General features: G+C 34.6%; 5 protein-coding genes across 11 annotated transcripts; 2 read left to right on the top strand and 3 right to left on the bottom strand.

Moving 5' to 3' along the window:
- Positions 1-27,213: 27,213 nt before the first annotated feature.
- Positions 27,214-27,807, top strand: LOC133032023 (uncharacterized). Its single transcript, XM_061105834.1, has one exon. The coding sequence runs from the start codon at positions 27,214-27,216 to the stop codon at positions 27,805-27,807; it is 594 nt and encodes a 197-aa protein (XP_060961817.1).
- Positions 27,808-38,210: 10,403 nt separating this feature from the next.
- Positions 38,211-43,862, bottom strand: LOC115708064 (uncharacterized). The gene is made up of 22 exons (XM_030636241.2): positions 43,320-43,862; positions 42,831-42,910; positions 42,639-42,725; positions 42,492-42,542; positions 42,279-42,396; positions 42,105-42,161; positions 41,773-41,837; positions 41,503-41,586; positions 41,126-41,176; positions 40,938-41,000; positions 40,794-40,840; positions 40,411-40,480; positions 40,258-40,320; positions 40,007-40,096; positions 39,879-39,917; positions 39,594-39,743; positions 39,404-39,484; positions 39,221-39,306; positions 39,053-39,101; positions 38,879-38,959; positions 38,684-38,777; positions 38,211-38,523 (listed from the first exon to the last, which is right to left on the bottom strand). The coding sequence occupies exons 1-22, from the start codon at positions 43,435-43,437 to the stop codon at positions 38,459-38,461; spliced, it is 1,689 nt and encodes a 562-aa protein (XP_030492101.1). The 5' UTR covers positions 43,438-43,862; the 3' UTR covers positions 38,211-38,458.
- Positions 43,863-47,940: 4,078 nt separating this feature from the next.
- On the top strand, positions 47,941-49,300 carry LOC115708082 (uncharacterized). Its single transcript, XM_030636265.2, has 2 exons — positions 47,941-48,328; positions 48,421-49,300. Exons 1-2 carry the CDS (start codon positions 48,102-48,104, stop codon positions 49,055-49,057), a joined length of 864 nt encoding a protein of 287 aa, XP_030492125.1. The 5' UTR covers positions 47,941-48,101; the 3' UTR covers positions 49,058-49,300.
- On the bottom strand, positions 49,261-51,852 carry LOC115708073 (phosphoribosylformylglycinamidine cyclo-ligase, chloroplastic). The gene is made up of 8 exons (XM_030636253.2): positions 51,361-51,852; positions 51,046-51,140; positions 50,861-50,962; positions 50,718-50,777; positions 50,299-50,471; positions 50,090-50,192; positions 49,827-49,985; positions 49,261-49,665 (listed from the first exon to the last, which is right to left on the bottom strand). Exons 1-8 carry the CDS (start codon positions 51,713-51,715, stop codon positions 49,492-49,494), a joined length of 1,221 nt encoding a protein of 406 aa, XP_030492113.1. The 5' UTR covers positions 51,716-51,852; the 3' UTR covers positions 49,261-49,491.
- A 632-nt stretch (positions 51,853-52,484) lies between these two features.
- Positions 52,485-56,789, bottom strand: LOC115708088 (L10-interacting MYB domain-containing protein). 7 transcript variants are annotated; one of them, XM_061106808.1, is made up of 6 exons: positions 56,216-56,789; positions 55,344-55,472; positions 54,425-54,870; positions 54,225-54,318; positions 53,434-53,945; positions 52,485-53,296 (listed from the first exon to the last, which is right to left on the bottom strand). In XM_061106808.1, the coding sequence occupies exons 3-6, from the start codon at positions 54,758-54,760 to the stop codon at positions 52,799-52,801; spliced, it is 1,440 nt and encodes a 479-aa protein (XP_060962791.1). In that variant the 5' UTR covers positions 54,761-54,870; positions 55,344-55,472; positions 56,216-56,789; the 3' UTR covers positions 52,485-52,798. The 7 variants fall into 7 exon arrangements, with proteins under 7 accessions (XP_060962791.1, XP_030492177.1, XP_060962792.1 ...); XM_030636317.2 differs by having other exon boundaries at positions 54,425-54,769; XM_061106809.1 differs by having other exon boundaries at positions 55,400-55,472.
- Between the last annotated feature and the right edge of the window lie 15,300 nt (positions 56,790-72,089).

The following is a 72,089-nucleotide window of genomic DNA, read 5'->3' as shown; positions in this document are numbered from 1 at the left end:
GGCGAAGAGGAAGAAGAGGATCTACAAGTATAAGGTTTACACGGTTGAAGGTAAGGTCAAAGCTTCTCTGAGGAAAAGCATCCGTTGGATCAAAAATAAGTGCTCAGAGATTGTTCGCGGCTATTAACTTCATCGACGGTGCTGATTCTGCCACGTGTTGGTGTGGTCCTTTTCCCCAGTCCACAGCTCCATTGTCACGAAATCTCTGCACTATTTGCTTATTTTGCTTAGCGCTTATATTATACTCAGAATTTCTTGATTTTATTTTGTTTATATTTAGTGGATTTTTATTTGACCAATTTGAATATCGTAAGTGTGCTGATTAAACTGTTTGTGTGGTTAACTGTATACTAAATCAAGCGTTTGAAATTAATATAGGAGTCCTCATTTCATCAATATATTTATATATATAGTAGTTGAGATTGTAAAACTAAACAATATCACCTAGAAAAAGCTAGGCAGCACTAATAGCAATGCTCTAAAACTAAACAATATCACGCCGTGAAGCCAGTTAGGTGAGGAGGGATATAAAGAAGGGGAGAGGGTTCCAACGCAAGACCACTACGCTAAACTAAAAAACACAATATCATGCCGTCAATCCTTTGTTTGAACTATAATTTGAATATTTTTTTTGAAAAATTCTACTATAAACTTTTGACAAATTTTACCTCTCCATTCTTAATTTGTTTATGTATTTAAAAAAAATAGCTTAATTATTTTTATAGTCGTTTTAAAATATTTTTATAAATTTTTAAAAAATTCAAAAATATTTAATACTTCAAAAATATAATTTAAATAATTTATTCCACAAATAAAAGAATCTCGTACAGCAACAAATAATTACAAATTATTTTAGCCAAAATAGATAAACCCTTTTTACATGTGCATTGTAAAAGTATCCAATTTTTTTTAGCTGCACATGTCACCACAAAAAGGTTTTCTGAATTATATCGAATATAATTAAAAAATGTGAAATGGTAAAAATATTGATGCGGTATAGTGCGTGGCGGTGGTACTTATATTATTATTATTTATTTTTTATTTTTTTATGGCACAATAATACAAGTACACAACTCCAAACAACATGCTTAATATCAAATTAGCTCCAATAATATATATAGAGTTGAAGATGGAAAAAAATACAGAATGTTTTCAACTGTGATGTGACATACTAAAACTTTATTAAAAGGGAATGATTTTTATATGAAATTTTGATCAAATTATTGTTTTCTTTTCTAAAAAATCTCATGAAATTTCAATCAAAAGCAAGATAAAATACTGATGAGCACATGGGATTTACTTCTCCACTTAGCCAAAACATATCTGCAGTATTTAAATTTGTAAACACAGTGAACAGAACAACAAAAGCAAAGAGTAATTAGAAATTATTGTTTGTTGATACATGATTTTACATACAAAGTAAAAAGAAACTTCTTACATTTTCTACAGTAATCAATAAACTAAAATTAGAAAGAAGAAAAATGAGGGAGAGAGGCAAAAAGATTTTTTCTTAATCGTTGAAGAGGATATATATAGTCAATAAAAGATGAACGGAGATGCTAGCCGAAAATGCAATATTTTGTGGTATAAATCTAAAAGTTAGAGCCCACAAACCCATAAATACCTCTTACATGTGGCCCAACTACCAGACGATCCTTGATTTTCTTTTGGATTTACTACAATTTTTTTGTGGGAGCGGGTAACTTCTCTATTTTAATTCGGAGTTTTTTTTTTTTTTGGATTATTTCATAAACATTCAAAAACAATAAAAATATTAAATTTTAAATATTTTTACAATTTTTATAATTATATTTATAGAAAATCTAATCTTTTGATGTATTTTAATATTGTATTCTTATTAAATTTTTATTGTTATTTGTATATTATAAAAAATACTCTAAAAATATTAAAAAAAATCTTTGAACATAAAATTATAAAAAACTTACAAAAGATAATATTTTATTGAATTATTCTTTTTCTTATTAGGAGTTGAAATTGTTAATTATGTCTAACCAATAATCTTATTCGAAAATTCCATGTGTTATGACCCTTCTCTACTAAAATATGGGAGTAGAGAAAGATTAGGAGTAAATTAATGAACAAGGAAAACAAATTGTAATGGCGGAAGACCAAATACACAATATGGATGAAAGATAGAAGTGGCCTTTGGTGACACTTTTGTTTTTAAATTTTTTAATCACAAAAATAAAATATAAAAATTTTTGTTTTAAAATTTTGTTTTTGAAAAACAAAAATGTTCTATAACCACTTTTGTTTTTTAATTTTAAAAATAAAAAACAGAAGCACTACAAGAATTGTCACTTTTACGAGCACAGTCGCTACTGCGTTGGTAAAAGAAAGTAACTTTTACCAGCACATTTTACAAACTGCGCTGGTAAAAAGATCAAAATTTTACCAGCGTACATTTGGAGTGCTTAAAATCTAACTTTTACCAGTGCATTTACGCGCTGGGAAAAGTAATTTTTGCCAGCACTTTTCATTTTGTGCTGGCAAAAGTTCTAATACCAACGTTGATTTGCCAACACATCAGAAGTAAATTTTATTTTACCAGCGCAATACCAAACTTTTGTCAGCATAAAAATGTGCTGGCAAAAGTGACATTTCTTGTAGTGAAGTGTGTTCAGTAAATTTTATTTTTTGATTTTATTTAATTCGACTTTGAGGTCAGGATTGGAGGCAAGTCCAAGTCTGGGGCCAGGTCTAGGTTCGGTTTCCAAGGTCTAAATTGGGGTCAGAGTCTAAAATATTGATTAAAAAAATTGTTTAAAAAAATTTTGAAAGTAATTTTTTTTTTTTTTCCAAATTTAGATTCTTAATTAAAAAATTGAAAAGTACAAATAGTTTTATAAAATATGATTTTTGAAAATATTTTCACCTTTTTAATTATTTTAAAAAAAAATAATTAAAAATATATTTTCAAACACACCCAAAATATGTCCAAATTCTTCAAAACAAAAAAAAATATATGTCCAAATTTATTAATTAGCATTTGTCTAATTTAAGTAATAAGAGAGAGATAAATAATAATTGTAACTGAGTGTATATTGGAATTAATGGTCATCTTTTCATTTAAATTATTATTATGATGAATAAATAATAAAAAAAATCTTACTAAACTATAATCCGTAACAATTTTTCTTAGGGGTGTGCAGAAAGTCATCCAATCCAATTCCAACCGACCGATCCAATCCCAATCGATCCAATAGAATCGGATATCCAATCATAATTGGATTGGATCGGATGCAAATTTTAAAAATCCAATTGGATCGGATCGGATATTAGATGAGACATCCGATCCAATGGATAACCGATCCAATCCAATCCAATATCATCCAATGTCCATCCAATCATATTTAATATTTATAATTTTATATATTTAATTATTTTATTTAATATTTTATATATTATTTTATTATTTATTAGGTTTTAAATTATGTTTTTTCATATATATCTATATATATATTTTGATGAAATTAGCCTAAATAGTGGTTAAAATGGATTGGACTCATCCATGGATCCAATCCAATCTAATAAAAAACTAGTTAAATCATCCAATGGATGGAACCGATCTAATCCAATACATGCGTTGGATCGGATCGGATCGGATGACTCAATTCAATTGGATTGGATCGAATGGAAAACTCCAATATCCAATAAATAATTGGATTGGATCGGATGAGTCCAAATCCATTGGATGTGATCCAATGAACACCCTCACACCTTTTTTTTTTTTTTTTTTTTTTAAGTTCTCTCAAGAACTATAGAAATCAGCAAATATAATATCTCCTTCTCTTCTAATTATTGCATACGAAAGTTTACTTAAAATTCTATATAATTAGCTTCAAAAATGTATATACACATATTTTCACAATTTATTATGAGATTGTTATTTATTTATTTATTTATTTTGTTAAACTTTTAAACTGAATTTAGATTAAGGTCAAGTTAATGTTACATTAACAAATTATTATAGAATTTCATAAAGGTTCTTTCTTGGCTAGTTAGTAATAACCGTGGAGCATTCACTCCCTTGCGCACAATGTTTTGATCCTTCAATATTTAATCAAAGGGTACCACAGAAAACAACTCTCCCCTCGATGTCTAATGAAAATAGACTTGAGCAAGGCCTATGATACAATTGACTGGCAGTTTCTGGAAAGCCTTTTAAAAGCCTACAGGTTCCCAAGAATATTTGTAGAGTGGATAAAGGTTTGTGTTCGGAGCTCATGCTATTTACTTGTAATGAATGGAAGAATACAAGGATAGTTTGAGGGTGCAAAAGACTTATGACAAGGGGATCCTATGTCACCCCTTCTCTTTGTGCTAGTCATGGACTACCTTACTCGAACACTAAAATAGAAAGCCAGGGACAAAGCCTTCTCTTATCACCCAATGTGCAAAAAGCTAAAGCTCTCTAGTCCATGTTTTGCTGATGATCTAATCCTATTTTGTAAGGGAATAGGGACTCGGTCAAATGTATTTTTGAGGCTCTTTCGGGTCTCAAAGCTAATTCAGAGAAGTCTAACATCTACTTTGCAGGTATACTAGATGATACGGTAACTTTCATTCAACAGGAGGTTTCCTTCAAGGCAGTATATTTTCTTTGAAATATCTGGGGGTATCTTTGAGGCCAACTAAGTGGAAGTATGAGAATTGTGATATCATATTAAAGAAACTAAAGCTAAAATTACATTCTTGGGCAAGTCATCACCTATCCTCTGCAGGTAGAGCTCTTATAATAAACATTGTCTTAATTGGAATCAGAAGTTATTGGATGAGCATATTTCAATTACCTCAAAAAATAGCTAAAGAGATTGATTGAATGTGTAGAAACTTTTTTTGGGGGAAAAAGGATAATCAGAGTAGGCTTCATATGGCCCCTGTTAGAGATATTATTACAATGGAAGAAAATCAAAATATTACAACTCTATTGTAATACAATACAAGGACCAACAAAGAGATTAAATAAATGTTAGAACAACATAATATACAATATATATATACACTATATATATTATATATAAGAAATGTAGAAGAAGATAAGAACGCATGCAATATAAAATATGTATATATATATAAACACTCACTCACAACCTTGAGTGTAGATTAGTGGGGATCACCATGACTTGAACAAGGTATTACACCTTTGTCCAAAAGTTTTTTTCCCCTATCTCTAAGCACTAAGGGAACTCTCTAGGAAATAGTTTTAGGAATTATCAAGCCTTAGAGTTTTCTAGCAATGTGCTTTTTTGATAGAAAACTTCATCTCAATGAGCACATTAGACTCCTTTATATAGTGTTTAGATAATCACTCTTAGGATTCAAAATACCACCTCATTTCTCTCCCATAAATGAGTATTACATTTTGTAACAACTATATCATCATAATTTTGAAATCCTTAAACCAAATTGTGTAACAATCCTTTTATTACACTAATAATGTGTGATCAACACAAGAGTTACAAATGACAACAAATTGTAACTCCTCTCCAAGTTACTATGTATGTTACAAAAGTGTAGGTTAAATTATAGGTTACACATTTATTTACCATACACTTAATATATATTATTCACATAATATTATATATTACCACATTTTAATCTACATATTATTATATTAAAAATAATATAACAGCCCCTTGGAACTTGGTGTGTCTACCGAGAGAACTTGGAGGTTTAGGATTTCGAGAAGGTCCTAAATAGAACAAAGCGGTTTTGGCAAAGTATTTATGGGCTATTAATTACTACAAAGAAAGATGTACTTTGGGTAAAATGGGTGAACAACTTGTACATAAAAGATTAAGAGGTGTGGTCTCTTGGGCTAAGTGGATGTTAGTTGGTATTGGATGAAAATTTTGAGATTAAGAGATTCATTCACTTGTGAAGCTATCATGAAAGCTGAAAACTAATGGCAGCTTTACGATTAGGCAAGCTTATGACTATCTCATTTCAAAAGAAACAAGTTTTGATAGTAAGAAAGCAGTTTGGTGCAAGCTCTCGACCTCAAAATATCGTTTTATAATGTGGCAAATGGTACACTCTAACCTTCACACTAGGGATAATTTATAAGAATATTTTTATTTAAGGAAATATATTTCTATTTAAAGAAATAAATTTCTATTTAAGGAAATAAATAAATAATTGATTTTGTGATAAATGAATATTTTATATTCATTGGATCTGGACAAAATCAATTACATAATATTCTATATATGGTCAGATTTCTATATTCATTACCTGATTTGTTTTCCTGAATTAATTGTCAAAATATTCTGACAATTAATGTGGCACAGATACTGATGGAGTATCTCACCTATAAATATAGGGTCTCGATCCCCGAGCTCCTCACTCATTCTGTTCATAACAGTAAAATCCATCTAAAGAGAGTTGAGAGAGCGAGGAAGCCCGATTACCCACATCAACCAGTTTTCCTTGCAGATCAAAGCTTATGTGGGTTTGAAGCTCAAGAATCAATGGCTGGAGGTATTTCGATCCTTATTCATAGTGTATATATGTTTGATTTAATTCCGCATTTTATACATGAACATATATATTCCAGTTTATACATAATAAATTTCTAACAGTTGGTATCAGAGCGGATTATATATCTCTGTCTTGATTTTTTTTTTTTGAGTTTATATATATATATATACCTTTACGGGGTTCTTCATTTATAATATAAATTATATATATTTTATATATACTTTTATATTATATAATCCCGATTATATATATATTCATACTCAATTTATTTTTTATATATACATATATATATTCATCTTCATATTTACGTTCATATATATATATTATATACATTCATTTATACCGTATAATATATATATTTCTAAGTATACTTTCATATTATTATTCATTTATTCATTGATTTCTTTCCATATAATTAATTACCATATTCTATTATATATTTGTATAATATTTATATGGTTTAATATGTATATGCAAGTATATATGTATATATATATATGTATACAGTATTGGTTTTTGTTTATATATATATTTTATATATATATATATATACATTTTCTTTTCATTTACGTGTATATATATTCATATTTATATATATATACACTTTTATATTCATATTTCATAATCTATATGTTCATATGTATACACACATTCATATTTATATTCATATATGTATATACATATAATTTTTCATGTATATATGTTTATATATAATACTCAATGCTTTCATATTTTTTATTGCATAAAATTGTATGTAATATTATCTTCCATGCATTAATGATGATTTTATGCAGTATATACATTGTATATGAGTATATATATACATGAAGGTTTTATTTTTCGGTCTGTAATTTTTTTCGTTTTTATTTTTTGGTATTTATTTCGAATCCTCTACTTATTACTATATTCATATAATATTTTAGATTGATTTTATGAATGAAAAGGATTTGAAAACCATCTGAAAACTGAAAAATTCTCTTAAGAACACGATCGGACCCGAAAGAATATTTATCAAATTAAAGTCTACATTTTACGTATTTTTTGATGCTTGAAATCAATATGGATCTCTTAATTTATTCATTTAGATCATTTTTGAATTGATTTCATGAATTTTAGTCGTCGGTGTTGTTTTTCAGGGCAGTTTTTTCAAAAAAAAAAGGAAAATTAAGAAAAATTTAAGAAAATTCCAAATTTTTTTATTATTTTGATTTATTTTTGGAATTTTAATTTATTTCCTTATTTTTGTTTATTTAGTCAATTAAATTACATTTATTTAAACTTTCCATACTTATTTAACATATATCTTCATATATTATATGTTATTTAGTAATAAATTATTATGGAAAGTTTTTAATTTGGTAAATTAATTACATGCTTTATTTTGTTTTACATGTAATTACAATAATTGTGATATTTTAAGAATGTGAATATTTAATTATTCTACAATTAAGTGCGCAATTATTATATTTATTTACCAATTAAGTAATTTATTGATTAAATTAATTGATAATCTGTCATCAAGTATATTCTTTAATTTTGCATTTAATTTATTTCATATAATTAATTGTACTAATTTGTATATTTACCTTATTTATACAAACTAATTATTAGTACAAATATTTAAGATATTATATGGTTATAAATGCATAATTAGTTACATATCATGGAATTAAGCATTTAATTTATTATCATACAATAATTGTTTTAATTTGTATTTATTTGGAAAATTTATTTTTAATACAATTAATTTTGATTTGTATGATTTAAATGCTATACATAAATTCCTTTTATAGTGCTAGATATATTATTTAGAAATATTCAAACATTAAGATAGGTTGAATATTTTATATAGCACATTAAGTTTCATAAAACTTCATAAAATTATTCATAAAATATTCATAAAACTTCCTAAAATGAATAAAATATGAATAAAATGTAAGTAATTTTGTGGTTTGACATAAGAAAACATGAATTTGGGACAAATGCTCATATCTAGAACGGTTTTTAATGATCTTCGAACGACCACACTAAGAGCATTAATCTCAGTGATTGTCTACTATGTTAATAACGAAATTACTTTTAGGTAGAGCCCAATACCTAATGTCAAAGTGAAAATATAATTTTATATAATTAGGGAGTAGCCACAGCATCCTTATTTGTATAAAATTATATATTAATTAAAATTCACCTTAATGGACATAACTTGTAATTAATTATATAGGTATAATAATTTTACCCCACAGGGATTTTATTATATTTGTATAATTAATTAGGATAATATGTTAAATTAAGTTCTCTTAATTTACCCCACGGGGAGTTATGGGGATTTAATTTAATAGTGTTATCACAAATTTAATTAAAGATAGATAATAAACCTTCATTTTCCTAAACTAATTGTTTAATTAAATCTATCATAAAGTTCATCTAATTTTATTAAATTTAAAATTTAGCCCACAGGCAATTTTCGATTTAGTAAAATTTTAATCTTCAGTTTATACTTTGGTGTCTAGTGAACCACATAATTTTAAATAATTAGGGAGTAGCCACAGCATCCTTAATTATATAAAATTATATATATTAAGTGGATCAAGATCACATAATGCACATAAATTATGTGAACATAATAATCTTACCTTACAGGGATTTTATTATATTTACATAATTAATATATTAAATTAAATTCTCTTAATTTATCCCACAGGGAATTATGTAGATTTAATTTAATAATTTTATCATAAAGTATAAAATTTTGAAACATTTATAAGTGTTTCATACCTTTCATTGAGATAGAATTATTAAACTTTAAGTTTTTTCATAAATTGTGTAAATCTATCATAATCTACATCTAAATTTAATCTTATTAAATTAAAAATTTAGCCCACAGGCAATTTTTGTTTAATAAGATTTCATATTTAAGCATGTTTATTCATTGGTAAAAACATGATTCATTTAAACCTCAAAACTATATATGTAATTTTATTACATCACTATTCATAAATTTCTTCCATACCAGTAGAAATTTTTAAAATTTATTCTGATAACTTCATTTAGAATATACAGTTTTTACTGTATAATTAAGAAAAATAAATCACACTTTATTATCACCAATAAATTTTAATTTATTGTGTATGAATTCATTCTAATATAGTTAATGTGATTATTAACACATAGTGGATTATTTTAGATTGTTATTCCACATTCATAATTTCTTGCAAGGTTTACAAATAAACCTAAGAAAGTCAGTAACTGTGAGCAAATCTTATCCACAGACAAGATAAGTTCTCACATTTAGAAGTTTAAGGAACAAGCAATATAGTAGTGGCTTTGTTTTAAAATTGGCAAAGATCTTTATGTTCCAAGATTCTATTGAAACTTGATTTAGACACATTTAGAGGTCTTTACTACAAATGATGTCACTCATAAAGATATGCAAGTTCAATCTGACAATAAGAAATGTGTTATTAATAAGAATTCTTCTACATTATAGCACCAAAGATTATGGAACATATCTCCACAAATAGAATAAATGTTAGTAAATGGTGGAGATATTCATTACACTTGATTTTACTAACTTTATTTAGAACTTGTGTGAATTTCATTAAGAATATGTATTCCAACAAGTCAAAATCGGTGCATACTAGAATTCTATCGTATTAGAAATCATACAAGTCAATTAATTTTGAAGACATGGACTCAAATTTTGCATCTCCTTTTTAACGATTACTCACATAAATAATTTTTCTACAAAAGTATAGATTTATATGTTTCAAAGACATTTAAATCTTAAGTAGAGAAATGGTGCATTTTGCATATTAAGATAGTGAGATCAAATATAAAATGGAGAATACTACATTAAAATTCGTGAGTATGGATAAACTCCCAGTCTATTTGTAAAGTTTCTTTAAAAGCATGGGTTCATTGCCCGATACATATGCTTGGTACACCCAAATTATAGTGTGTAACAGATTTAAGAAACTAAGCATTTTTTGGACATGGGGTGGAGCCTACATAGCAAACTCCAATCTTTCCTAAATCTTTGTCTATTGATACTCAACAATGGAGTGTACATATCGAATCGTATTCTAACCAAAGTTGTTTCTCAAACATATTTTGAGTTGTGATAAGGTTGAAAACCGACTTGATGACATGTACACATTTTATAAATACCCATATATAGTTAGAGTACAATTGTCAAAGAAAAGATCTGGGCCCTAAACAATAAATGAGCATATTTCATTTGAAAAGCTATAAGGTTTAAGGGTTACATATTTTATTATCCATCTCACAACACTAGAATTGTGGAATTAAGAATTGACTTGATCAGTGGGAGTGATCAATCTAGGAACCTAGTTTCCGAGAAAGATCATTCATATTTTCTCAAACTTCCACCTCAAGTGTTAGATTAATTATGATTCACAACAACCCTTAAGATTAATGGTTATTGAGAATTCATAACTAATCATTAATAATATACAAGTCATTGGTAAAATTCTAATAAGTTATGTTATTTAGTAATTGCTTACAATTTTTAAAATAACATGTTATTGAACCATTTGCTCTTTTAAGAGTTTGTTGGTCCATCATTAAGATGACTTATTAGAACAGTAAGATCAATGTTTTCTAGTGATTACATTTTGTACAATAAGAGTTAAACTACAATATTAATTTGAGACATAAATTAAATTATAGAATGATAAAGAATTGAAGTTATAGTACAACATGCCATGAATGAAGAAATAAATATCTTAAAGAGCGATTAATAAAGTTTATCTTTAGTAAAGTTGCCTAATGGGGTGGAGAACATTAATTAAGCATAAGTTTTTTCACCAATAATATTCATTAGGCAACATTGAGAAACATAAAGATATAAAAGAATATTCATTGCTAAGTAGTTCATTTTGAACTAAGAATCATTAACAAATGAGATTTACATTCTCACTTGTTTTTATAAATGATTCTATTATAAACCTTGGCATTTGTTGCTCGTTTCAATTCATTAATCAGTTCCAAATAGTGAACTAGAGGAGAATGTATACAGACTGCCATAAATTTTTTCTCTAATAGTGGTGAACATATGCAAGCTTAAGGTGTCTACCTGTAGATTAAAACAAACATCTCACAAATTGGTATTATATCATCTTTTCCTTTAGGTTTGAAAAGAGAATTATTGAAATAATTATATACCAGAAGGTTAGTGGGAGTAATATTTGTTTTATACGTAGACAATATGTTACTTGCAAATGATGATAAAAGTTTTCTATATAAGTTAAAATAATTCATATCTCAAATTATTATTTTGAGATAAGGAATATAAATAATATATATAATTTTAATTAATTAGAGAGTAGCCACAACATCTCTGATTAAATAAAATTATGTATTATTCATCTGATATAACTTTTATCTTTAAGTGTGATAAATTCAACTCGAACCAGCATCTGAAAAATGATCTGGAGTGAGAATAAATTAAGAACATTCATTCGCTTCTATTTTAGAAGCCTAATGTATGCCTAAGAGTCTGAATAAGACTTTGCATTACATTTGTTTCAGGATCGTTAAGCAGTATCAGAATAACTAAAGTTAAGACCACTTTATTCTTCATACAAAGTGATGAGGTGTCTTTAAGATACTAAAAAAAATTATATTCATACATATTTTGTTAAGATGAATTGACCATCTGGAAATATAGTTAACCAATTAGATTCTAATATACTTCACTGGTTGTATTGATTCACGTAAATCAATATTTTATTACGTCCTTAAGATTACCAGTAAGTTATATTGTAGAGAATCTTGATTGTTATTTCCACTATAGAAGTCACATTCATTTATTGTTTTGAGGATACATCTCGTATGATGTATTATAGAGTTTCATAGTAGGCCTAGAGTTCAGAATTACAGTTTCATTAGGCCATTAAGAAAATTTTGTGATAAATTCAGCTACAATATTTATGGCTAATACCTATAAGAGTACTGGTCGAAGCTAGCATATCGACATTAAGTATTTAGCCATAAAAAGGCGTGATAAGTGGTCATTAATCACGCAAACTGAATTGGGTGATCGCATATCCTTGACTAAAGGCATGCCGCAACACAAACTCAAGGATCATAAAGTAAATATGGGATTCAGTTAATCCATATGCAGTTTTTTATTTGTACAACCAAAAATTGTTCAATAAAACTCTAATTTCGATATTTTCTCATATTTATGTGCACCTTAATTTTGTTTGAGAAAATTATCATAAGAGGACCTGAATAAACATAAGGTTTAGGGTTTATTCGCTTAAGTACATTGCCACATAAAGTACATTGTTATATAATAAATATATCGTAATACATGGAAGATAATACTCGACTTATAATGAGGACATGTCGTTATGATTCGTATGTTTATTATATAATGAGGAACATTTGGGTTTGAATGTTTTAGTCTAAATGCTGACCAAGTGGGAGAATATAAGAATATTTTTATTTAAGGAAATATATTTCTATTTAAAGAAATAAATTTCTATTTAAGGAAATAAATAAATAATTGATTTTGTGATAAATGAATATTTTATATTCATTGGATCTGGACAAAATCAATTACATAATATTCTATATATGGTCAGATTTCTATATTCATTACCTGATTTGATTTCCTGAATTAATTGTCAAAATATTCTGACAATTAATGTGGCACAGATACTGATGGAGTATCTCACCTATAAATATAGGGTCTCGGTCCCCGAGCTCCTCACTCATTCTGTTCATAACAGCAAAATCCATCTAAAGAGAGTTGAGAGAGCGAGGAAGCCCGATTACCCACATCAACCAGTTTTCCTTGCAGATCAAAACTTATGTGGGTTTGAAGCTCAAGAATCAATGGCTGGAGGTATTTCGATCCTTATTCATAGTGTATATATGTTTGATTTAATTCCGCATTTTATACATAAACATATATATTCCAGTTTATACATAATAAATTTCTAACATAATTTTGTTAAGAAACATGTTCCCATTGTTAGTGCCTATTGTCCGGTTTGTGAATGGGATCTAGAGTCTCATGAACACTTATTCATCAGTGTCATTTTTCTTGGAGAGTGATGCAAAATATCAAGAAGTGGCTGGGGGAGTGGCTTTGGCCAACTTCTTTTGAGTTGCTTCTTGAATATTGGCTCCAAGGAAAAAGGTCGAGAAGTTTATTAATAGAAATTTACTATGCAACACTAGCTAGTGCCAACTATGGTATTATATGGCTTAATCGGAACTTGTGTGTTTTCGAAGGAAAATGTATAGCTCCAATATATATAGATAGAAGCATTAAAGAGAATCTCAAAACTAGATTGTCTCTTGTTTAAGATATAGGAAGCTTTCTAGTTTTGAGATGATTGTTTTTATAAATGCTAAAAGTTTGTAAGTTTTTATGTAAAGTTGTGGGTTCATTCCCTATTTGGTTGTAAATGGCTTGTTTGATTAATAAAAAGATTATTCTTGATTAAAAAAAAAAAAACAAATTATTATAGAAATAAGTAGAATGAAAACTGCAGGCGGATTTTACAGTTAGGAAATTTTTTGCAACAAAAAATGGTTTAAGAGACAAAACTTCATAAGATTAATAGTTTGAGAAGACAAATCCTATTATTCTATTATTAATTATTGTACTTTTTAAGATATAGCCATTACCCAAATAATGAAAAAACCTATACTTACAATTATATGCTATATATGCAATGCATGAAGGCCTAGGTACTTCCAACTCTTTTAAAATTTAACCTTTAGGAAAAAAAAAAGAATCTTTATATTTCAACCAATTAAACAAATGAAAGTAGACATTTTTATATTTTATTTCCCCCATTAAAATGACTTAAATTGCAAATAAATTAATAAAAGTTAGTGAGGCTAGAAACAGTGAATTTATTAATTTAACAGTACAAAAAATGTTCAACTATTGATTGCAAAGCCCAACTGATACTAAAATTGACTATAGAAAAATAAATATTACAAATGATTATAGATGAAAAAATAATTAAAGACAATTTTTCCTCTCAAAAACAACAAACACCAGCCCATGATCAGTCCATGACCCCAGACAAGAATTCGGTTTTTCTCCACGCAATCGACAAGAATCTCTTGACCCACAATGAACAATTAATAAATTACCATATATATCTTTGAAACAAACAAAAGGAAATGACCAAAAATATGATATAAATAATAAAATAAAGTAATAAACTCGACGTGCACGCATGTTTTTGCATGCATGCATAGGAAAGAAAAAAACAAACCGACGTAACGTTCAAAATGATGTCCCTCTTGATTAATTAGGATCACCATTAATTAATCTCAACCAATTGACCTCTGAATCATCTCATTGTAACGGCGATCCATGGAGTTCAAGCGCTGAAGCCTTATCTGTTGGTAAAACTGAGCAATAAACTCCTCAGCCTTGGCATCAATCATCTCATCTCCACCATTTTCATCATGACCGTGATCATCTTCACATTCACTATCATCAAGCGCCCGAAGATTCTCCGCTGAGGCATAGCGGCTCTCGGTATCGAGGGCTTGAAGATTGGCCGCAGAGGCGTAGCGGCTCGTGTCATCGTCGGTGGAGTAGGAGCTGGAGGCACCAGGGGACATCGGTGACGTTATAACGGCGTTGTTTTTATGATCATGGGTTGCAGCGTGATGATGACGTGGAGTGCCGTGGCTCTGGAGATGCAAAGGGCGCATGGAGCCAACTAGGCAATTCCAAAGGCTTCCTCCTGATGATGCCACGTCAACCGTCGACTTGGATTTTCCAGAACGACGTCGGATCATGTACAGCGCCACCTTGATCAGTTGCACCGCTCCCCTCCGTTTCTTGACGGCCGTAGAATTAGACGGAGAGTCCTTCACCTTATCATTATTATTCGATAATAATAGACCGTCATTATTTTGATTGTTTTCGTTGTTGTTTTCTGATAGCAGTGACGGTATTTGTTGATCATCCATGGCAAAGAGAGTAAATATGTTATTGTATATAAAATATATATGTATATATTTAGGGTTCCCTCCCCCTGCTGTCGAGCAGGGTGAGATTTTTAGAGGAAAAACTATGGTTGAGACCTTCGAATTGAGGACTACTTATATAAAGTTGGTTAATTAAGTTGGCAAATATAGGCATTGTGTACCGCAAATTAATGTCATTCTATCATTTTTCTATACATGTAGTGTAGTGGCTGGCTGTTCATTTTGTTTTCCTTTTTTAATCTTAATTAATTCATATATAATATGAACCTACATTTGGAAATTATATATAATTAATGTGTAATATTGTGTTCGTTGATTTGACTATTTGTTAGTTATTACAGTTTGTTAATGTGCACTCGTGTCTAATTTATACCGCTGGTTATCACCTGGTAAAATTTACTCATCAACATTAATTGTATATGGACTAGAATTTACAGTGTACAATTGTCCAACACCACAAAAATGGTGTATTTTTGAATATGGATCAATTTTCTGTATCATAAAATTGCAGGTATACTTGTGTCCTTTTGAAAAACGAAAAAAAGGTGTACTTGTGCCCATTTGCATTTAGCATTTCTGATGAGGCAGAAAGTTGTATACTATTATGTAATGCCAAGGGTAAGGTTATTGTTATCTATAAATTTTATTATTTAGTTTTTAATTTTAATTTAATAAATAATATCTCTAGCTAATCATTGATTATTAATTATCATCAGTACTTCAGCTTTTTACAAATTAATATATAAATATTTATGCCCCATCAAATTAATATGTTTTATTTATGTTTTTATACATTTCAATTTTTGTACCCATAAAATCTTTTAGTTTTATCTTTATTTTTAATTTTTATTCTTATAAAATTTATATTTTTCACAAATACTCTTTCACCTGAAAAAATAAAATTGCCCCTACTAGAAGAATAAGTAGCTGACTCCGTCGGTATCATATACAACATTCTCTTATGTAAATTTTTTTAGGATAATATATAATAGCTCTTATAATAATGTTCATTTTTTTTTATGTAAAACTTGTGACTAAAAGTAAAAAAGTTGTGACTAATTATAAATTAGTTGTCTTATGTTGTGACTAAAAAGTCCCTAGCTAAAGGTATTAGTCATAAAAATTACAATTTGTTGTGACTAAATGTAATTTTAGTCATCACAATACTTGTTGTGACTAAAACTAAATTTGTGACAACTTGTAACTAAATACTATGTTTTAGTCACAAGTAACATTTTGTTAGAACTAAAAGTCACATTTAGTCACAAAAAAAATTATGTGACATTCTAAGTAATATTTTTTTTGTAATGATTATTGAAAAAAAATTTGTAGCTGAACCCTCTCAATTATTATTTTATTTACACTTAACATTCTAAGTTTAAATTTTAACCGTAAAACTTTCTAAACTATTTAAAAAAATATAAAAATAAATTCAAATTTTATAAATTTTTTTTATTTTTTAAATTTTTAAATTTTTTATTTTAAATTTTTATTTAATTTTAAAATAATTTTTGAAAATAATTTTTAAATTATAATATTCAGTGTACCAATATAAATATATCACATATACAAAAATACTATACGTATAAGCAATCTATGATGACATTTAACTTAACGATACTTTAAATTTGCTACTAGTTGAGAAATTTTAGCTGCCAAAAACTCATTGTTAAATTATTTTTCATAAAAAAATTTGAGAAATCTTATGCTAATTAAAATTTTCAAATTATTCAAGTATTTATAATCGAATATACACATGGAACCGACGTAAATTGCGCTTATGCTAATACAATTTTTAAATAATTTAAGTATTTTTAATTGAATCTATTACATATGGAACTGACGTAAATTGTAATTTTTTTTGAAAGATGAGAGACGATGCTCATTTTATTTGGTAATGGGCTATATATGTAAATTATTTTGTTGTTGTTGACGGCAAAGTGGTAATTAAAAGTGAGGAAGCGATATGTTAGGCATACAGATCGGTTGACACATCAAATGACAGTTGTTCTCTCGTTTGGAGAACGAAATCAGTGAATATCACAGCTTTTGTTTATTTGATTAAATGACAAAATTTTCAATGACTTCAGCCCATACTGGTGACTTTTATTAGCAACTTTCGTATTTTATTACCAAATAGCGTAATTTAAATTAAAAGAAATAAGAAAGAGATTTGTCCCAAAAACATGGGTCCTGTGCAACCCAGCTTTCACGAATGACTTCAGCCGATGAATTATGCCACACTTTTGGTGCGTGAGGTCGACTGTTTTGGACGGGCTCCACCACCAATAATGTTACACTTCTCTACCCCAATTAAGAGGTCCACCGCCACCACTCCATATAATTATAATACGAGCACTGCTATTAGGTATAAAGTGCTCAACATCTTACCCATGTGTGTTGTGGATGGTTATTATATTATTTATTAAATCAAAATATACGAGCAGTATGTATGTCTGTTGATTTTATGGTACTAATTAATTAAATTACGGTTTCATATCATCTAATCATTACTGTACCATATTTTCATAAATCTCTAAATATGTATATTAAATCCAAATAATAAAGTAGCAAGTTTAAAATATACCTCTAATAAGTGTATAAAATTGTTCTTATTAAAAGATTATCTCAAAAACTTTAAAATTTTGACTTTTGTCCTAACAAATTTTATTTTAATAATATTTGTCTTTTTCCTATTTAAATAATTATTATTTTACCAATTCAAAGTAGATTTTTCTGACATCTTTATACAACTCTTAATGTTTTAAGGCAGCAGCGATTCAGGGGCTATGAACCTATGATTTTAAGCTCTAATAAATTAAATTATTTATTGAGTCTCATCAACCAAATAATACTTGTTTATTAATTCCATGATTACTCCACTGTAAATATAGAATTTGAACTCTTAATAATTATAGAATTATATTTAGTCATGATTTTAACTATAGTGTCCATTGATATAATTAATTCCAGTGATTAGCATTAGTTTGTAATTAGTTTTAGTCAAATTACCGTTTTACCATTCCATCAATTAACTTGTAGAAGTATAATTTAGATCTCATCTAAATTTGTGCACAACATTCTAGTTCAAGAATTAACACTTAAAGGGAACTAGCATTCGTTCCGTTAGGAAAGTCAAGATTCTATAATTGTTAATCATGTTCCCAGCCATATGGCGGACCCAAGATATAGTGTGAGGGTGGGCTAACTAAAATTCGTACTGAAATTTAAAATAACATTTTATTTTTTTAAAAAAAATATGTATTACATTTTTTACTTGTTGTTATACTCAAAATTCGGCTCTACTTCAGAGAGTGACACGTGTCGATCAAATGGAATATGAACCACCAAATATAATAACGATTATGTCATTAAATATAAAATGGAATAATTCATTAAATATTGAATTAATAAGGTATATTCATAACTCGCTAACTATATAGTCTTAGGCGAGACATGGATACACAAACTATTAATTCGTGTATTGACAAGAAACTATCCTGCCTTAGAAGGCATAATCTCGAGGGAACTGCGGACAATGCATAGTGAGACATATACCTCGCAACATGTAGGGAAGTATTGACGAGGCGAATCGGTTGTTGAGATAATTAGCGTATTATCCATATTATATAATTAAGTGTAATAGCTTGGGAGCATAGAGGACATGATTGTCCAGTCTGCAAGACCTTATGGTCAAAGAGCAGTTCTTAAGTTTGCTCAGTACACCAGTGCTCATGCCAGTGCTGGAAGGCATATGAATAAACCAAGTCATTCATCTATGTACAAAGCGAGATGCCTCTAGCAAGACGCTCCTCCCCCACGTCAGTGTCCATTACCTTAAAGATAAGAATAACAAACGGTTATGCGAATTTTTAGCTCTACACATGTTAAAATGGAACGTGGTCAAAGCTCACGTTTCATGAAAATAGTTATGTGAGACTAATTCTTTATGGATCTTATTATCCAAAAGTATCCTAATTTTATTTTCTTATGTGAGATTATTTGTAGTAAAGAGGTTATCGAGAGATTCAGAGCGCGTATTGGTTATGAGGAGTGACTGCAATGTTCTGAAAGGCTATTGAGGAGGATATGGTACTTGTTCATTCAAAAAAAAAAATCTACATAGATGTGGCTATTTCAGTTAAGATTCTGGCAGCTTGGAGGCTAAAAGGCTTATATGGTGAGTTGGATAGGAGGTTTAGACGGGATGCTTGGGATTTGGTTCTTACTTTGGAGAATCATTCTTCTCTTTCATGGTGTATTATTGGAGATCTAAATAATGTGGGGAGTAATGATGAGAAGAGAGGAGGAAGAGCATACCCTAACTGGTTATTGGATGGATTTCATGGTATGTTAAATGACTATGAGTTGATTGATTTTAAGGTGAGTGGGTATCATTTTACTTGGAAATGTGTTTGGGGTATGGATGCATGGATTGAGGCTTGCCTTGATAAGGCTCTTATCATGCACTTTTGGATAGATATTTCTAAGGAAGCTCGTTAGGTTAATCTTGAGTTGTTAGCGTCGGATCATTGTCCAATTTTTTGGAACCGTGTTTTCAACTATTTAATCAGTGTGTTAAGCAATTTAAATTTGAAAACTTATGGTCACGGGAGCCATGTGTGAGTAGCTAGTGAGAGGTGTTTGGGAGGGTAACGTGAAGGCTGACATCTTTGAGAAGATTTCTAAGTGTGGGGCGGTTTCGGTGATTGGGGTAACAATGTTACTAGTTGTTTTAAGGAGCAGTTGTTGAAATGTAACAGAAGGTTAAGGCAGCTTCATCAAAAAATTCATGATGATTCATAAAAGTTGTATGAGGAAGAGCAACATAAGTTTATGAGATTCCGACTCAAAAAGAACATTTTTGGAAGCAAAGGGTGAAGCAATTTTGGTTGAAAAAGGGTGATAAGAATAATTGCTATTTTCATGAGGTGGCGAGTGCTTGTAAATAGTAAAATTAAAATTTTAAGCTGTAGGATGATAGTGAAGCTTGATTTACTTGGGATGATGGCTTTCTTCAGTTAGTAAAAGACTATTTCCATGGTCTTTTTACTGCTTTTGGAAGATGAGTGGGGTAATATGGCTGATGATATTGAAGCTTCTATTCTAATTTCTCAAAATAATGATCTAGTTTGACGTGTTTTGAATGAGGAAGTTTGCAAGGCATTGTTTCAAATACATTTGGACAAGGCTCCGAGTCCTAATAGGATGAGTCTGAGATTTCATTAGAAGCTTTGGCATATTATGTGTGCATGTGGTGAACTTGGTCCAACAAGTTTTCTCTTTAGGCAATTTCCCATTTGGTATTAATGATACTAATATTTTCCTCATCTCGAACAATAAGAATCCTATGAAGATGGGTGATTTAAGGCCTATTTCTTTGTGTAATGTGGTTTATGGGATTGTTTCTAAAGTTATGGCCAACAGATTTAAAGTGGTATTGCCAAAGGTATTTTTTGACACTCAAAGTGTTTTTATACCATGTCATTTGATTTCTGATAATATCATGGTGTCATTTAAGATTATGCACTACATGGAGCAGAAGGTTTCTGAGAAGGAGGGGGTCATGGCTTTAAAGCTTGATATGAGTAAATCGTATGACAGGGTGGAGTGGAGTTATCTTAGATTCATGCTTCAAAAACTTGGTTTTTCATAACATTGGATGCAGCTAGTTTCTGGTTGATTTTCAACCAGTGAGGTATTAGGTGTTGGATTTTATTTTACCAGGATCTTAGATCTACTCACAAGTATGTTAATTAACAACCTAAATATGAACTTCTAAAACGATAATAAATAAAACACATATAAAGTTAAGAAACCTTACAGTGGGTGCAGCGGAATAATGTGTCTCCTTCCACTCAGATCTCTAACCCTTGATTCTTTTCTGTTGCAGAGTATAATCAAGATCTGAGCCCGAATGTCCTTCAGTTGGATGTGATCCTTCACAGTCTTCCAATCTATGATTGAGGTACTGTTTGTTGTGTGTGTGCACTACTCTCTCACTAGGGATTTTGAAATTCTCTCTCTCTCTTGCACTGTGTATTTCGTGTATGATTAAGCATACAAGAGGAAGAGAGGAGGGCTGCTATATATAGAGAAAAGGGAAGCTCAACTTTCCAAAATAAACAGTTTCTTCATTTACTGAGTAATTGATTAACTGCCTTATTTGGTGTGATCCACCACTTTCCATTTATAGATAGCTGCTAGGTTTAGGTTAGTAATTACTTGGCAATTAAAAAATTAAAAATAATAATTGGGAAACACAAAGAAGTGGTCGGCCATGGTGTGACTGGGCCTCACTTGGGTTTTGCTGTTTCCACAATTTTATTTCTATTTTCCCAAAAATGCCAATTTTCCAATTCTAACCATTTAAATGCCAAAACTAATTATTTAATAACTAACATAGATTATTAAATAATATTGTCATTTAATATAATTATTAATTAGACATGTAGAGTCTCTTAATTAATAAATAAACCTAGAATCCGCTTTCTTTACAATTTCACCCCTACTTAGTGAGAAATCACAAACTAGACACAGTCTAACTTTTAGAATTATAATTGATTAATCATAAATCAATTATTGAGTCTTACAAACAGTATGGTCTCAACTAGAATGGGGACCATGGATCTATATTGCTGAGCTTCCAATAAGTTGAACCGAATTTACCATGTAAATCCCTAACTTATTAATTCCTTGTTGAATCCACTCTTAGAACTTGGAATTGCACTCTCGGACTTATATAGAGCATTCTATATGTTCCGCGATATAGATATGCTATCTCATTTAACTATTGTTATAATCTTAATGTGATCAAAGATCCTCTATATAGATGATTTACATCGAGATGGGATAAATTTACCGTTTTCACCCCCTCAATGTATTGGGCCCCTTAAAACACTTAGCTACCTGTAAATGATGTTTTAGTGATCTAATATATAGTCACTGAAACAAGAGCTCATCCATTTACTTCTATTTAGCTAAGCTCGAAGGGAATCATCACTTGACTTCTATACACCAGTGGAAGCTATAGATTCCATATTTATGTTCAGCGCTCCCACTCAGTCATGCTATCATGTTCCCAAAATATACGTATCACCCTGACCCAAAAGCAGGCTTAACTAATAAATCAAAGAACATGAATAGCACTCCTGAGATTGAGCCAAAGCATATCAGGATTTAGATTCTTTTAATCTAAGATCAACTACTGATATTGACTTGAAAAGATACAACGGTAAGTTTATAATATCTTGACCAAGTTCAATATCGGTCCAGTCCAATGCAGACTCCATACATTCGAAACTAGTATACTTCACTAATGTCCTGGAAAGAACATAACACTTACTCCAAGTGTAGGTATACTTCATCGCTGATTATCACATCAGTGTTAATCCAAAACACTGATGAACAGGGACTTAGTCTTTTGAATCATATAATCACAATCACATTCCACTGTGTTGACAATACTGTAATTGTGAATAAATATATGTTCTGGACTTAACTGAATTTGTGTATATAAAAAAGTATCTATTAAACCATAAGCATGTAGAATACATGTTCACTTCAAAAATCTAAATTGATAACTAATCAGATTGTAATGGTTTTATTTAGGGCACAAAATCCAACATTAGGTTATTCATGGTGGTCATAAGATTGGGCCTATTGTTCCTTTTCGTGAGATTAGGCAAGGAGCCTCTATCTCCCTTACCTATTTTTGACTTATGCTGAAGGTTTCTTGGTGTTACTTAGACGATATAAGTGGAACAAATTAATAAAGAGGTGTTGTATGGCTAGGGGTGCCCCTTTTTCCATTTGTTGTTCGTCGATGATAGTTATCTTTTTGTCCAAGCTAATACAAGAGGGGCTCAAAAGGTGATGGAGATGCTATATAGTTTTGAGAGGATGTCACAACAAAAGATTAATGTGACTAAATCTACTACTTTCTTTAGTAGAAATGTGAGTGGTGCCATGCGAAAGGCTATTTGTGCAATTTTAAATATCAATAAAGCTGGCGAGAATAGCATGTACTTGGGTCTTTGGTAGAAATAAATCTGCTGTCTTGGGTTTCTTGAAAAAGAAGATGTGAAAAGCGTATACAAAATTAGGATGGTAAACTTTTGTCTCATGCTAGCAAGGAGATTTTGGTTCGCAATGTGGCTCAAAGCCTTCCAACTTATTATTCCATGAGCATTTTCCTTCTTTCTGTGAGAATGTGTCATGATTTGGAAAAGCTTATGGCTAATTTTTGGTAGAAGTCATCTACGAATTACTGTTAGGGCGTTTCTTGGATGATTTGGGAGAGGATGTCGCATAGCAAGGAGGTTGTGGGGATGATTTTCTTAACTATTCGTGATTTCAACCTCTCCATGTTGGGTAAAAAAGTTGGTATTTTCTGACTAAGTCTGACTCATTGGTTTCTAAGGTGCACAAGACCCGGTATTTTAAAAATGAGAACTTTCTTTCAGCACAGCTTGGTAATAATCTAAGTTATGTTTGGAGAAGTCTCATTGAAGTGCAAGATTTGGTTTGTAAGGGGGCGAGAAAGGGTATTGGTAATGGAGAGGAGACCCTTCTATTTTATCAATTGTGGCATCCTAATGGTTAAATTTTGAGTCTAGTTAGTTTAGATCCTGGTCTGGATAATGCAAAGGTTACTAGTCTTTTTATGGTGGGTGAGAAGTCTTGGGATGTTGGTGTTGTTAAGGATTTGTTTGATGAGAGGCTAGTATTCTTGGTATTCCTCTATCTAATTTGTTTGAGGAATTACTGGCATTGGGGTTTTGACTCTTTTAAAGGATATACAGTTAAGAGTACTTTTAAATTATTATAGGCAGACTGTGATGGTAACGTAGATGGTAATGTTTTGCCATTTTGGAAGAAGTTTTGGAAGCTAAGAATTCCTCCTAAAGCTATAAAAAAAAAAAAAAAAAAATTGTGTGGAGAGCGGTTAGTGGGTGTATCCTGACAAGAGTTCAATTGAACACTATACATGTGGATATTTATTTGTTGCACCTGGTTTTTCATGGGACAAGTGAATCAATTTGCATTGCTTAGTTTCTTGTGATTTTATTAAGAATTATTGGTGGGTAGCTGGTTTGGCTATGATTTCGGTGGATGCAAGACTGTTTGGGGACTAGTTTTTTTCAATTTTTTTCTCGGCTGGGTGAGGAACAAAGTGCTCAAGTGGTGATGTTGGCGTGGGGGATTTGGTTTGTGCGGAATCAACTCTTGTGGAAGGGTAAGGAAAGTTGGGTGAAGTTTGTTGTCAATATGGCTCGTATCACTCTTGATCAATGAGAGAAAGCTCAAGAAAGAAATTCGTTTCCATTGGTTGATCATACTTGGTATCTTTCGAATGGGGCTGAGCTATGGATTAAATTAGGTTTTAAAAAACTCAAAGTGAATATTGGTGCTGCTCTTTTTGACAAGGAGGAAGGCATGATTTTGGCGAGGTTATCCAGGATCACTGTGGTTGGGTTGTGGCTGGAATTTTTGGGTTACGCTATGGGCGAATTTTGCTAGAAATTACTAAATTTGTGGCTCCCAAGGAAGTGTTTTTGTGGTTGAAGCGTGATTTCTCAAGCGTTAATATTATCGAATCTGATTGTCTGGTGTTAGTGTAAGCTGTTTGAAATTTAAATGTATTGCAATTCACTTTTGGTGGTGTTGTTGAGGATTGTAAACAACTTCTATCTTATTTTAGTGATGGTTTTTTTATTTTTTGTCAAATGATCTGTTAATTGAGTCACTCACCTTATGGCTAGAGCGTCTCGGTTACATGTTGATTGTGTTCTTCGGAGTCTAATTTTTTTTTTTCTGATACTATTGTCATTGTTAAGGTCGAGTTTATTTGATTAAATGAAATTTTCAGTTAAAGAAAAACATGAGTCATCGATCTGAGTGGTATCCAAGTCACTCCATGCACTATTTACACATATAAGTCTATAGCACATCATTATTAATAATACACATAATATTAATTTTTTTCTGCCATAAACCCTAACTTCGTCAACTCCCCAAATTCATAAAAGAAAAGAAAAAGTTAAATAAAAATACTCATTTTTAATTGTATATAATGAGATATATTTATTAATTAATTTCTACAACATCAAATTCGTATAATTTTTTTAGTATTTTATAAAAAGATTTCAGGATACAGTGATATTATGAAGATAATTAATTCATAAAGAAAAATACATACAATTTTATATGACAGATAATCAAACAAGGTTTCAGAAAATTCCAAAATTATTAACGTGAACTTTTAGAGCTCACTATTATATTTCGATCTACTTATCAATAAGAGCCTTTTACAATACTCAAACTGTAATTATAAACAAGGATGCAGCAAAACCTCATATATATAATTATTTGGCTTTGCCTATACGGAACCAAAAGACAAAGTGAGAATCGGTGATCTATAATTAATTACGGAAATGAAAACTAAGAGCGTTGATTTCGTGTGTGAGTATATATATGTTTTATATGGAACCTTCCTTGATTTTGAATACTGAGCTTGATTATATATGTACAAACATTTTTTAAATACCCAAATTGACCTTTTCAAATAGCCAGACTGTTTGATTATTAGGATTCCTACACTTTATTATAACACCATTCTTTATTATTGTTTTTGGGAATAATGAAGAGATGATGGTGTTGGGAGGCTACCCATTTTGGTATTTTATTGCTATTATACACGAATATGTTATTGTTCAATCATTATGAAAAATAAAGCTAGCTTCGTAAGCAAGTGAGGAAGAGATTTAGAAAAGAAAATTAATTATGCAAAAAGCCATTCCACTTTTCTTTTCTGGATACTGAAATTCCTGGCGTACCTTTTTTGTTGCTCTTTTATTTTTTTCTTAAAAAAATGTAATAATTAATGGTAATTCAAAATGAAAACGGTGTATTCATATAGTGTTAAGCAAATATATAATCATATTATTGTATGTTCACATCAATATAAATTTATCATCTTACAAAAAAAAAAAATATAGTGTAAGATTGATAATTTATATAATAGTATCATTGGAAACTTGCCAAAGAAAAATATATTTTTTAAAAATTTTTACTATTGTTTTTTTTTTAATTAAAAACTTATTTATTACTATGTAAAGATATGCACCTTCCTCCACATGTTCCCCAATTAAAACAAAGCTTAAGCTCCCCAACTACCCACTTGACTCAACTCAACTAATTACTAAAATCACTTTCAAACATATTATGATAAATGTTTTTTGTGTCATTAATCTTGAACAAATTTTCACCTAGAAAAAGAAAAAAATATTTAAAAAACACATTTAGGTTGGTACAACAGAAATAACATAGAGAAATAAGGGGTAATAAGGGAATTAAGTCAAACTCCACAGCACAGCTTTTGCAATAATATTACTCTTACTCGAACCCGCGTACACGGTACAGCCCTATGTCCTCTGTCCTCTTCTGGTGGACCCCACTGCACCTGAGTTCACACACCTTAAACAACAATGCACCAACCAACCCACGCTACCCTTCTCTCTCTCTCTCTAAAACAAAGATAGGAGAGAGAAAACCATGCGTTACACAACATTTCCAACTCATATATAAACCCTACTCCCACACCCACCACTTTCAAAAATCACAAACTGTCTCTCAATCTCAATCTCATTCCTTTTCTCTGTCGTTTTTAATCTTTCACTGTCGTTTTGTTTTAGTACTACTACTCACATTACAATGCCGAGGAAAAGTAATGACGTCGCAGGGCGAGCTTGGAACATCCTCCGTTTAGCGCTGTTATGGGCGAGGAAAGGCGGAGTGTTTAAACGGCGTTTGATGACGGAGCTCCGTTTGTTACCGAAACTCATGAAGAGTATCGGCCACGACACTCCCAAGGACAGAATCCGTTACGGCGAGCGCCAGCTATCGTTCGATAAGACCCCGATTTTCCCGGCCATTAAGATTAACGGATCTTCGTCGATGAGACACTTCCACATCCCTTGCCTGAACCCGCCCACAGTAGATTTCGACTACGACTTTGACGGTCAAGACGACGACGTTTATTACGGAGGCTATTGTAAAAATAACAGTAATAATGAAGATAAGGAAAATGATGGTGGTAGAAAGAGTTTCCTGATCAAGGGTGGAGATGGTGATGTTAATAATGATGATAATGAATTTGTACCGTACGATCAGGAAGAGAATATTGATACGAAGGCAGAGGAGTTCATAACGAAGTTTTATCAACAGATGAAAATGCAAAGACAGATTTCTTATTTGCAGTACAACAATGAGACTATTACCACAACTCCCAGAAGAAGCATTTGTTAAGTTTTTATTGTTACTAATATTATTTTTGGGTTGAGGAGGGTATTATTGTTATGTTTTTATTATTATTGCGGCATTTTGTAGATATACTTTATTATTATTATTTTTAATAATAATGATAAAAATGTAGAGAGAATAAATAATGTTTTTATTTTTTTTTTATGTTCAATCGAGTTTATGTTTCGTAAAGATCAAAGTCTCCAACAGAAGAAATTATGATAGAAAAAGGTTATGATTTGGTTGGTTAATTTGGTGTTGGATTGGAATTGGAATTGCACTGACATTATTTTGTTTTTGGTTGGGACGTTAAATTTGACAGCTCATATAATAATATATAATATGTTATTTGAAATGTTAATAGGATGGTCACCTTCCAATTTAATATAAAATGTTACGCATTTTAATTTAATAAAATAGGTAAATAGCAGAATAAATACTCAAAATTTTATGTTTGTTGGTGGCATAAGCCAAATGTTTATTTTTAGCAGTACTCATTGTTTATAAAACGGTAATTTTCTTCCAGTTTCATCAGTACAGATTTTGTTTTAAATTTATTAAAAGAACATTTAAAAATAACTGATACTACATATTTTCTATCTAGACGCAATGATAAAGAATTTAGGCATTATATGTGGCTTGTTTAAGACAATAAGAGAGTGACAAAATTAGAGAAAAATTATGGTGGCGTTTGGTAACACTTTTTTAATCAGTTTTCTGTTTTTAAAAGTAGAAAAATGAAAATATTTTTCAAAAACATGTTCTATAAAACTGTTTTTACTTTTCAATTTTATAATTAGAAATCAAAATTTTAAAAACTAAAAAAATCACTTTCAATATTTTTTTAAACAGTTTTTTTTCTGAATCAATCTTTTAGATTACGACAAGATCCGGACCAAATCACCTCCCTACGGCCTTGGCGCTAAACCCAGCTTTTGACTTGAACCCAAATCCGACCCCGAACCTAGACCCGACTTAAATAAAATCAAAAAATAAAAATAAGAATAAAAATAAACTTACAGAACACACTTTTGTTTTCTGTTTTTAAATTTGAAAAACAAAAGTGGTTACAAAACGCATTTTTATTTTTCAAAAATAAATTTTTTAAAAACAAAAATTTTAATTTTATTTTATAATTAAAAAATTAAAAAACAAAAGTGTTACCAAACGGCACCTATAATTTTGCAAACATTAGGTACTTATACTGCTAAAAATAAACATTGAATTTATGCCGTTTACAAACATAAAATTTTGAGTACTTATGCCATTATTTACCCTAATAAATAATATAAAAAAGCTACTAATAACTACTTATAGACTCCGTTTGACACAATTTTTAAAAAAAAACTAAAAGTTGTGATAAAAAAGTATTTAATAAACAGTTCAAAAACAACTTATTAAAGAATTTATAGAGAAACTATAGTTAAAGACTAAAATTATTAAAGAATTTATAGAGAAACTATAGTTAAAGACTAAAACTATACAACCTAACTTTTAAAAAATGGTTAAAAAAACTCTATAATAAATATATTAAAATTAAAAATATATATTTACTTATTTATTATATATTAAAAATTTTAAAATAAAAAAAAAATTATAATAAAATAAAGAATATTTAAATATCTTATTTTTTTATTAAGCTTTTTTCAGTTTTAACCAAAAAAAAATAACAATATTACAAAAATACTTCCAGCTGGCCAAATAAACAAATATACAGCCCAAATAAAAAAATTACACAAATACCACTTACACACACCTTAAACCCAGAATCCATGCTTCCTTGGTAACTATCGTGCAACCATTGCGCAACTACGCAGCCACCCAGCGCAACCAAAACAAAAATTCAACCAGAAAGAGAACCACCATTAATTTCGGCGACTTCACCTGAGAAGACGATCAGAATCAATCAAAACAGGGGATGTTTTAAATTCATAAAAAAGTGTAGAAAAATTACTACGAAACTAAAATTCAACCGGAAATCCAGTTTAATTTGCATAAAACTAATGTCCTGACTTCAATTTTTAGATCCATGAAAGGCAGATCTCAAAAAGTTGAACTGGAGTTCCCAAACAATCCAACTCAAGTATAATCCAAAAAAAATTACATCAATACTATAGTAAAATGTTTATCCTTCCGTATTTTTGTTGTTTTCTAAATTTCTAATGATGAATTTGTTCATATTAAATCATAAAGAGACATGTAGATAGAGTTACGTACGTGGAAATACTGTTCTGATTTTTAATGTTTCACAACAGTTGCATTACAGTTGTATAAATATTTTGCTAACAGTTATTTCGTCTGATTGATTCCTTCGTCTGATGCAATCTTCGGCCAACCACCCAAAAACTTTCATCTAATTCAAACCTTCGTCTGATGCAATCCTAGACAACCACATAGCAACCACCCTTCAACCATCGTCTGATTAAAACTTTTGTCTAACCACGCAACAACTACCCTGCAACTATCATCTGATTGTGTAAGTGATAGTGTAAGTGGTATTTTGGTAATTAAAATCACATAAAAAGTATAAATATTATCTTTACCTTATGGAAGTATTTTTATAAATAAAATGTCAATTTATATTTTCTATGTAAAAAATTCATTTTTTATTTTGTCTTAAAAATGTTTTACATTTTATATTTTTAATATTAACATTCTACATCAACCTGGAGAATTTTATATATTTGAGTTTCTACTTTTTTTTTACATGTGATAAAAATATAATTTAAAATTATTATAATTTATTTTTATCAAATGCATATTAAAAATTTATAAAACTAAAAAATTTATATAGCATAAGTTTTTATATAACAAATTAAATTATAACATTATCATTATAATAGAATCTTAACAACTAACATCACTTTAATATTTATAATTTACCAAACACTCTGCTCATTTTTTCCACAGTTCTATTGCAGTTATTTTTTTTTCACAACACGGCTACAATTGTTTATTCCCACAACACAGTTGTGCCAAACTAGCTCATAGTGCATCACATTAGTATGGTATATGGGCATCTTAAAATGCCTAATCCAAAATTTGTGTGGAAGTGTGTTTTCTAATCGCAAGAGCTTCTTAAGTCTACGGTTCGTTGGGCAATAGGTTATAGTGTGAAGGTTGATATTTTTCATCAACCATGCCTTTTGGATGATGTGTGTCATTTTGTTACTTCAGATGCCCAAGATTTGGTCGGTCTGTTAGGAATATTTTACGAGGATCTAGATTTACTAAGAAGTATGTTGAATTAACATCCTAAATATGAATTCTCTAAAATAATGAAATTAAACACATAACGGTTTAAGAAAACCTTACATTGATTGCAGCGGAATATAATGACTCCTTCCGTTCAAGATCTCTAGCCCTTGATTTCTTTCTGTAATAACTTTAGACTATACAATCAAAAGTGACATAATTCGAGATCCCAAAAATATTTTACAAAATAGTACAACTCTTTTCACTAGCTGTCCTAAGCGGCAAAATTAGAGTTACAAAAGTACATCGCTGGTAGACCCCAACTCGCTTGGTCTAATGTGGCCCAAACATGTACAAGCACTGCCAAGCTCTCGCACTCATGGCTGATCAGAGACAGATTTACCAGTTCCTGCATAGTAGAACACCCGTGAGCCAAGCCCAGCAAGACAGTAAAAATATAAATAATCGTAATTAACATATCACATATACAATAATGCCATTTCACATTTGTCTATTTAGCATAGACCAACGTGTTACGCTCACACGCCTATTTATGTCTATGTGGCATAAACCTACGTGTTATGCTCATACGTGTAAATACAATAAGGCCTTAGAACGGTTCATCTCGGTTCTAATTACCGAGTCCAACCTGATTATGCCTTGAACGCATAACCCTTATTTTCAAAATATATACAACATGGCATAACATTTACAATTTAGTAGGGTAATAACCATAGGACCATAAACTGCTCACTTTAAGGTAATAACCCTAATCCCAGTTTTTAATTACTCACAAATATCACATTCAATATAAGCGACACCGCGCATAACTCTACGTGCTAACTACTGTCTTACCTGATGTCCCGCAAACGTGGAGATTCCAAATCCCCGGGTGCTCCTGACCAAGTACCGGTAATCCTAATCATAATTTCTACGATTCACAAGTATAGGGTTAATCCCTAAATCTACTTCCACAAAATATATAATTGGCATTCAAATTATAGATAATCACATAAAGCTCATAACAAGCTTTTCAACGATATATAAAACTCCCGAAACAGAGTCCAGATAACAAAGTTATGAATATTTGAAAATAACGAATCTGCCCAAAAACAAAGGGGCGGACCGCGACACTCCACATGGGGCCGCGGCACCTGGGTTCGAATCCTAAGCCACTAACAGTGGGCGGGCCGCAGCACCCAAGGAGCAGGGCCGCGACCTTGGGTTTAAAACCCAGGAAACCCCAAACTCAACTTCGAAAATACTTGCTCAAACACACCTACTTCATCCCAATCATGCATAAACCTCAAAATCATACTCCAAAGATTAATAGGTAATAAATCAGAGCATCAAAACATATATATCATGCTTAATCTACAGCCAACATTCATAAAAAAAAATTAGATTTACAACCTCAAAATAAGCTCCAAAACATTGAGCTAGAATTCCACATAACACCAACTCAACCATATGAGTAACAAGCTGAAATCACAAGCTTAAACTCCGAAGAATCCACTTCAATTTCAGCAACTAAGAATTCTCAATTTCACAATTTAAAACCCACACAAAGCAATAACTACCAATTCAAACACAACTATGTCTACAACATCATAATCAACTCCAATCTCACAAGCATGCAATTTAAGAACCTAGTCCATGGCTTCACATATATTTTTACTATAAAATTACAGCAATGAAACTAAAAATAAAAATGGTAGAAATACTAACTTAAACTCTTCCAAAAGCCAAACATAAAATTCTACAAATCAAACCAATTTCTCACAAATTATCAAGTGAAGGAAGAAGAATATAGTAAGAGGGAGAGGGTCGATTTTGGGGCTGAGCAAAACCAGAATTCTAATTCTAATATGCTAGAAATTGCATTTTGTTACAAATAACACAAATGTCAAAATAGCACAAATGCCCCTAGGGCCATATAACATACATATATACATTTAAGGGCAATCAAATCATCACTCACTCACACAATATCCAAATAATTTCACAATATTCAAATAACCATAAAATGCCAATATAAAATTCCGAAAGTGTATTAGTTCGGCCCGAAATACTCGATTGTGACTATACTTCGCTGACCTGTCAGAAAGCACCTGAAAATAGACACAACAAGTATACTATATAATAATATAGTCCATAAGCACACAATTTAAATTAAATTCACAATTTTACCCTTCTCGGATCATAATTACGTAAATGTCCCTAGCTCACCAACGGGGTCTTAACATGTCATTTATCAAATTAATTCACATATAATTAAATATATAATAATATAATTCCATAATAAACATACATTAACTAGTTAGGGATTGCTAATCCATTTCCTTTATCTTAGGGTATTACAATTACCCCCTCCTTATAGAAACTTTGTCCTGAAATTTACCTGAACAACTCCGGATATTTCTGCTGCGTATCTGTCTCGAGTTCCCAGGTTGCCTCTTCAACTTTACTGTTCCTCCATAATACTTTTACCAGTGCAATTGTCTTGTTTCTCAAGACGTTTTCTCTTTTATCAAGTAATTGCACCGGTTGTTCCTCATATGATAGATCTGGTTGTAGTTCCAATGCTTCATAACTCAGAATATGGGACGAGTTTGACACATACTTTCGAAGCATCGAAACCTAGAACACATCATGTACAGCTGCCAGTGTTGGGGGCATAGCCAACATCTCTCAAGGATTTCTAAAGGTCCGATGAACCTCAGGCTAAGCTTTCTTTTCTTACCAAAGCGTTTAATGCCTTTCATAGGTGATACTCGGAGAAATACCATGTCCCCGATCTGAAAATCAATGTTCCGTCGCTTTGGATCAGCATAACTCTTTTGTCTGCTCTGAGCTGTGAGCATTCGCGCTCTAATTTTATCAACTGCCTCACTTGTTCTCTGAACAGCCTCGGGACCTAGGAGCTTCCTTTCACCCACTTCATCCCAGTGAATAGGTGATCTGCACTTTCTTCCATATAAAAGTTCATAAGGAGCCATCCCGATTGTTGCCTGATAGTTGTTGTTGTACGAAAACTCGATCAAGGGAATGTACTTTACCTATGATCCTTCAAAGTCAAGCACACATGCCCGAAGCATGTCTTCTAGGATCTGAATAGTCCTCTCGGACTGTCCATCCGTCTGAGGATGAAATATTGTGCTGAATTTCAACTGAGTACCCATAGCTCGATGTAAACTCTCCCAAAATCTTGATGTGAACTTCGGATCTCTATCCGAAACAATGGACTTTAGGACACCATGAAGACAAACAATTTCTCTAACATATAACTCAGCATACTGATCAATGGAGATGTTCGTCCGAACAGGTAAGAAGTGCGCTGACTTTGTAAACCTATCAACTATGACCCACACAGAGTCGTATTGTCCCGTGGTCCTAGGCAATCCAACCACGAAGTCGATGGCAATGTCTTCCCATTTCCACTCTAGGATATTCAGTGGCTGCAGCAACCCTGCAGGCCTTTAGTGTTCAGCTTCACTTGTTGACAAGTTAAGCACTTAGCAACATACTTAGCAATATCATTCTTCATGCCTGGCCACCAGAACATGGCCTTGAGATCTTGATACATCTTCGTTGATCCTGGATAAACTGAGTAAGGAGTCATATGAGACTCATTCAAGATTTCTCTTTTAATATCATCATCCATAGTCACACAAACACGATTCAAAAATCGCAGCATTCCCGTATCATCCACTATAAAGTCACTAGTCTTCCCAGCCAAAACCATATCTCAAGATTTCACTAACTCTGGATCTTACAATTGTGCTTCTCTGATTTGCTCCAAAAGAGTAGATTGCAGGGTAATATTAGTCAATTGCCCCACAACTAACTAAATTTTAGCTCGGGTCATTTCATCTGCTAACTGTTGGGAGATCTGTTTCACTGTGTTTATCTGACTCTGGCTTTTTCTACTTAAGGCATCAGCAACAATGTTGGCCTTACCAGGGTGATAAAGGATCTCACAATCATAATCCTTCACCAACTCTAGCCAACGTCTCTGTCTCATGTTCAGGTCTCTCTGGTGAAGAAGTATTTCAGACTTTTATGATCAGTGTATATCTCACATTTCTCGCCATATAAGTAATGCCGTCAAATTTTTAGCGCAAATACTACTGCTGCGAGTTCTAGGTTGTGAGTAGGGTACCTCTGCTCATACTCCTTTAACTACCAAGAAGCATAAGCTATTACCTTTCCAGCTTGCATAAGAACATAGCCCAGACCCTGTCTCGAGACATCACAATAAACAATAAAATTTTCCTTATCTGACAGAAGAGTTAACACTGGAGCGGTAATCAAAGCGTTGCTTTAACTCCAGAAAACTTTTCTCACACCGATCAGTCTAAACAAACTTTAAGTTCTTTCGGGTCAGCTCCATTAAGGGTACAACAATCTTTGAGAACCCCTCAACGAACCAACGATAATACCCAGCTAAACCCAAAAAGCTTCTAACTTCAATAGTCGATTTTGGTGTTGGCCAATCCCGAACAGCTTCAATCTTGGTTGGATCAACTATGATCCCATCTTTATCCACTATATGCCCCAAGAAAGAGACACGAGATAACCAGAACTTACACTTTCTGAACTTAGCGTATAGCTTGTGGTCTCGTAACCGTTGCAACACCAATCTGAGATGTAACTCATGTTACTCTTTTGATTCAGAATAAACCAAGATGTCATCAATAAACACGATCACACATCTATCCAGGTAATCCTTTGAATACTCGATTCATGAGGTCCATGAACGCTGCTAGGGCATTGGTGAGTCTAAAAGACATCACTAGAAATTCATAATGTCCATACCGAGTACGAAACGCAATTTTTGGGATGTCTTCCTCTCAAATTCTCAGTTGATGATAACCTGAGCAAAGATCGATCTTAGAGAAGACCGTCTTCCCCTTCAGTTGATCAAAAAGATCGTCAATTCGAGGTAAAGGATACTTATTCTTAATGGTAAGCTTGTTCAACTTCCGGTAATCAATACACATTCGCAGAGACTTTTCTTTCTTCTTCAAAAATAATACCGGAGCACCCCAAGGAGAGTAACTCGGTCTAATGAATCCCAGATTCAGTAACTCCTATAATTGGATCTTTAACTCTTTCAATTCTGCTGGAGCCATTCGATACGGTGCTTTTGATACTGATTCTGCTCTCGAAACTAACTCAATTACAAATTCAATCTCTCGGGTAGGTGGCGATCACGGTAGATCTTCTAGAAAAATGTCAAGGAACTCACACACCAATCTTGTATTCTCATGTCTAGATGTCACAGGTTGGCTGGTATCCACTGCAGTGACTATGAATCCCAGACAACCTCTGCTCATCAGATCTTTAGCTTTCAAAAGTGTTATCCTTGGTATGTGTGTCCCTTGAACTTTACCCACAAACACTACTGGGTTAGCACTATCAAGCTCATACACAACCATCTTTCGCTTGCAGTCAATCGTTGTCCCATACTTAGACAGAAAATTCATTCCCAAGATTATGTCAAAATCAGAAGTTGTAACTCTATTAGATTGGCGGTTAACTCACAACCGTCAATCCAAAAGGACAAGGACCGAATCCACCTAGTGGAGGTCTCTCGAAGGTAATAGTGTACCAAATCCCGAAGCATATATATCACATGGTTTATGAAAACTTTTAATTACTCTACTCAACACGTAGGAATGAGTAGCTCCCGAGTCAAACAATATAGTATAGGAATAGCCATTTATAGATAACTAACCTGTCACCACTGACGGACTAGCATCTGCGTCAGCCTGAGTCATGGTAAAACGTCATCCCGAGTTCTGAGTAGTATTTTTCTTTGGCTCCTCCTTCTTGGCCTGAGGACAATCTCGGATAAAGTGGCCCACCATTCCACACTGGAAATAAGCCTTGGCTCGACATTCACCCTGATGGTGTTTCTTGCATTTCAGACACTCGGGATAAGATTGGAATGAAGATCCGCGGCCTTGACGGCCACCATTATTTCCCTGAAACTTTCTATTACCCCCTGATGTTCTGGAAGCATCAACTTTCCACTTGTGATCAGGGTTACCACCGTCGGTCCCCTTACTGATATTACCACTTACAGGAGGATTCGATGCCGTGGCAGAATCCTTTGCAGTCTGCTCCTTTGTTACATGTTGCTCAGCCTCCTCAGCAATTAAAGCCAGTTCAGTTCAACCACTTTCTTGTACAAAGTGTCATGGATAGTGGTAATCTTCAAGTCCCAATTGATTGTGGCATTCAGTCCTCTCACATACTTCTGTTTCCTGGTGAACTTTGTAGGCACCATATCACCAGCAAATTTGGACAACCAATCAAACTCCAGAGTGTATTCGGCCACATACATTTTCCCCTGAGTTAGTTTCACAAAGTCTTCCATATGTGAGGTCCTCACAGCGATGTTACAAAATTTTTCCTCAAACAGACTCTTGAACTCTTTCCAAGTCATCACACTAACATCCAAGTCTGCCCCACTATATCCCACCAAACACGGGCATGATCTTGTAACATAAAGGCAGTACATCTTACTCTCTATGTTCCCGTCACCCCCATATTATCAAGGATACGGGTGATTGTACTCATCCATTGTTCAGCTTTAAATATATCAGTACCTTCCAGAAAAGTTGGAGGTTGCAACTTCACAAACCGCTCAAACACTGAATCTCTATGCGGAAACATGAACCCCTGGTTACCCATCACTAGCACAAAAGTTAGTGGTAACACTTGCTCAACAGGGGCAGCCGGTGCCGGTTGCCTTAACCGACGCAATTCTTCCTCTTGATGAAGTATGATACCTCGCATTTCTTGAAACATTTGCTGCCAGTCGGCAGGCGAATTAGCATTGCCAACCCCCACATGGTGGAATGACTATTCCATTTTAAAAATGAAGGAAAGATCATTCCAATGTAACAAGAAAAAAAAACTTAATAATTTTTTTATACAATTTAAATTATATTTCATTACATTCCTAATCCTATTCCCATTCCCATTCCTATATTTTCATTCCTTCCAACCAAACGCTAAAATGGTCACTTGAGCCTGAAAATTAGAAATGGCTCTATTTTCATTTTGCTGGAAACTAACTTCTCCGCCCAATACCGAACTGTTGTGGGAATTAACATTTTAACTAATGATAACATATGCTAGAGTAGTAGAGTGGTTTACTATAAAAGGGTATAATAAATCAAATAAAAACATAGTCATAGTGGTTGTGTACAAAAGGTACCCATAAAAAACTATCATTTAATAAAGAAAAAGTTAAATAAATCTAACTTCTGTTAGTATCTGCTTTTTTTTTTTTTATGTATTTAACTTCAAACCAAAGGAGAAACATAAATAAATAAAAGCTTGAACAAGATAAATGAAAAAAACCACGGTCGACTTGGTGTCCTCCCTCCATTTTAAAAAATAAAAATAAAATTAAAATTAAAAAATTAAGACAGAAAAGAAAACGTAATCAGCTTCCATTTCCGTGTGTGTTAAGATACGTTTCCAACTTCCCTGATCCAGCCAATATAAGACCTACAGTAGAAATTTTCAATTGTTACATACAATGTAAGTGTTATAATACCATTGTTCTTAACTCAGCCATTTTCAGAAGAATCATAAGTGTTGAATTCATACAGATTGTAATGGTTGAAACTGTTTATGAGATATACAGTACTAGTTGTATGCAAAGTACCTAAGAATAGTGGGGAGGGTCTTGCCGGCCGCGATTTGAATTCTGGGTGAAACTGCACTCCAACATAGAATGGATGATTGGGAAGTTCCAAAATCTGCACATTTGATATTGGAACACGGCAATAAGAACAAAATCAGCTTCAACGTTTTCAAGTTCAAGTGGGTCATCCTTGAAACACGGCCATAAGAAACTCACCTCCATTCGCTTTCCACTTTCATCTTTCCCGACAAATTTTAGCCCAACTTCTTCAAGAATGCCAATGATTTCCGGATTTACCTACATCATGTAATAGCCAAACAATATATATTCTACAACAAAATATGCCTGCCAAATACACTTCAGCCAAATAAAGTCTTATTAAATAATAACCTCGTATCTGTGTCGATGTCGTTCATCCACATACTCCGAGTTATGGTACCTAAGAAATTTTCCCAACAGATGAAAAATAGCCATGTATTGTGCATGAATGGAATAGCCTGAGTGGTAATACAAACACACACACACATATATATACAGACATAAATGGTGAGCACATACAGCTTTGAAGTAATACAATCACGCGTCTGCAACAATGTTCTCCTAGATCCTAGTCTCATTGTGTTTCCTTTGTGTGTTGTTGAACCCTAATGTAGATAAACAATAATGAAATAACTAAGAAGCATTTAAACTTTACATATTTTATTTTCAGAAGAGCATGAGAAGCATCACAGTAATGTGTACCTCAGGCATAAAAATTACAACGTGGTGAGATGACTCTGAATCATCGAACTCCATGCTGTTTGCCCTTTCCATACCCAAAACCTAAGCAAGTCATTTTAAAAGTGCTACCTGTGATTCTTCTACTTTATCTTTTTTCCTTCAAATATATATAGAGGAGAGTGATGAGAGAGTGTACCAACACATCGCTTACCGTTCTAGCAAACTCAATCACAGATATCTGCATGCCCAAGCAAATCCCAAGATAAGGAACCTTGTTCTGCCTAGCATACTTTGCTGCCAATATCATGCCTTTCACACCACGATCACCAAAACCCCCAGGCACCAAGACGCATGCTGCATTCTGTACAAGGATAAAAGTTCTACACCTTTGATAATGAATTCAATCGCACTGATACTGCCACTCCAGATTCAGTATTTACGGGAAAAAGCCATGCAAAATGGTAAATTATTCAACAGAATAGTAAAAAGGCTTTACTTTAAGGGTCTCCCATGCACGGGCATGTACTTCTGGTGTCTGATGAAAAAAGAGAAATTAGTTTTAGGTAAGATAACTTTAACAGAGATATCCACTAATACTCAGACATTGCAGTTTCTATGCAATACCATTTCAGCACAATCATCTTCCAGATCAGAAGCTGCAATCCAGTCAATTGATGGCTTTAGAGAACAGGCAATGCAAGCATGAAGAAGGGCCTGCAGGCACAATTCAGCATTGTTAGTACACCCTGTCACTTAGCTTCTTTGGAATTGGAGACCTAGCTTATCAAAATCACTCAGAAAAAAGAAAAAATTATGTATTTATCAATAGGCTATAATAAAATTTACATAAAAACAGACAAATGCATATATAATACCTTCACAACAGACAGATATGAGTCTGTAAGACCAACATACTTCCCGACCAATGCAATCCTCACCTGAATGTTAAGAGAATATTATCACGTTGTGAACCGAAAAAAGAACTGTATCAAAAATCCACTACAAATTGGTAATTATTAAACACCAACCGAATCGGTGAGATTATCATAAGTCTCTGCCATCTTAGTCCAATCTCTTAAATCAGGTGGTGTAGCAATACTGAAATATGATTTTGTAATAAAGTTAATGCATGACATGTGTAGTATTGATTGATGATGCGTCTGATTCTATTAGTAGCATTACTAAATTACTATTTAATTGTATGATTTGTATATTAAATCATACTCCAGTCACCATTCCAGACATTGAAAAGAAAGAAGAAAACAAAATTAATGGTAACAGCCAAAGGTAGAAAGAAATAAAATCAAAAAACTAGAGTATTATACAGCTTACTGGCTATGCTTGACCAATTTGGAACAGATTCTAAAGTAATAATCTAATGTTCTATCTGGAGAAGATCAAAGAAATTTACCTGAGTAAGTTTAGTTGTCTAAGAATTGAGTTATGTGCGTTTTGATTCTGAACAAAAACCATAGAAAACATCAAACACAATAATTTTAACTAAAATAAACACATTTAAGTATAAGAAGAACGAAAGAAGCTTAACTAAACCCACCCTAAGCAAGAGAGGAACGTGCCAAATATTTGGAACATCATGGATATTGAGAATATTACCAGCCTGAAAAAAGACCACATGAACTTGTATATATCAAGTACTGAAGAAAACAAAGTAAGCTAATTTGCAATAGTATAACAATATTAATAGCAGTAACAATATAAAAATGATCTTCATTAGTAACTTACTGGAACATGGCAAAATTGAGAGAGTTTATCCTTGGTAGTTTCCAGTAGAGGCTGCATTTTGGTCCCCAGGAAGAAATTTTTATTCTCAGCATAAGAAAGTTGCATAAAAAAGATAAAATGCATGAAGACACCCAAACATATAAATTTCAAACAGTACTTCAAGCTCTATATAGTAAGAACATACAACCTGGCAGTATGGCACAGTCAGTAATACTATAATGACATAGAGGATACTTTGCCACATGTTTATGTAAATAGCTCAAATTTCTTAGCAAGGTATATAAGGATTTACACAATCTACATGACTAAAGTTGTCCTAATTTGTTTTCACATTTAAAGGTCAGTGGGTCCGAACTCCGAAGTAGGTGAAGAGATACCTGAGAAGAGCGGGATGCTAACAAATGAGGAGTCAAGCCTAATGCCCTGAGTTCCCGAACACTGTGTTGCGTAGGCTTTGTTTTCTGCAACAAAACAGATTATTTTCACCAGAAAAAATAAAATAAACATAAGGAACACTAAAAAAAAAACCAAGAAATACAATCTAGAACTCAAGCATTGTAAATCTACTCACTTTGATCAATAAATAAAAGTATATACTAAAATTCAATAGTAGACCTCAAATCTAATATAAAATTTAGCGTGCTTACTTGCTCTCCAACAACACCCAATACTGGTATGAGGCTCACATGAATGAGACAGAAGTTATCCTGGCCTGATAAGACAATTATTCCCACGTGAAAAGCAATTACAAAAATATTCAAGCGAAGGGAAAAAAATGTTAGGATATGGAGAAAAAATGACAAGAATAATAATTCAGTACTCTCAATTTCCATATGCAAATCGAACGCGCATATTTTTGTGAAAAATGACAAGTAGTAGAATGGCAAATGTTATCCCACAATTTGCAAAAAATGCCCAAACAGTAAGAAGCAACTTTCCTAAAACAAAAGAAAAAAAAAACATATTTTTGTGGTCTTACCAACAGAAAAGGACAGCTGACGCAGAGCCTCTATGAAGGGCATTGACTCAATGTCACCTGAGAAATGGAATAATACAGAGAAATTCTTTTACTAGTAAAAGAAAACATTAAGAAATGCATAAATTAGAAAACAAAGATAAAATATCAAACGTGTAACTGTTACCTAGTACTTACCCACGGTCCCTCCCAATTCTATAACACAAACATCTGCTGGTCCCTCTTTCCCATCTACTGGAATAACAGCAACGGATTCTATCCAATCCTTAATGGCATCAGTGATGTGTGGAACAACCTAGAATTCAGCCAAACATAAGAGGATCCCATACATTTTACTTTTTCTAAGCAAGCAAACAAGGAAACATGAATCCAGTGAATGAGTATCCTAACCTGAACAGTCTTCCCAAGATAATCGCCCCTACGTTCCTTCTCCAAGACAGACTGCTCAAAAACAGAGATATGTGATGGTTACTTGAAGCAAATTCAAAGTGAGGTCAAGTCAAGAGCATACATCTTCATTGATAAAGTATAGCATACCTTGTATATTTTCCCAGTGGTAATGTTGTTATCTCTTGTTAATGTCACATCTAGGAAACGTTCATAGTTTCCCAAGTCTAAATCAACCTGTCAAAACATTACCTTAAGTACTCAAAATTAACCCACATCTCACATCGTTGCAAAAGGGTAGCTCTCAATTTCATTTGCAAGCAAAAACAAGTACTGATATACCTCTCCACCATCATCAAGAACAAACACCTCCCCATGTTCAAACGGAGACATGGTACCAGCGTCCGTGTTCAAGTAAGGATCTGCAGATGTTCAAAGAAAATTCCCACCATTAAAATCACAAAATTACAGTTCAGAGATGATGCCTTACTCCCGAAATGATCACGGTCACACTATCTAGTATGCAAGTACCAAAATGCAAACATTCTAAGAGAACCCGAGTCTAGAAATTCAAACAATTTTCATCCCTTTCCTTGAGGAGGGAAAAAAAAAACAGAAAAGTAAAAACTTTGCATAAAAGCTCAAATATTTTCCTCCGTTTGTTCCTTGAATAACAGTGAATATAGAAATCCAATAAAAGACCACAATTAACAATTAACAGCAGATACCCATATTACCAAAAGGTATAATATAATCAAACCAAACATGGAACGGGAAAGCTAAGAAAGCGAAACAAAAAAAAAAAACAAGTAGCAAGGCAAAGCAAAGAACCAATTTTGATGGAAGTGACACGAAGGCCGCAGGCCTTGAGGAGGACGCCTATGCTGCTGGCAGTAACGCCTTTGCCGAGGCCACTGACCACGCCACCGGTGACCAAGACATACTTCATTGATTCCCAGGACCGAATGTAGCCAAAGCGTTTGTGTAAATGCCCGAATGAGCAGCAAACGTCCTATAAACACAAAATTCGTGTCCCGTAAACAATCATACGAATTAGAAAGTAAGAGAGAGACGTGACAGCTCTCAATGCGACACAAGGGCAAAGGGGTTGTATTGTTATTATAATTTTGTTTGGTGATATTAAATTTTTTTTTATATAAAGTTTTCGGATATAAAGTACAAGTTTTTTTAGTTTCGCAAGGAGTATTCATCTGATGAATTTATTTATAAGAAAAAAAGGTTATCAAATTTAGTAAAATAATAGATGAGAAAAAAAGAGAACATAAATTAGAAGTTAGAACCCAAGACTCATAAGTTATTTCGCTACCAAAAAAAAAAAGAACAAAACAAAATATATTGGAGGTGCTTCTGTGGGGGTCATGGGATTGAATCATGTAACACTTCTTTCATAAAAAAATCTGTTAGGTTGGATGATATTTTGTGATTAATCTAACTCATTAATATTCTTAAAAATTAAATAAAGGATATTCTTCCAAAAGCTAGAAAATATGTTTTTTTTTTTTTTTTTAACGCGGTGATCAAAATCACACATGATTAAACAAAGCAGCAATCCACAATCGGCGGAGACACCTCCTCGAACCAGGATAGCTCATCGTCTAACCGAAGGGCATGCTTTGCCAAACCATGTGTTGTAGAATTCTTATCTCGAACCACATGGGACAAAACTGCCCCCGGAAATTTAGACAATCAAGCTATGTCTTCAGAACAGCACCACATCATATTGAAAAAACACCTTCCCATTATTAATAATTTTCTCTAGAGCTAGCGAAACTGAAAAAATAATGCAACACCAAACCAAAATACAGTTATATTAAAATGACAATTTTCAAAATAAAAAATTAAAAATTAAAAATAAATATACAAACTAAGAAAATAGCACGCAACTCATATCACTAGCTCAACAATACTAAAAAATAAAAAACAATAAAATTACTAAGAATAACTAGCCAAAGGTATTACCTTTTGGCTTGTAACAACATACTAACACCTAAATATAAATTGTTGAAAATCAAAATCAAAAAATTATATATAAAATTAAAGTTATGAGTAAATTTCCTATTCTTGTAGGCCCTCCGAAAAATAACCTGTTGAAAGTGAAAAGGTCGTTGAAGTAGAAATCATGAGCACAAAAGAAATTACTTCTCTTGCCAATTGAGCATACCACAAAACTACTCTAAACAAATAGGAACAAACCATAAAAAGCACATAAGAAAAAAGTATTGTAAATTCATATGAATTAAAGTAAAAAAATATTAACTAAATTTATTAATTGATTTATAAATAAATTGAAAAATAATTAATATAAAAATATACATAAATAAATCAATTACAAATATAATTAATTATGTAAATGTTCTAAATAAATACCCAAAAATCACAAAAAAAAAATCACCTTTCAAAACTATAAACTTGTAAAAACCAAACTTAGAAAAAATTATATACTTAAATTATTGTTATTATAATTAAAATTGCTAATTGGCTGTCAATAATATAAAGAATTTTAAAAGAAATAAATAATAAAATATAAATAATAAAATTGACTTAAAATTATTTAAGATTTTAAAAAAAAGTGAATGAAATTAATACAATTACAAAGACATAATTGACGCACAAATCAACCTGTCAATTACTAAATATAAAAAATCTAATTGATAACAAAAGAATAATTTAATGTAAAATCATTTGAAATGAGTACAAATTTTAATAAAATAAAATATAAAAGGTAATTACTTAGCTTAATTTTTTCCACCATTTAATTCTATCACATGCTTGGTCTTAAAAATAATAGTTTTTTTAAAAAAAATATATATATCTTTATATATATACAAATTGATTATTTTTTCCTTATATAAAATAGAATTAATAAAACAATCCTATACGATCAACTAAAATATACTAATTAAATAAATTAAGTTTTGGGATAAATTAAATTTTGGGATAATAAAAAAAGTTATGAATAAATAGTAATAAATTAAATTAAATATATAATTAATAAATAATTATTCCAATAAACTTACAAGTAACTCACACATATACTATAACAAAACAGATCCAACCTTCAGCTCATACATGGCCATTCCAAATCCAAAATTTTCTCAACATTAAAATTAAAATTTCCTAAATTAAATTAAATATATAATTAATAAATAATTAGAAAATATGTTTTGAATAGTAAAGAATTAAAAATTATTAAGGTGCCGTTTGGTAACACTTTTGTTTTTTAATTTTTTAATCACAAAATGAAAGTAAAATTTTTGCTTTTAAAAAAATTATTTTTAAAACAAAAATGCGTTCTGTAATCACTTTTGTTTTTCAATTTTAAAAACAGAAAACAAAAGTGTGTTCTGTAAAGTTCATTCTCATTTTTATTTTTGATTTTATTTAAGTCGGGTCAAGATCTGGGGTTGGATTCTGGTTCGGGTCAGAAGCCGAGTTCAGCTCCAAGGCCGTGAGGAAGGAATTTGGGTCCGGGTCTGGTTGTAATCCAAATAATTGATTAAGAAAAAAAAAAAAAACTGTTTAAAAAAATTTTGGAAGTGATTTTTTTTTGTTTTTAAAATTTTGATTTCTAATTATAAAATTGAAAAGTAAAAACAGTTTTATAGAACATTTTTTTGAAAAATATTTTCACTTTTTCACTTTTAAAAACAGAAAACTGATTAAAAAAATGTTACCAAACGCTACCTAAATTAATGTGATCATATTAGTTTTACATTTCTGCTCACAAGGAGGAACATTCAAATTTAAATCCTCCTCTCTCAAATGTCAAGAAATACTAGACTAGTCGATTTTCTGTAATTTTTTTGTTCTGTATGAATTTCATTTCCAAAAAAAAAAAAACCAAAAAATATTCAATTACTTTTTTTTTTCCTGAAAACAATGCGGTTACATTATTTACTATGCTTTTCCGATTGTTCTTAACAAACCATTTACAAATCAATGACTTCAATTTTTTATTTAGGGTGCGTTTGGAAAGTCATAATGTAATTGGATTTGTGTGTAATTGAAAGTAATTACACCATTTGACATATTTGTCTGACCATGTAATTAAACTGTAACTGTGTAATTGAAAGTAATTGAGGGGTTCTAATTAAACTCTCCAATTCCCATGAGAATTGAATGTAATTACAGTGTGTAATTACTAAAAACTTTCCATATTAAACATTAACTACTAAAAAATATTATTTTCCCATGTAATTACTAACTATTTTACCAAACAAGATTATCATACCTAGTAATTATCCTACCTAGTAATTACACGGTTACTTCCAAACACACCCTTAATTATTTTGTTAGATTTCTTTTACAATTAAAATAATTTTGTTAGACTTAATTCGACAATAAATAATGTGTAGAATGATTTTTTTTATCAGAACTTAAGAGTGTGGTATAATCGTAAAAGATAATATTTTAATTAATGTAATGAATTTAGTAGGAGAATTATCTCATATACTATTTTTTAAGGAATAATTACATAAGACACTATTTTTTGTAAAATATTTACATTTTTACGTTTAAAGAATGTTTTTTTTTACATTTTTATGGTTTTCCAAAAAATAACACGAAAATAACATAAAATCAACAAGAAAACAACATAAAAGTAACATGAAAATAACATCAAAATAACAACAAAAAAACAACAAAAAATAACATACATATAACAAAAAATTAACAACAAATGAACAAAATTTCAACATAAAAAGACCGTATTTTATGTAAATAAAATCAAAAAAATCGTAAAAATGTTTAAAATTTCGTGAAACCGTATTTTTGTTGTTTTTTTGTTGTTTTTGTGCATTTGTGAAATTAACCCATTTTTTAACTTTTTTTTTTTTTAATTTACGGTTTAAGTTTCTAAAGTGGTTGCAGCGCTAGTTGCAATAGGAGTTTCTATACGATTTTTTATTGCACTTTAGATTGCAGCGCTAGTTGCAATTGAGGTTTCTATGTAGAATTTCGTAAAAATGCAAAAAAATGCAAAAAAACAAAAAAACAAAAAAACAAAAAAAACTATTTTGAGGTGTAAAAATGAAAAATGCCCTTTAGTGATGAGTATTTATAATTTTATAATTCTCCAAATAATTAAATTAAAAAATGTAAAATGTGATACTAAACAAACAACCTTTTCACTTTTCAATAACCTGTGCATATAGTTACACTTGGTCCATTAAGCGTTGCCTCAATCGAATACCATTGCGTGTTATGTATTATTCTCTTGGACTTGAGACCTCATATTTACTCACAAGCACATTCTCTCAGCCATAAGAAAGATTATCCCAAAGAATCTCTCTTCTCACTCTTTTGTACGTTTGAAAAATAAATAATAGCATTAAAAGAAAAAAGAACACTTATCAGTGATACCTGTCCTCAATCGAATAACATAAAGAAAAAGAAACTTGGTCTGGTCTCCCATGGAAACGACATGTTAGTGATTTGGGCCTTGGGGTTGCACAAGGGGCCCATTTTCTGGCCCAGCTATAGACAATGACGGCTGGTTGACTAGCCGTTACAACTTAGCTGTAGTAGCTTATAACACATCTCCATGTTTCAAGCTTACCAATTTTTCGAAAGATAACCGTTGAGGATAGAAAAATGACAGAAAGCCGAAGGAAAAGCGTGTGCATACTTTCATGGGCTGATGAGGTTGAGAAAGAAGAAGAAGAAGAAGCTCAAGCTGACCTCCTCTGTCAAACAAAAACTCAGAAACCAAACCCTTTTGGGTCTGCAAGGCCTAGAGAAGTTGTGCTCAAGGAGAGAGGGATTGATTGGAGAGTTATTGACCATGGTCAAGGTCTACTCCAACTACCATTCTCTGACAGGTACTTCTCTCACTTCTTTGTTTTGAATACTTGTTTTTACTGAGCTTATGTAAATGAAAACATACTAAGATCTTGAATGTGTGGTTTGGCAGCATCAAAAAACATTCTAATGGGAAACCTCGACGTGAAATTGTTTCGAATATGGCATTTTGTGGGGTGACAAGGAACCCGGAACAGGTTTTGGTTTTGGCCCCACCAGTTCCTGTGAGTCACTGTAATCAGATTCCTATTAGATGCCCAACAGGAAATGGCATCCTCAAATGGGTAGAGAAGCCCTGCATTTCTCCTAACATTTGCCGAGGAAGTTCAAATAGATATGAACCAGAAAAGGAGAACATGGGTCATGAACACAGGCTGCAAAGGGACCATTGCGCTAAGAGCTCCGACTCCAGAACTCACAAGGGTCCTTTCCTAAATGGGAAAATAGGGGAACATGGAAGTAAAGCCAAACTAGGCCAAGAGAAAAGGCGAAGGAGATGGAGCAATGTAGCATCCATAAAAGATGGAACAACTAGCATTAAAGAGCTCTGTGACAGCAGTGTGCCAAGGTGTGTTCCTGCAGGTATTGAGCTTAAGAAGTTGAAAATGTCCAATACACCAGATAGGACAATGGACGATCTCCAAAGCTTCCACGTAGTTGCTGGTGAAAGTGGCCAAGGTAGGGTTGGTCGCCATAGAATGAGGAGGAACCCCAAAAAAAATGACAGTTTGATTAGAGCATTGAATTAATAAAGTTCAGTGATTATTTGTAGTATTGATGCGTTATAAGCTAGTTTGATGTCTTGTAAAACATTTTATTTTAGGGGACACTAACAAGTCATTTGATTCAGAAATGTAATTTAATTAAAAATTCTTTATTTGCACTATCTTATGCGGATATTTTTAAAATCAATTGTCTAACTTAATCAGTAATCTGTTATAAGAGTTCAATCTTTGATCAACCAAATCCTTTTTTCTTATTTTAAATCCAGTTTACTGTTATTAACTTTACATCCATCTCATCTCTACCAATACAGTTGACGCATAATTTGACGCCCAAGTTAAGGGGACAACAGAGCAAATAAAAATACAAATCTTCAAAATTTCTGTGTTGAAGTTGCAAGAAAATGGTGAGCTGCATCATACTATTATCTCAGCTCCATAAAGTGACAGCTTTCCAGCAGTCAAGAGTAACTCACTCCTTCACCCTTTACCACTTCTCCTATGCGATAAGCCTTGTATGCTCCATTGGCAGTTTCCTCGAGAATTCTGTGGGATGCTTCTGGAGTCACAACTAAAACCATCCCAATGCCCATGTTGAAAGTTCGCCTCATCTCGCCATCTTCTACTCTTCCCGCCTTGTGCAAGAAATTTGAAGTAAAAATACATAAGTTAATTTTAAGACTTTCAGAAATAATGTGAACAGCATAAACCATGGGAATTGCTAGTTGTTTTTTCTTTCTTTTTGTCACTTAAGCCTCCACAAAGAGACAGACACAAAATCAATATATCTGCTTACCTCTTGGATCCATTTGAAAACAGCAGGAATCTCCCAAGAATCCATGTCAATAACAGCACCAAGGCCTTTCGGAAACACTCGTGGTATGTTGTCAGTAAACCCACCACCTGTGACATGTGCTATCCCCTTTACACCTCCTTTGCTAATCAAATCAAGTACCTGTTTTATTTATTAAAAAGGAAATTGACGGTAAAAACAGGGTAGAAAGTATTGTAGAAACGTATAAAAACAGAGGACAGTGTGAAGGGGAGGTGAACCTAAACCTGCTTAACGTATATCACAGTTGGTGCCATCAAAGCTTCGCCTAATGTTACACCTTCCCCAGGAAGTTTGTCCTTCAAAGACAATCCACTATGAGCCAGAACCCTATGTTCACATACAACCAGAAATTTCATCACATAAATGGGAATGTGAATTACGTATCTGACAACATTGGAAACCTCGCAGTATAAGTTCCTTAAAAATTGCCAACCTTCTTACAAGAGAGAAACCGTTGGAATGAACTCCGCTAGAAGGCAAGCCGATGAGTACGTCTCCAGCCACAATGCTTTTTCCATCTATAACTGAATCTTTGTTTACAATACCAACCGCAAAACCACTAAGATCATACTCACCATTAGCGTAGAAATCTGGCATCTCTGCAGTCTGAAAAACAAATAAATTAACTCAGACCAGCTAAAGAGACTAGCACTACTTTTTGTGCATGAACAGAAATACTGAAACTACTATGGTAACTAAAGTTTGAATTTTCAGAGCAAGTGAAATAAACATAACGCTATTTCACTATCGCTTAATGTCAGTAGTATTAGTAATAATATTTCCTTGTCAAACAAATAAGAAAGTACAATTTGTTTGAAACAAAGAAACTGTCATGAAAATCATTTAAATTACCTCTCCACCTAGAAGAGCACAGTCTGATTGTTGGCAACCATCAACAATGCCTTTTATAACCTTTAACAAAATTAAAATCAAAGTATTAGGATTCTTATCCGTAAGTAGTAACCAAACAAGCTATGACGAAATTTGGTATTTACCTTTTCAGCAAGATCAACATCAAGGCGACTTGTAGCAAAGTAATCAAGAAAAAATAACGGCTTCGCCCCAGAAGTAACAATGTCATTAACACTCATTGCAACCTGAAGTTAAAGCGAATTAGCAAAAACCAACTAGCAATGAGCAGTGACATAAGGATGTTAAAGTGACTCATTTCAAAATTTACCAGATCAATCCCAATGGTATCATGTATACCAGTTTCAAATGCAAGCTTAAGTTTAGTTCCCACACCATCAGTACCAGCAACGAGATACTTATCACCTGTTTATAAACCAACCCACAGAACTAAAATTAGAGAACAGTCTAAATTAGAGGATTACAAAAGAGAACCGAAGTTGCAGTCGATTCAGAATTAAATATATATATATATACATATAAAAAGAAGACTAAAATCAATTTATATATATAAAGAGCTTCGTGCGAAAAGTCATCAAAACAATAAGTTTAATGAGAAGTTACCAAAACCCAGTAAAAACCATACCAAGAGGATAGAGACCGCCGAAGCCTCCAATCCCAGGAGCCATCTTAGCGATTCTCCGAACAAGTTCCGACCCAGCATCGATATCAACACCAGCGTCCTTATATGTAAGACCAACACCAGTATCACCACTCTCACTCTTCGACATAGAAATTATGCCTCCTCTGCTCTTCAAAGCTTCACCTGCCGTAACTCTTTTAACTTCCATTGAAGGATTCGACAACTTATTGAAGAAAGACACAGACGGCAATCGGCATACGAAACGCCGGTTCCGGTCGATTCTCTGAGAAGACGGTCCATTCGAAGCAGCCAAGGACCTAGAAAGCTCTGTAGTTGAGTTCAAGCTTGTGGTGGCCATGGCTATGGCTATGGACCAAGAGCGATAAAGTGAGAGTTTAGCCGAGAATGACGGGAAAGCTGTAGCAAAGAAGGCGGGAATAGACACAAAGCTAGGGCTTAACACACTGTCACTCACTCAACCTTCTTTTCATTATCCATTTGGGCCTTGTATTGGGCCAGCCTATTTCTTAAAGAGAAAATTACACACTTGTTGGCTTTTATGTGTGAAATCTCCCTCCAAAATCCAAATCTCAAAACTTTACCAGATAAGTTGAGAAATATTTTTTATTTATTTATGAATTAATTAATTTATTATATTTTATTAAAATGTATCTATTTTTATAAATTAGTTGTGCAATATACCATCACTATCTACCTAATTTTATCACATATAAGTGAGTATATCTTAATTAAAATAAAAACAAAAGTAAAAATTAAAAAAAAATAAAGTGAATATACAAAATTTAATCCATTTGGAGGATTAAAAAGATAAATTAAATATATCAAATACTAAAATTATTTTTAAAAAGATAATAAATATTTATACTAAAAATAAGATTATGGTAATTTTATCTTTCCAACTTGAGTTACTGTCTTCTCCTTCTATCCTAAACTCTTCCTTTATCTTACTTTCCATCTATCCTAATCTCTCACCTTCTTGCCAAAAAAAAATAACCTTAATCTTCGATTTTTTTTTTGTGGCACTGTGTACACCTACCTCTATATATGTGGCATATGACATATTTTAAGTTTTAGTATCACGTGTGCATTAGTTTGACTTACTGATATATTGACATAAATAGGTAAAAACATCAATGAAATGCATATTATGCACAATTCAGCTGAGTCTCATACTATCTTCAAGTGTGTCTTGGCTTATTGATAAAAAACTATACTCTTTATTATTACTAGTTGAACTAATCATTTGAATCACTTCAACAAATAATGTAGATATATATAGATACAAGCTTCTTTCATATCTGCCTCTCTATCTCTCTACGATGTGAATTCTTTCATTTTCCTTTTCTTGAACACGACACCCTAATTCACCTGAGTAGCCCATCCACCAAAACAAAAGTCGACTACAGCACAAATAAAATGGCTATGCTTGCGGTCTCAGTTTTCTTAACAACCACTTTTTACGTAACTTAACATCTAAGGCCATAAAAGTTTTGGCCTTTTTCTCATCCTCTATCAAATCACACGCATCCAACACAAGCTCTTCATCCATATCCGGCAAAGCTTGCACTGCTTCAATCACGTTCTCTATTGGGATGGAGTAGTTCTCTTCAGTTTTCTTATTATCTGACAGAGAAGAAACTGCAGTAGCCATCTCACGAAAAGCACTAGCCATTCCATCATCTTTTTCCCGAAATCTTTTTGATTGAGGAAGGGAAGACCAGTTCTCTAGTTGACGCTTGTTCTTAAATTCACTGTTTGAAACTGATGTAGCTGGAGACCTAGTATCTTGATCATTTTGTTGCTCCAACCCTTGCCCAGAAGAGCTCTCTTTTTCATCAGAACATGGATCGCATATCACACACAAATCTTTATAATAAGGTACAGGCCTGGTCATGAACTGTCTAGCATCTGTATGATCCTGCATATTATCATTTCAGACACTCTTAATACATTTTCATTGTTTTGCCAATCTATACTGCATTCTTTTTCGTACAAATATATATTTTGCATTGACACGTGAAATTTAATAAGAGGGAACCAAATGATAATACATACTTTGATATAATCTTGCCAGACACAGTCATCAGCAGTCACCATTTGGCGCGTCTCATCCCAAACAAAACCATCCAAATCAAGTAGATTCTTGATCACATTAAATTGCCTTCTCAAAGTCTTGTACCGATTTTTAAGAACATCCATGTCATAGCTAATCCCAAACTTCGAATTGAACAACGCAATCATCTCCATCCATGCTTGTTTCCGAAATACGCCATCAATCCTGCTGCCTTTCTGCACCTGTTCTAACATGAGGTCAATGAAATACCGGTCCATAGGCGGCTGCCAATAAGTTCTTGTTCGATTACTTAATGTGGTTCCTCTCGAGCTCGCCATAGCCTGTTGTGGAGCTTCAAGTTCAGCATCTTTCTCGGATATAGTTATTCCATAATCTTCATCAATCATGATATCATGAAGCGCCAGTGTGTCCCCATCCCCAACTTCACTTGGCTGTGTAACTTCAATAGCTACTTTACCACTTGAAAGCAAGGATCCCTCAGGCACATTCTTACCTAATTATCCATCATCAAACAACTCATTCTCGTTTCTAGCCTAAGTCATCTATTATTACTTGTAAAAAAAAAATAATAACTGCATAAAAGAAAGAGCAAAGAAGAAAGAGAGGAAAGAAAATTGACGTTTAACTATTGCTATTCAATATCAGTACAGATGAACAGCTCTAGCCTCTATATAAAGGTTCTAGTAACGGAAAGTAACATCTTGAGTAACAACGACAAACTACAGCTCAAGTTAAGAATCTCCCAACTGATATATAATGACATTTTGATTACCTGTTGGCTCAGGGAATGCATCTCTGTATATCCTACACAAATCACTGTAATATGGAATGGTTTTTATTCTAAAGGAACGAGCATCTGGGTGTGCCTGCAATGCAATGCCGACTCATATAGTCTCTACAATTTTTTAAGATAAGGGAATACAATCATTAATAAAAAAAAAAGTAGGATGGTTTAAAGTTAGTTATGTGGACCTTAATATATTCATCCCAATCATTGTTTTCAGCAGTAACCATTTGGCGAGTTTCATCCCAATTAAAGCCTCTCTGGTCAAGGAGATTCTTAACAGCCTTATACAGATTCCTCAACGTTTTATGCCTATTCTTAAGAACATCTTTCTCATACTGAAACTTAAACTTTGAATTAAACAACAAAGCCATGTGCTTCCAGGCTCGTTTGCTGAACAAATGGTCATCAAATTTATTTCCTTTGTTGACTTGTTCCAACATGAGATCAATGAAATACCGATCCATTTCAGGGGTCCAAACTGTTCTTAGTCGATCACTACCACTACGGGAACGAACACCCATCACTTCGTTCTATCAAACCATCAGAAAAACACAGGGCTTGATTGGTTGGTGATTTGAACACGGTAATTTTAAAAAAATATGATTCTGAAATGAAAATCTGAATTCGGTAACTGAAAAAATAAATATAAATTAGTATGTCATCTATTATTTTGTAATCATTGAAAATATGAGAGTATCTGATTCTGCATAATATTTTATCCACTGATTTGTAATCAACTCCAACACGGGAACCAAAAAACAGAAGCCTTCAACAATATAAGAATCGTCAGGGCACAAGAGAAAGGCTTATTTATTATAAAAAGAAAATGACACCGCAGGAGAATATGCTTCAAACTTTTAGCCTTGAATTAAACTGTCTTGCGGAGTTTGTTCAAAACAAAAGAAAAAGAAAATAGGAAACATTGGCACTTGAATGATAGCACTCTACATTTATATCTTAACAAAAATTTAGACAAGGTTTGTTAAAAACACAACAATGACATAACTAGGACCAAACACGGCAGCAAATGAATATTTTACACCAGTATTAACAATAATCATATAAGCTTTCGCATTTATATACATATATATGAACATAACTTACATCAAAAAGGCTCGAGAGATAAACACACCAACATAGTCGAGCATGAAATCATATACCTTCTTAGGTTCTTTTTGACCCTCTAGCCCTTTCTTGTCATTGCTCTTTCTTATGAACTTAATGTAGCACCGCCTATAAAGCAGGCACAAATGTAAAATGATAACATAAATGCAGCTCACTTTATATACACAACATATAAATTTTTACATCCACCACATGAAAGCAACCATAGTTCACTAATCAACACTATTCCAAAAAACATACCAAAGTGGTGTACTTGAAGACAATTCAATAAACAACAGTTAAAGATTTGTTTTGTAGCATCATCATTATTTACAGCCATGTGTGCCTCCACATACTGTTTACTGTTCTTAGTTATACAACCTTTTAATAACAAAAAAGTGTTGGTATTTCTGGTAGAAATTTAATTAAATGCTAAAACAATAATCAAGTAATATACTATAATACAGATAGAAAAAGAAGCATAATACAGAAGACCAATTTAACAGATGACACAAATAATTCATTTTCATAACTAAAGCAGGGGGCTTTTCATTTCACACACAAGAGTCAGATATGAATCACAATAATTAATCATAAACACTCCATCGATGAACAACTGCCACAAACCCAGATCTAACAAAGAAAAAAAGAAATAGTTCGAAATTTCAGCAAACATAAATGCATGAAAAGAGATTGAGACATTTCTACAAAACACATACATAGCATAATAGAATAAACGCAAACATCAAAAGAAAATCACAACCACAACATATGAAATCAAATAGAGAGAGATGGAGATTTTAGCACATTCATAAATATAAAACGAATAATGATAATCGAATAGCAAAATCAAGTAATAGAAATTACAATACCTGTTTCAGTTTTAGGAACATATCGGAGTGGGGGATTTCCGCCTAAGCAAATGTAGAGAACCTCGGAAACGACACTCCAAGCTTCGAATCAGGACAAGCAAGTAGAAGGAGATAATAGTGTGAGGTAAGAAAGAAGGCGTATTTCACGAGTGGTAGAGAGAATCGGAAGAATAGGCTTTGAATAAAGTTTCAGAAACTCTGAACACGTGAATTAAGATACCCATTTGATTATTACTTTATTTTCTCCATCCATGCACGTTGAAAATCTAAAACAAAGAGAACCCAGAGAGAGTAATGGACTTATAATCAACGAAGAAGCTCGTATCAGGACAAACTATGTATGACAACGACGAGAAACAACAGGGAGGGAGAAGTTCTTTTCAAATATTTAAATAAAATGAAATTAAAAAACGAACCTTTAATGCGAACAGGGAAGATCTGAAATTGGGTTATGAACTTATGGTGTACTGCGATTTCTGCAAGTTCCGGGATAAGCTTTTCTAGGATAAGGTGAGCACTGCTCCGTCAGCACACTACCCTAACCCTAATAACCTATCAAAATTTGTTTGGAAACAACAACTTTTTTAGTATAGTAGGAGATAGATGGCCCAATTTTCTTGTTCGATAAATTTGATTTATTTCTTAATCAAAAAAAAAAAAAAATTGATTTATTTATGTAATGTTCAATTTTTTTTGGAAGAATTATGTAATGTTTAATTGGTTACACTTTTTACAGCAAATAATCTCAAATTATAGTATTATATAAGTAAATCTCATTATTTTAATTTTAGTATAATGATCTTTTTATACTATTTATTATTTATATTATTTTTTGTTACATTAAAAAAATTATATATATATATATATTTTTTTTTTGTAATTGTTAGCAAATTACTTAAAGATTATCGTATATCGATATTAATTTTGTTAAATTTTTTTTATTTTAAAATTATGTTGTTTTTTTTTTAATTTTTTATAAGTTATTGTGAGTTGTTGGTATATAAATTTTGTTGTACGGTATAAAAGGAACACGATGCTCTCATCTCATCCTCTTGCAAAACTTGACTATTCAACCAACCTAGATGAGAAAGTTCATTCCTTAGTGATTTCAGCCTCCTTCATTGTTCTTCTATATTTAAAACCTTGAGTGAAAGAGTGTCATGCCCACACATAGCAAGTCAAGTACTCAATCATAGTGAGTAAGATGGTGGTAACCAACCCGAAGGAGAGGAAGAGATCTAGGTTCAGATCTTGATAATGCTCTGCTACATAAAGGAATCAAGGGCTAGAGATCTTGAACGGAAGGAGTCATTATATTCCTCTGCAATTTATGTAAGGTTTTCTTACACTTTTATGTGTTTATTTTCATTGTTTTAAAGATATTCATATTTATGATGTTAATCAACATACTTGTTTGTAAATCTAAATCCTGGTAAAATATTCTCAACTAAATATATGTCACATGCAATAATTTTTAATATAAACATTGTAAGTAATAATAATGTATAATAACATGACTAACATATAGAATATGAACACTTTTTGAAATTAAATAAATTCAATTCCTATCATTATCTGCAGGGAATGATGAATAAGAAATACATGTCTTATATATTTAAATAACGTTAGTCATATTCATTGTTGTTATTCTTATACTTTGATGTTTCAATGCAATTTTCTTAACATTCTTTTTGGGTATTCAAAGCCCACTATAAAATTACATCAATTATAATCATTTTAATGATTCTTTGGTTGTATTCACATAAATATAAAATATTTTTTGACAAATATAAAATATTTACTTAAAAAAATATTTGTCAAAATTTATATCGATAGTAGATTACTTTTCATTGTCCTCAAAGAATACAAGAATATATATATATATTTTTTTATGTATATGTATTCATCTCTTTTATTATATTTCAGACATTTATATGATGAGTATTATATTTGTATAATTTTCGGGATATATGCAAGATTTTATTGAGGACGCATAATCTTCAAGATATATGCAATACTTTATCGAGAATACATAATCTTTTGGATATATGCATAATTTATATAGATTTTCTCTATCATATCATAGATAAACAATAAGAACATACAATATATATAAATTCAATAATAATCATATAAAAATATATACATACATATATAATATATAGATATATATATAGACAAAAAAGAAAAAAAAAATGTTATTGAAATTATTTCAGTCAGATAAATATATATTTAGTATATCGTGACCTTGAAAAATTCAATAACTTTAACAAAATATTTACATTAGGGCTTGGGCATAGACTCTTGTTGATAACGTGTTATAAAATATATAAGAAAAAAAGGATAATATAATGAAGAAAGAAAGAGAAACTGAATGAGAATTTCTGAATTGTTTATTTTAATAGGGTGAATTCCTATTTATACAAAAATGACCAAAATAATGAAAAATTAAATCAATGTAATAAAAGAAAATAGAACCAAACATTAACGGTGATAATTAATTTAGTAATTTAGACCTTTATAAATAATATTTTATAACAAAATTATATATATATATATATTTATATATATAGGAAAATTCTAACGTAGGGCCACTACATTCTTCCTCATATCATGAGGAATTTATTTAGACCAATTAAAAGTGAAAAAAAGATTAAAATGCACATAATTATGTTGTATCTATAATAGTTGATTTTTTTAGGAAAAAAGGGAGGGGGAAGTTGGTGGTCCAACAGTGACCATGAACACAAGGCCCAAGTGTGACGGTGCAATATATATATATATATATATATTAATATAAATAAATAAATATATTAAATTATTAAATATACATAATAATATTTGATATATTGTATTATTAAAAATTAATTTACCGTAAAAATAAAATTATTTACTACAAAAAATTACAACAACACTAAATTAATACTAAAAAAATATATATATTATGCTAATAAAATTAAATAAACTACTATTAAAATATGTATACATACCAAAAAATTTATATACTACTATTATACATAACAAAATAAAAAATAAATATTATCAAAGAATAATAATATAGCATACAATAAAATAGAAATATACTGTACAACAAAATCTATATAACAACAACCCACAACAACTCATATTTTTTTTTTTTAAAAAAAAACCACATAACTTTCAAATAAAAAAGATTTTAACAAAACTAATATAGATATACCATAATCTTTAAGTAATTTACTTCTAATTCTTAAAAAAAATATGAAAAAAAAAATATTAATTTTTTTATATGTGTTGACCGAGGTTTTCGGCAACTAATGAAATATGATTATACTATTGAGCTGTAAGAAAGTGAGAGAATGATTTTTACGTGGTTGGGGCGTTAATGAGCCTTAGTCCACGAGTCTTTGTTATTTATGGATGTATTTAATACAGATTTTATACTTGAAAGAATGTCACCCTTATAAATACAGAGAATGTTCTTGGTGAGTATTTACTCTTCTTGCTCATATGCAGCCCAAGATTCTCGACCCCATTTAATGAGCTTTGAGGGGGTATTTATAGTGTTTTAGTGGGGTAATCCCTAGAATTGCTCTTACAAGTGTATCTGTAAGTATCCATAAAGTTGGGTGTTCCCAATGAATATACCATGAGTAATGCATGGTCAAATTCCTAGGTGCTGTAGGGTTTTTATGAGGAATGTCCTTTTTGCCTTGTGATTGATGTGACTCTTCGCAGTGTAGCCGTCGTTAGACTTAAATGATCATTACTGTGGCGCTGCTGGTTGGAGGTTGTGCCGTCAGACTTTATTGCGTGTTGCAGTCCCAACACGCTTCCTCCCATGCAGCATTAAATGCGACTTGATGGCTCAGGAGAAGCCTGACACCTCACGGAGAGGCTTTATGCTATGCGAGCTTCCGGGAGAACCTTGCACTCCGGGTGCCTCCTCCGGGACCTATGCCCAGGATGTTTCCTAGCGGCATACAAAGACTTAGCGAATATTTATAAATTATCTGATCCACGTGTCCCTGTCCGGTTGGTCCACGTATATTGGGCGAAATCAGGGGCAACATTTACCCCCCAAGCCTTGTTTACTTGAAAAATAAACCAAGGCTTGCTCAGGTGCCTCCGGTTGACTCCTCGGTTTCTCGGCACGAGCTTAGAGCGCGTGAGGGTGTATTTAATGATGGCATTAAATGCAGCGATTCGCTTTTTGCAGAGGTCGATTCGTTTCATGCCCATTGATTGATGCGGTGCATTAATGGTGTCAGACGGATACTCAAACGTTTCCACCGCCTTTATTGCAAACCAATCTGGCACGTTAATCTTTGGGTATTCGAATCGTGCGTTTCCCCCACCGTTTGATTGGTAGGTGGTGACGCCTGTTCCTCATGCACTTTTGCCTATAAAAGCCACCATCTTTCCTTCATTTCGGTTACTTCCCATTTCTTGCCAACTTTGCTCAAATTTCCTAGAGAGAAAATTCTCAAACCCAGCACGAAACCTTTGAACACTTTGTAATTTTCCCAGTTCTTCCTTGCTTGCTGCTATCAGTCCTTCTCGTCTTTACTCGACTCACATCAGGACCCCCAGTTCAACACTTCATTGTAAGTTTCTTGCATCCTTTGGTAGTGACATGCTTTTACTGGTTCTGTTTGTTCTTTTCTGGGTTCGCATTCGAGATTTCTGGGCATGCAAGTGTTTAAGTTCTTCATGTATTCTGTTTTTATTGTGCATTTTCATTGTAGAAGACCATACGCCCTTCGTTCAATGGTTGTTTAGGGCATAGAATAGGGTCTTCTCTTTCTGTTCCCCTTATTGTGTAAAACCACCTTCTGCGATTTTACTGCACCCGACACTTGTTCAGGGAATCTTTCTAGGGTTTCCCATATGACACGTGTCCGGAGGGGGCCTCTTTCCAGCGGTTAGGGGACCCCCATTCCCTTTTTCTTGACTTAGGGTTTGGTATGAGGCCTAACTGCTGGAATTTTCTCTTTCCTCTTTTTTTTTCACAGAATAGACAATGTCTGCCTCTGGTTCGAAGTCCTCAAAGAAAAGCGGGAAACGCATGGCTACTCTAGAGGAGGTCTCCTTGGGACCCGTTGCCCAGGAGGGGTATAAGTCCCGGGCGACCGGATGGGAAGCGGCCGAGCTTCATTCCACCTTAACCTGTCCCCATCAACTGGAGAATATTGTGGAAGTTGCTGGGATCAAGCCTTCCACATCAGGAACCTACCATCGGCCACCTCGCGACTTGGAGATGCCCAACCATAATTATGGCGGCTTTGGAGCCTGGAGCCAGACGCACCTGATGGCCGGTGCCATGCTTCCTCTTCAGGACTATTTTGTTAATTTTCTTGTTTTTGTCGGCCTTGCGCCATACCAACTTATTCCCCAAGCTTATCGCCTGCTCTCAGGCTTATTTATTTTTTATGTCGCCCGCGGATGGGGATCTCCCCGCCCGGCGGAAATTTTGTATTTTTATGAACTTGTATCCGTCCCCAAGAAGGGGGACAAACTTAAGGACGGTTTTTATGGGTTCCGGATCCATCCTGCTAACGAAGGGGTGGTTCCGTATAATAGGCAGACTCACGTCAAGGAGTATCGCCATCGCTTTTTCTTTTCCTCCGGGTTCAGGGCAATGGACCACCCGGAGCTCCTTACCGAGTGGGTGAGGATCCCTCCCTATCAGCGGACGACCCCTACACAGACCTTCCTCCGGAGGGCCCAGGCCTTTGCCTCCTATGACCGAGTCGACCTTGACGTCGGGGGTTTGGTCACTACGAAAAACTGCAGGAAGGCCAAACTTATCCTCCCGCATCAATCCGTGGAGGACTCTAACCTCTCCCGGGTCATCTGTCCCAATGTAAGGGCGCCGGTCGCGGAGAAGACCTTCCGGGACGAGATTATCGCCACGGCGGAGAAGAAATACCAGGACTATCTCTACCGGAAGGCCCAGGAGAAGGCATACTCTCAGGCCCAGGCGGCCTCCGGGAGGGGACTTCGTGTGGGGAGTCCGGTGGTAAGAAGAAGCCAGGCGATTGCCGGGAAGTTCGAGGCTAAATTTTTTGACAAGATTCTTCAAGAAAAGATTGGAGATCGTCTCGCCGGGAGGTCCCTTCGCATTGAGGATTCTTCGGAGAGAAGGGCTCCCAGGCCACAGCCTTCGGTTCCAGAGCCAAACTCAGGGGCTCCTGGTGCCAGCACATCCGGTGCCGGCGGTAAGTCTCCTTTGATAATTCATTATGTTCCTTCCGTTGGCGAATATGCCAGTCGTAGGCCCGTAGGGTTCGACGAGCGTCTATATAGGTTTAGGATGCCCTCGACCCGGTGGGGGGATCGTTTGAAGGAGTTCTATTTTTCAAACTTAGGAGATTTTCTAGGTCGGTCCCTGATGGGTTCTGGTCCTCCGGAACCTGTTCCCTTAGGCCTTCAGCTTACATTACATCCAGCTGGTTCCGGCCTTCGGACAACTATCTTGGAGATGATGCTGCCAGCATTAAAGTTCAGGACTTTGCTAGGGCCGAATTAGGAAGTCCGGGTAGGAGTAGCTTATTTGCCATAGCTTGTGTAAGTGGTTTCCCACGGATGTCTAACACTTGCCTATTTTTGTTAAACAGGTACCTCCATGGACGCCATCTTGGACCAGCTTGCCAGAGTTCATACTCCTGAGGCTCCTCCGGCCTTTACTTCTTCCCCAATAGCCCCTGCCCTAAAGGCCTCTTCCAGCGCTCCCCCTGACACTATTGACTTAGTGGATGACGAGGAGGTGCTACCGGGAGAAGGTCAAGAAAAGCAATGGGGCTTTTCTGAGGAAGTCGCAGAAGGTGCGGGAGAGCTCCGGGCTCTTCCTGGGGACGCTGAAGAAGGTGAAGAAGAGCCTGAGGTTGCTCTGATTCGCAAGCGCAAGGGCAAGATGGTTGCCCAGGACGAGCCCAAGCGGCCTCGGAGAGCTGACACTCCTGCCCATGGTCTCGACGGTGGGGTCTCCCCCATGGAAGAACATCCTGCTCCTCCCAACATTGTGCTGACTCCAGTTCCTGGGGATGAGGTGAGGTAAGAGCTCCGGATAGCCAAACATAACTATGCCATGGACGAATACTCCCGGGGGTTTGCCGAGGTGGAAGCCCTTAGGAGGGTTCTGCGGGTTGAGATGCACGAAACCATCAACAACCCGGAGTACCAGGATCCGTGGGACCTAAACTTGGACCCTCTGTCGGACTGCATCTGTCGCTTCCTTGAGCCCACCTTGGCTCCCTTCGCCGCGGAGATGACTGGTGAGTTTGCTTCTCAGCTTACCCGGTGCGCGCCCAAGCGGTTCGCAACTTGTGCCTCCCTGAACTCTATCTTCCAGGTCCAGGACCTCTGCCACTCCCTCACTGTGGTAAGTGCTTTGTAATTTTGCTTTTCCCTTTATTTTTCTTTTTTGGGGATTCTTTCTTACACTTGTATTATTTTTCAGCTTGCTGCTGAGGCTGGCCGCCTCTCCAAGAACATCATTAATCATGGCTTCATTCTGTCTGATTTTGGGGACATGAACGACGTCAGGAAGGTCCTTCAGGACCTCACTGCGGAGAGGCAGCTCTACCAGGAGGCTGCTGAACGCCGGGAGGCGGCTGCCAAGGCCAATGAGGAGGAGGCCAAACGGAGGGAGGCCCAAGCGGAGGCCATGATCCGGGACGAGGCCCAGCGGAGGGACAGGCTGGAGGCCCAGCATCAGGAGGAGCTGAGGGCACAAAGCGAGGCTGCTGATAAGGCCAAGCGGGAGCTCCGGGAGGCCAGGGAAGCTTTGGACGAAATGGTTTCCAAGGTGAGATCCTTAGAGGAAACTCACCAGGCGAACTTAGAGTCCAAGGCCGCTCTAGCCGCGGAGTTGAAGGAGCTCAGGGACTTCAAGGAGCAAACCATCAAGAAGGCAAAAAGAGCCGAGCTCCTTTCTCCTGTTTCCTGCGTCCGGTGCCCAAAGCGCTTCGACGATGGAGTCTACATGGCTTGGTCTACCAACGACCAAAATATCAAGCTTACCTTCTATCCCAAACCTGAGGAAATGATTGCCAAATTTTGGGAGAAGAAGAAGAAGCTTGATGCCATGGTAGAGGCGCGTATTGGACCTCGCCTTCCTCTGCGCATTGACTGAGCTGCTTTGAGATTGACCCAGTACAACCAAGATTCCACCCGCTTCTTTTATTATTATTATCTCTTTTTTTTTTTCTTTGTACATATTTGCTGCTGCCTTGGAACAATATATTTAGGTAGCAGTTTTTATTCGAAGGGGAGACAATTTTTTAAGGCATATCCCCGGGCCGTTTGTATGTATATGACCTGCCCTTTGGGTCAGGATATTTATATGTGATCTTTCTTTTGCCACATATTTCTCTTTTTAACCTGTCCTTTTGATCAGGATTTTTATACTTATGCTTTTTATTTTTGTGCACACTTTTTGACCTGCCCTTTGGGTCAGAATATTTTACTTAGTTTGCTTTTCTGTCTGTCCGTGCGGTATACCCTAGTACCCCCCTGAGTGGCATAGAAACTTTGTTTTTAAGGCACTCAGTTTTATTCAACATGTAGAGGAGGTATACATTTGGACGGTACAAACTCTTTGAACAAAATCTAAGTTATATTTTTGCTATTGGTAATATTTTCTGAGGTGATCGGCATTCTAGGCTCTTGGCACAATGGTTCCATCCATTCTTTTTAGCTTGTAAGTGCCGGAGCCGATTTCGTCCTCGATTTCATATGGTCCTTCCCAATTTGGCCCAAGTACCCCTACTCCGGGTTCCTGGGTGGCTGGGAAGACTCTTCTTAGGACCATATCCCCAATAGCAAATTTTCTGTTTTTAACCTTAGAGTTAAAATACTTGGTCACCTTCTTTTGATAAGCAGCCATCCGTATTTGAGACTCATCGCGGAGTTCTTCGACTTGATCCAAAGCCTCTTGAAGCAGAGCTTGATTCGTGGCAGGATCGTAAGTCGTCCTCCTGTGGGATGGGAATAATGTTTCTACCGGGACCATCGCTTCACAACCGTACGCCATTGAAAAAGGCGAGTGGCCGGTCGTGGTTCTGGGGGTCGTCCGGTAGGCCCATAATACCCTTGGCAATTCTTCAGGCCAGTTGTTTTTGTAGGCCAGCAGCTTCTTCTTGAAGGTGACCTTCAGGATTTTATTGACTACTTCCGCCTGGCCATTTGTTTGAGGCCTGGCTACCGCGGAGAAGCTTTTCACTACTCCGTGTTGGTTACAGAAGTCAGTAAATTCCTCGCAATCAAATTGCTTTCCATTGTCAGAGACTATTTTGTGAGGCAAGCCATATCGACACACTATGTTTTTGATAACAAAGTCCAATGCTTTCTTGGCAGTTATTGTCTTCATAGGCTCAGCCTCTGTCCATTTGGTGAAGTAGTCTACTGCTACTATTGCATACTTTACCCCTCCTTTTCCTGTTGGTAGGGACCCGATGAGATCTATTCCCCGAACCGCGAAGGGCCAATGACTAGTCATCAGGGTGATTTCATTTGGAGGAGCTCTCGGTATGTTCGCGTACCTTTGGCACGAGTCACACTTTTGGACATAGTCTATACAATCTTTTTTCATTGTTGGCCAGAAGTACCCTTGCCTCAATATTTTCTTTGAGAGGCTGGGTCCTCCCGTATGATCTCCACAGAACCCTTCGTGGACCTCTAGCATGATTTGTCTAGCTTCAGGGTCCGATACACACCTTAAATAAGGCATGCTGAGTCCTCTCCGATAGAGAATTTGATCCATCACCACATAACGATGAACCTGATACTGAATCTTCCGAGACAGTGCCCTTTCTTGGGGCAACTCACCTGTTGTTATGTATTTTATGATGGGGACCATCCAGCTGGGTTCTTGCCCAACCGTTAGTGTGGTCTCTTTTATTTTGATGCTTGGCTCTGCCAAGCGTTCCACTGGTACTACCCCCAGCTCTTCGATTTCGCTATCCGAGGCTAACTTAGCCAGACAGTCCGCGTGAGCGTTCTTTTCTCGGGGGATTCTTTCTATTTTGTAGTCCGCGAACTCGTGGAGCAGTTCTCGGACTATTGTTACGTACGCAGCCATCCGCTCGCCGCGGGTTTGGTATTCTCCGGATACCTGGTTTACGACCAGTTGGGAGTCACTGTAGACTTCCACTCTTTTGGCTCCTACAGCTTTTGCCAATTTCAGCCCTGCTATCAGGGCTTCATATTCGGCCTCATTGTTTGAAGCTGCGAAGTCGAATCGGAGGGCCGCCTGGAGTCGCAGTCCAGTTGGTGATATCATAGCCACTCCGGCTCCAGAACCGTTCTCATTAGAAGCTCCGTCCACAAATACCCTCCACGTGGGGATTGGCGGTACCGGCGTATTTGCTGTTGCCTCGGCTTCGTTGCATTCAGTAATGAAGTCTGCCAAGGCTTGGCCTTTTATAGAGATCCGGGGGACGTAGTGCAAGTCGAATTGACTTAGTTCCATTGCCCACTTGAGGAGCCTTCCAGACGCTTCAGGCTTTTGGAGAACTTGCCGGAGCGGGTGATTGGTCAGAATCTTGATCGGATGGGCTTGGAAATATGGCCTTAACTTCCTTGACGCCATCAGGAGACAAAATACCAGTTTTTCAATGACTGGGTATCTCGTTTCGGCCCCTATCATGCGCTTACTGACATAATACACGGGATGCTGAGTTTTTTCTTCTTCCCGGACCAGGGCAGCGCTGACCGCGTGTTCGGAGACGGCCAAATAAAGAAATAAGTCTTCTCCGAGGACGGGTTTTGATAGGATAGGAGGCTTGGCCATGTGGTCTTTTAGCTTTCTGAATGCCTCCTCGCACTTGTCCGACCATTCAAACTTCTGACATTTCTTTAGCACGTTGAAGAAGGGTATGCACTTGTCCGTGGACCGTGAGATAAAACGGCTCAATGCAGCTACCTTTCCGGTCAAGCTCTGCACATCTTTATGCTTCTTGGGGGATGGCATATTCAGAAGAGCCTGGATTTTTCCCGGATTTGCTTCAATCCCCCTTTGGCTGACTATGAAACCCAAGAACTTTCCTAATTTGACCCCGAAGGTGCATTTCTTTGGGTTGAGTTTCATGCCGTATCTCCGGACAACTTCAAAGCATTCTTCTAAGTCGCTTGCATGGCTGTTGCATGCTTTTGATTTGACGAGCATGTCGTCCACGTACACCTCCATGTTTCGCCCCAGGAGGCCTTTAAACATCCGGTTAACCATTCTTTGATAGGTTGCTCCGGCGTTTTTCAGTCCGAAAGGCATGACTAGGTAGCAGTATACCCCCTTATTGGTCCTGAAGCTAGTGCACTCCTAGTCTGCCATATGCATTTTTATTTGATTGTACCCAGCATAGGCATCCATGAAGGATACCAGCTTGAATCCGGAAGTGGCATCTACCATTTGGTCGATCCCCCGGGCAATGGGAAATGGGTCCTTTGGACAAGCTTTGTTTAGATCGGTGAAGTCTATACAAACTCGCCAAGTTCCGTTCGGCTTGGGCACCAGGACCGGATTGGCCAGCCACTCCGGATAGTACACGTCGCGGATCATGCCGTTAGTCAAAAGTTTGTCCACCTCTTTCTCTAGAGCTTCGGCTTTCACTGAGTCGAGCGGGCGTCTCTTTTGCTGGACAGGAGGCATGTCCGGGTTGACATTGAGTACATGTGTGATGACATGAGGGCTTATGCCAGTCATGTCCTCTTGGCGCCATGCAAAGATGTCGATGGCGCCCTTCAGTGTTTTTATTATTTTGTCTTTTTCCTCCTGGTCAAGGTTTTTCCCTAACCGGAGTACTTTGGTGGAGTCGTCGTCGCACACTGATATTTCTTCGACGTCCTCCATTAGTTCCACGATTCTTTCGGACCCTACACGAGGGTCCAACTCATCCTCTTCAGCCATTTCTGGCTCAGCGGACTCCCGGACCATAAGTACGGGCAGGTGGGTTGCGACATTATAACATTGCCTTGCTTTCCCCTGATTTCCCCTTACAGTCCCGACTCCGGCCTCCTGGGTAGGGAACTTTAGGCACAGATGTCGAATTGAAGTGATTGCGCCAAAGTCCACTAGGGCCGGTCGGCCGAGGATCGCATTGTAGGCTGTCGGGCAGTCCACCACCACGAAGGTGCAGTATTTAAATGTGCTCTGGGGAGTGTCCGGGCACAGCGTGACCGGGAGCCTCACTTTTCCCATTGGGATAAGTGTCGTCCCGTTAAACCCTGTGAGCTGGGATCCACTAGGCGAGAGGTCACGATCTGTCAAGCCTATCGCGGTGAAGGCTTCTTTGAAGAGCAAGTTCACGGAACTCCCATTGTCAATTAAGACTCTGGCCACCACTTTATTCGCGATGGGGTCTCTATGACCAACGGGTCGTGATGAGGGAAGCGCACCGTCTTGGCGTCTTCTTCCGTGAATGTGATGGGTTGGTCCATCAGCCGAGGCCTTTGAGCTGAGAGTTGAGTAACTTCCCATATCTCATTGTGTTTTGCGGCCCCGGCGTATCGCTTTCGCTCCTTGCGAGTATTCCCTCCGATATGGGGACCTCCGGAGATCATGGCTACCCGTCCATTAGGCCGGGGCGGCAGTCCGGGGATATGCTGGGCGTCACCTGCGGGAGCAGCTGGAGCCAATACTCCTGCTGTACCCCCTGGTGTTCCCGGAGGCATACCCCCAGCCACCTAACCCGAATTGAGGTGGGGCAACCTATTCTTGATCCACTCATAGAGGTGGCCCAATCGGATTAGATTTTCGATCTCGTCCTTGAGATTCTTACATTCATTGGTGCTGTGACCAATGTCGTTGTGGTACTCGCATCTTTTGCTCGGATCTCTCCGAGAGCTGTCTTTGTACAACGGTTGTGGTCTTCGGTAGTGTGTATTTTGCCTAGTGGCGAAGTACACACGTTCTTGGGAGTCCGATAGTTCCGTGTATTGAGTATATTGGGGGGTGTACCCCTTTTTCTGGCGCTTCTCTCCCGTCCGGGTGCTGCCTTTGGAGGACCTTTTACTCCTTGATCTCTGGGAAGGGCATGTTAAGCTAGCAGCCGGAGCAGAGTGTGAAGGAGCTTGCCCATTTGCTCCGGACGGGTTGCCAAAATGAGAAGATGCTGGTGCCAAAGCTTGGCCCTGGCTATACCCGGGGGTAGCAGAGAACTGTATACCACTTGTTTGTGGGGTCGCAGTCGGGGCAGTACCCGAGGGCGATACTCCGGGCATAAACCCTGCTATTCCGGTGGGGTAGTAGCCCCTATAAGCCACGATTTGGGCTTCTTCGAGGTTGATATATTTTTGGACTCTCTTCTGGAAGTCTTGGAGGCTAGCAGCCCCTTCTTGTTGCAACTCATTCCAGAAAGGAGTCCCAGTACGGATTCCTGCTTGGAGAAGTGCAAGTTGTTGTCCGTCATCAACCTTCTTAGTTTTCGAGGCTTCCTCTCGAAACCTCTTGATGTAATTTTTCAAGGTCTCGGTGGGCAGTTGCTTGATATTAGTCAAGGCACTGACCTCCAGGTTGACCTTTCTTGCGGTGACAAACTGTCTCCGGAAGTTGGTCTGAAGCTTGTTCCAACAGCCCACAGATCCTGGTTCCAGTTTTTTGAACCATTCCTCCGCGGACCCACTCAGAGTGAGTGGGAAGCACAGACACTTGGCGTCATTGCTGACCCTCATGACCGTCATGACACGGTTGAACCGTGACAGGTGGTCGCTGGGATCGGAGTTCCCGGTATATGCTGCCATTTCGGGCATCTTGAAGTTTTTAGGGAGCTCCGCCTCCAGGATGTGCTTGGCACATGGCTCTCGATCCTCGCTGTCCGAATCGGAGTCATCTCCCTTCTGCCTCCGGGAGACTCGGGCAATGTCTTTTCAGAGTATGGCGAGTTCCGCCATAATTCCTTCATTCAACGTACCCGAGGAAACCACGGGTCCGTATCTTTTTTGGTCAAGGTGATCCCGAAGGTCACCTTGGTTCCCATTGATTTGATTTCTCAGATCAACGGGAGGACATCTCTGTCCTCTTCTCCCTCTACCCCCGGGTCCTGGTGTACAGAAACGCTTTTTCGGTCCCCTCGATCCTGAGGGCCAAGACTCCCTTTTTGGGGCTTGCCCCTCTGCGGACCTTTCCCTTTAGGGAAATCTGAGCGGACCTTTCGCGGATCCTGCACCTTTTTCTTTCGCCCAGGGGTAGAAGTAGGGTTTTTTGTTTGATTCCCCTCAGCATGATATCTTATAGGGCTAGGCTCCCTAGATTTCTGCTGCTGGGAATTAGGCGAAGATGTCGCTGGCTCCTTGTTGAGTCCAGCGGTCATTGCCTTGGGGTGCACGTGAATGCCAGCTGCTTCCATGACTTTTTGCATGGCCAACATCACTTCCTGCATTTTCTGGTTTTGCGCTTTCTGAGCTTCGATCTCGGCTTCGTGATCGATAGCTTTTTGTCTAAGAAGCACCAGTTCTGAGTAACTACCTTCGTCATAGGCATACTCGTCGAGGTTTCCCTCGTAGTCATCATCGGGGACTATTTCTTCTTCCTCGGACTCCTCTGCTGCTCTTGAGGCTACATCTTCCTCGTTTGGGTCTTGAGCGTCTTCCAGAGGGCGAGACTAACGAGTACTTCTTGTCTCCACCATTTTTGTGAAGTCAAATGCTTGTTTTGTAGCAGCTTTCTTCAGCTCTCAATGAAAGCACCAAAATGTTGACCGAGGTTTTCGGCAACTAATGAAATATGATTATACTATTGAGCTGTAAGAAAGTGAGAGAAGGATTTTTACGTGGTTGGGGCGTTAATGAGCCTTAGTCCACGAGTCTTTGTTATTTATGGATGTATTTAATACAGATTTTATACTTTGGAGAATGTCACCATTATAAATACAGAGAATGTTCTTGGTGAGTATTTACTCTTCTTGCTCATATGCAGCCTAAGATTCTCGACCCCATTTAATGAGCTTTGAGGGGGTATTTATAGTGTTTTAGTGGGGTAATCCCTAGAATTGCTCTTACAAGTGTATCTGTAAGTATCCATAAAGTTGGGTGTTCCCAATGAATATACCATGAGTAATGCATGGTCAAATCCCTAGGTGCTGTAGGGTTTTTATGAGGAATGTCCTTTTTGCCTAGTGATTGATGTGACTCTTCGCAGTGTAGCCATCGCTAGACTTAAATGATCATTACTGTGGCGCTGCTGGTTGGAGGTTGTGCCGTCAGACTTTATTGCGTGTTGCAGTCCCAACACGCTTCCTCCCATGCAACATTAAATGCGACTTGATGGCTCAGGAGAAGCCTGACACCTCACGGAGAGGCTTTATGCTATGCGAGCTTCCGGGAGAACCTTGCACTCCGGGTGCCTCCTCCGGGACCTATGCCCAGGATGTTTCCTAGCGGCATACAAAGACTTAGCGAATATTTATAAATTATCTGATCCACGTGTCCCTGTCCGGTTGGTCCACGTATATTGGGCGAAATCAGGGGCAACAATATGGTAAAAGATAATATAAATAATAAATAGTATAAGGGTCATTTTTCTACAAATTTTGAAATAAGAATACTTACTAACATAGTCATATAATTCAAATAAACTTATATTAAAAAAAATAATAATAATTCAAAATAAAAAATAATAAAAATTTTAATTTTTAATTATTAATATTATTTTATTTTTTTAAAAAAATAAATATCATTAAATATTATTATAATATGTATAAAATTTTAATTGCATACAAGCAGTCTTATCGTAAAAATATACACCTTATATCATAATAACCACATTATCTAAAATCAATGGTCTTGCCCTATATATGTATATAAGATAGTTTATTTCTATAAAAGAATCTTATAATAAATATACTTGTCCTATCATAGTCTTGCCCTATATATATATAAGATAGTTTATTTCTATAAG

This window comes from Cannabis sativa, chromosome X (assembly GCF_029168945.1).
Source record: "Cannabis sativa cultivar Pink pepper isolate KNU-18-1 chromosome X, ASM2916894v1, whole genome shotgun sequence".
Classification (NCBI taxonomy): domain Eukaryota; kingdom Viridiplantae; phylum Streptophyta; class Magnoliopsida; order Rosales; family Cannabaceae; genus Cannabis; species Cannabis sativa.
Note: the sequence above shows the minus strand (reverse complement) of the source record. Positions and strands in the feature narration are given on the sequence as shown.

Excerpts from the sequence above, each read along its gene's own strand:
- LOC133032023 (XM_061105834.1), top strand. The coding sequence starts at position 27,214 with ATGCCGAGGAAAAGTAATGACGTCGCAGGGCGAGCTTGGAACATCCTC.
- LOC115708064 (XM_030636241.2), bottom strand. The coding sequence starts at position 43,437 with ATGAAGTATGTCTTGGTCACCGGTGGCGTGGTCAGTGGCCTCGGCAAA. Across the intron at positions 41,838-42,104 it reads TCAGCTGTCCTTTTCTGTTG|GCCAGGATAACTTCTGTCTC; the intron begins GTAAGACCACAA and ends TTGTCTTATCAG. Across the intron at positions 39,485-39,593 it reads TGATTGAGTTTGCTAGAACG|GTTTTGGGTATGGAAAGGGC; the intron begins GTAAGCGATGTG and ends TGACTTGCTTAG.
- LOC115708082 (XM_030636265.2), top strand. The coding sequence starts at position 48,102 with ATGACAGAAAGCCGAAGGAAAAGCGTGTGCATACTTTCATGGGCTGAT. Across the intron at positions 48,329-48,420 it reads CAACTACCATTCTCTGACAG|CATCAAAAAACATTCTAATG; the intron begins GTACTTCTCTCA and ends GTGGTTTGGCAG.
- LOC115708073 (XM_030636253.2), bottom strand. The coding sequence starts at position 51,715 with ATGGCCACCACAAGCTTGAACTCAACTACAGAGCTTTCTAGGTCCTTG. Across the intron at positions 50,963-51,045 it reads ATACCATTGGGATTGATCTG|GTTGCAATGAGTGTTAATGA; the intron begins GTAAATTTTGAA and ends CTTTAACTTCAG. Across the intron at positions 50,193-50,298 it reads GGTTTCTCTCTTGTAAGAAG|GGTTCTGGCTCATAGTGGAT; the intron begins GTTGGCAATTTT and ends ATGTGAACATAG.
- LOC115708088 (XM_030636285.2), bottom strand. The coding sequence starts at position 56,236 with ATGTTCCTAAAACTGAAACAG. Across the intron at positions 54,319-54,424 it reads ATTGGGATGAATATATTAAG|GCACACCCAGATGCTCGTTC; the intron begins GTCCACATAACT and ends ATTGCATTGCAG. Across the intron at positions 53,297-53,433 it reads TCTGGCAAGATTATATCAAA|GATCATACAGATGCTAGACA; the intron begins GTATGTATTATC and ends GATAATATGCAG.